The following is a 72,089-nucleotide window of genomic DNA, read 5'->3' on the forward strand; positions in this document are numbered from 1 at the left end:
GGCGATTTCGAGGTGAAAACGCTGCTGGAATTGAGCGAAAATGCTCATGCTTAGTGTACTAGTCATTATCGGTCTTTTGATACTAAAATCGTACTGCTGTGGCAAAGTAAATTACATGGGTCCAGAATTTTTAGAACCACAAACCCTCCTTTTGCCCTTACATAGGCAATAAACCTATTCTCATGCTAATCTGAGTCCAGGTCTATGTTTATAAGGCCATGGAGATGTTGCTGGAGCAAAATTCTAGTACTTGGTAACTCTCTCTGGACAGGTCTCCTCGAACATGAAGTAGCACAAAAGGCCACATATGGCAGGACAAAATAAGGAATACCTCTATCTGCAGTAGGTGGCATAAGATCACACACCCAACAATTAGTGATGTTCACTACAAACTAGTGTTGATGCAGAAGCTGTACAAAAGAATTGCTTACAAATTCTGATCTTCTAACCTGCTCATGTTCAGGAAAAGGGTGAAAAGTGTGCAAAGAAACAATAGTAGGAAAAGACATAGGTTGGGAAGTGGGTGCAGAAGTCAATTGAGTAGAGAAAAACAATCCCACCCATAAATGACAACGTCATGTTTAAAAGACACTAGAAAACACGTTATTAAGAACATATAGACAACGGGAGAAAGTAGTGACCACTATTTACAAATGAAATAATAATTTTTCACAACCCTAACCAAAAAGCAAATCCTAAATTTATCTAGTAACATTTTTAGGGCTCCTCTGCATTTCAGTAATTTTTGTATGTTCAGGTGGAACAGTGGTGACTCTCATCAATGCTCTAAGGTGAAAAGGGGGTACTCTTTCCACAGAAAATGGACTTTATTCTGCTTTTACTAAACAGAATAGTACTTTAAAACAATGCCAGCAAAACAATCAGTCTCCTAACACCTAGTCTATACAATCACACGGAAACCTCTTGTGAAACCAACTATGCCCAGAGTCCGTTCAAAAAGCCTCTCTGGCAGGCTTCTATTGTCCATCAAATTCTCTTTTGTTGTTTTCTTTCGCATGGGCCTCTCAATTCAGGCCTCTTCGTGAGAAAAGTACTGCTTAGTTGGAGTGCCCTCCTGGCAAACACCCACAGCTTCCTCGAAAGTCTCAATGTCTTAAAGCAATGCACCAGTGTCTCTCCTCTGTGGCAGATACTACAAACAATGTGCTCTTCATTGATCAAGGGCACAAATCATCTCGTGCAGACCCAAGCACCATTAATTGGGAAATAGCTCAAGCTCAGCAGCACTTTCAGACTCCAACACTCATTATTTAGTGTCAGAGGACGCTCAAGCTGCTCTTTCATGGGCACCAAAATATAGTGCCTTTTTCCAAACTTGAAATCTCCGGTGCACTGCCCTTCTTCCGTTGGAGCAAAGAAAAGGGGGTGTGTGGCCAAAACTCAGGCCAAGGGGCTCAAGGGATTGCACACTGTCAGAGGTTACCAGCACATGACAGGTAGAGAAATGAAACCTCAAAACAGCTCTGCCATCAACAACAGGAATCCTTCTCTTTAGCTCTTTTACACTGAAACATTGGTTTTGTGATGTCCAACGCCGTCTGATGGAGCAAGTACGATACCATGCGCTGGCGATCGCTGTCCAGCTTTGCTACTTCCTGGGTGCTGAGACTGTAGGGCCAAGACGTCCGTCTTTCATCTGTAGCTGTCACTGATGGGAATTAGGCTTAAATCAATGTCCTGCAGGTTATTATGACTTGATACCTGCAGAATCTAGTGACGTAGGAAGTGTGCCACAGCTGTTAGTTTCCTTCAATTTAGTACAAAAACAGTTCATGGTTTTTAACAAGGGGACTGCAAGCAGGTGGTCTGCAATCTTCAAAGGAGTAGCCATACACCATGGGCATAAAATACAAAGACAAAGGCAGAAGGGCACAACAGGGTCGGTAGCATCTTTAATTCAGTTCTCTCCATTATTCTCTGCCATCTATAGCTACATGAGAATTCTATCTGAATGGATTTCCTCACACAGTGGCATTGTCTAATGGGGTAAACACATATTTGCCTCAATGATTAAGTCTAGGTGTTCCTCCTTACCTTAGAACATCTCAATAGAGAAATCACATGATACCGATTATCAGGGACATGTAGAAACCTTCCTTTAAAAACTGTGCATCAGGTGCACTATGCAATACACAGGCTAATAGTCAAATGTGCAAACAAAAAGACAAGAACTAGAGGGTCCTGATATTTGCATGATTAGGACACATCTGATCCCACAAAAAATTAAAGTAGCAGGAACAGAAGGGAACCGAAAACCAAATTAAAATAGACATTGAAAATTCGTCATGTTCAAAAAGGTAAACATAAGATATCTCCTATTGAGATGGAAAACTTGTCTTACTATAATATTGAGTCAGTTAACCAGTCTATCGCTACCCTGACAGTCAGGCTGGAAAACTTTGAAGCAGGCCTAAGGCAAATTCTTGAAAACCAGTCTGGTCATACCAAAGGGAATTATACATAACATGGGGGTCCCTGGTATATCACTGCAGTCTGGAAATGTGAACCTGAACAATACATCAATAATAATAAAAGGGCTGACTGGTGAAAGGAATTCGAAAAAGAGAAATGGGACTAGGACATAGCTAAAATCTCAATAACTAAGCATGATGCGACATTGGTCAGGGGAAGTAACAAAAGAAAAAATCTATAGGAAGAACAAAAAAAAATTATTTGGGTGATAGTCAGGCATGTGACACAACACCGAGAGTACGGGTGATACACAAAGGCCAAAGTTACACAAATTTTAACTCTACCGTTGGCGACTACAACATATACGGTACTCCTAGCTCATGTTTCAGTTCCTTCTTCAGGAAAAAATGAAAACCTGGTTTTCTTTTAAGGAACGAAAGCCATATGCTACTTAGGAAACACAACATCATTAACTAATGTAATATAGAAATTAGGCCACCTTGAGTCACAGATCTATAATTTCATCCATAGGTCCAATCAAGGATACATAAATGTAGGGCTGCCTGTTCCTTTAAGGGAAGGGGCAGTAACGTGACTAACTGCAGGTGACACACTTTGATCCTGTATATCTCTTTTTATTTTCCTTCAATACCATTATAGCCAAATAGACATTCACTGGTGAAGTTTTGTCTTTTATGTTCACAGCATGAAATATCATTATCTGTGGAATTTAGTAACCAGAACAAGTTCAACCAACTGTTGCGTAGCGATGGGCATCGTCATGACCATCCCCTCACAACACAGGGGAGCTTGTAATAGTATCAAAAGCAGCAACAAACATGCAAAAAACAAATAAAAAATAATAAAAACGCACAAAACGTCAAGCCATCAGATATACTTGCTGTGTATCAAGCACAAAAAGCATAGACAAAACAATAGCATGTGTGAATAAGCGGTGACACACAACACCATGTCATGTACTTTATGCACTGTAAACCTGCAGCCCAAAACCCAATATTTGGGCCTGTTTAATTTGTCAGGTTTAAAATCCTTACCCTCCTTTTGACAGTAGATCACCAGGCAATGGAAATCTGCTGTCAAATATAACTTTACTGTTTCTCTTCTAACATACAGGACCAGCAAGAACAATTCATGATAGGACCAAATACATGAAAATAAATTTTTATTACTTAACTGTTACCCTCTTGTCAGTTACTTCGCAACATCAAGCCACCTTAGTTTTACCTTTCTAAAAGTAAAAATTGTTACACTGACACGCCATATTAATTTGGCACCTACAATTTCCACTGTGAAAAATAAGTCTTAATTAGCAAATCGTTCTCATTAAGGCATCTAGCCTTCAAAATTTGAGAAAAGGGCTGCATCTTATTTTCTGTCTAAGACTTAATGCAACACTTCGTTTTCTGTCAAATAAAAGCAACTAGCAGGCATTGTTTTATTTTTTTAGAGCGGAGACACAAATGTATCAGTTCTGCAGAGCATTTAACATGATGTTGGGACTTTCGAAGAAACCCCTTTTTTTTATATTTTCCCTTTGGAATTAAGTTCTTTAATTGTATTGATGTTCTTCTGGAGAAACCAGAAATCCCACTTTTAGAGGCCCGTAGGGTCATTCTGCATTTTACAGAGACAAGGCCCTAATTTAAAAGGTCAAAAGTGTCAACACGACAGCCTCCTCCATTGTCTATGGGAAAACTAAAGATAGCATCTCAGCAGCATGACTTGAGCCAGCCTCTGTAGCTCTCCTAGCTTCTGCCACTCTGAATCTGTCAAAGACAGTAGGCCTTTCTATTTTCCTTCTAACCTGCAATAATTCACTCTATTTAAAAAAAATGTTTTTTCCTTTTTAAGCGCTAAAAAAAAACTATCTCTATTTCCAGATTATTAAACTACATTTACTGTGAATAATTCACAAACCTTAATAACACACATACCAGTTGTTAGAATAAATGCTTGTTGCAATCCCATGCAATGGTACATATTTCATCAACCTCGAATGAATGAACGTCTCAGTAGGCCCAGCTGAAGTTAGAACCTTCAACCTTGATATTAAAACAAGCCTTTGTACTGGCACATTGACTCATTGAATCATAAGAAGGCACAACCTGCAAATATATATCAAACCTAAATGTATGCATTTACTGAAGCCTGAGACACTTTAAAAAGTACTCTGAATGAAAGAAAATGCAGTTTAAACAGTGCTTTTGCCCAAAATCGACTTTGATATTTTAGGCATTAAAAAATCAATATCCTACAATTTTCTTGCATAATATGCATTACCAGAATGTCTATTACACAATCCATGAGTCAGCCATTGAAAATATTAACTTATACTTTATAGAAATGAGCTTGTTTGCTCCTGCGCCAAGGGAAAATTGCACATACAAATGTCATTTTAGTGGTGCAACATAACTTGAATTAAATTTTAATGTTAGGAGGTCATAGTATAGGTATTAAGATTTATAAATATTAAAAAACGATTTTGAAAGGCACTTATTTTTTTAAATAATTTTTCCATAATTAATAATTTTATTTAAAAAAAAATAAAAACCCAATTATTCTTTTTTTTGTGATAATTCCACATATAAAAGCAAGCTGCATCCCTTGCCTATTATTTGGGATACATTAACTCACAAGCCTAAGCGCATAAGCCTAACTTGAAATGCGTCACATTTTTGCGCCACTTTCATTTAAAAGGAAGGTTATGCAAAATTCCACCCATGTTTAACTGGGAAAGTGCTGGCTGAATTGAAAATAGATAATTTCTTTTTTTTTGGGGGGGGGTCCTATTTATATCTATTGCATGTGTTTTCTAATTTACTAAGCATTTAACGGCAGTTTTGTATATGTGCACAATTGCTCATTCTATAAATTAAAGAGCAACATATAGCTATGTTAGCACATCACATGGTTCATTTCTGGATTTTTTCTAAGTTTCTACTTAATATTAATTAACCAACATTTTACTTAACAAACTGTAAACATCAAGAAGACCCACAAACACACATTGAGCTCATTTCAGATATAAACAGAAAACACTCAGTACACATAATACAGCGCGCTTTAGCCATTTTTCATAAATAGCGCCGTCGCAATTTACTTACAGAACCGTTTGCAGATCCTAGTTGTAAGTCATATTTACAAGAAAAAAAAGAAAACTTTTCTCAATTATTTCCAAGAATAGCGGACCCATACTTTATTAAACGTGATGGGGCCCACTCCGTGCTTCACATATAGTTCATAGGTTGGAGTTCCAATCGGAGGAACCGGACATGAGTCCTCCAACCGGGAGTCCCTTTTACAACCAAGACAAAACAAATTTCCAAGTCTGCTAAGACCAGGCATCTTCGCTCACTAGTCTAGCTTCAAACTTCAAAGGATTATCGTTTACGATAGTCTCGTGAATACACGAGTCCTTCGGCTTTGGTACTTGCAAGTTCCAAATCAAAGTGATCCCAAAGGGATACCAAACCAAATGTCCAACTAAGGACCAAACCAAGTGTCCAACTAAGGACCAAACCAAGTGTCCAACTAAGGACTGGGAGACGCTCCACTTATACTTAACTGAAAATATCAATGACGTCACCAGAAGACTCGTCTTATCGTTTCGCTCTACCAAAAATCAAGGGTCCAAATCAGGGCGATAGCCAGGGCAGCAGTCCTTCATAGCCGTCGGGAAGCGGGGAACCTCGCAACAAAGACTTTCGGACCACGTCGACATGCAGGGGTCGATGAACTGGCGGCCTTCCTCCAGAATTTTCACACGAAGCTCCCCACGGACCTCAGGCTTGGACCGGTACCGCTGGTATCGCCCCACGTTTGGGCGCCAACTGAGGTACTGGGTTTTTCAGAACCGGTACTGATCCGGTAACCCAGCGGTGCCAGGGTACACCCAAAGACCTCGGGTACTTTCCTGATTCAGACTACAGAAACTCAGAGTCTTCTAGGTGAAGTCAAAGATCGAATTTATTGGCTGCAACCAATTGACAAGTGTCCTAGAAGTACAACAGCATGATTTGTATGTTCTCAGGAGACTGTGTTTCAATGCAAAGTCAGGTTTCCTTATATACAGTTTTTTAAGCTTCAGGCAAACATTCTTGACATTTTGGTTGCCATAATAAATTACCCGGCAAGGCCTAGTATTTTACATCAGATAAGTGTGGACCCCTAATAAAAACGGGCACCTCCCCCTCGTAAAGTAAGAAGAAGAAAAGAGCAGGTGCAGGTGTGAGCAAGTTAGGCAGGGTGTGTGAGCGATAATAAGGGTTTTATGGCCTGGTGTGCCTTGATGCTATCTGATTCGGCCACTGGGAGAGGGACTGACCAAACAGGTTTGGCCTGAGGCAATGGTTCCAGCTTGCCCAGGTCAGAGAAAAGTCAATCAAGGTGTACGTGTCCTTGGAATCAAATCGGACTGTATTATAAGCCTATGTGAGGGCAACTTTTAAAATGGCTGCCGTGTATAAAATGGGAGCCACAAGTGCAGGACGAAAATGGCGATTTCGAGGTGAAAACGCTGCTGGAATTGAGCGAAAATGCTCATGCTTAGTGTACTAGTCATTATCGGTCTTTTGATACTAAAATCGTACTGCTGTGGCAAAGTAAATTACATGGGTCCAGAATTTTTAGAACCACAGTGAAAATGCTTCGACCGGGGTGAACCTGGATCTTGATCCGACGTCCCTGGAGCCCTCCTCAGATACCCTGGCTGGGAGGTCCCGGTCAACTTTTTACCTTCGGACTTAGTCTCTTTTTCTGAGATTTTCTTTACCAGGATGCACCAGCAAATCAGGCTGGGTCGCGGTTGTGGCAAGCCGGCTAGAGTTGCTGCAGCGGGTCGGTCCCTCTATGGAGCTTTTTTTTCAAAAGTTCTCCAAACTTCTCCAAACTTCTGGGGCTTCTCCCAGATGTCCTTTTAAAGTTCTTTTGAGGTCCACAGCTCACCCCAAGGGTCCAGAAGTTCTGAGATGGTCCTTGGGGGTGCGGACTACAACTCCCAGAGTGCACCTGGCGCAAACTCCTTTTTGGCCACTGGGCAGTGGCCAGCTGGTTGATTTCTTCAGGTGTTGGTGCAGTGGACTCTGGATAGCAATTTTTCACCTGTAGCAAACAGGGAGTCCCTCCTTGAACCAGTTGAAGCAAGGCAAAGTCCTTCTTGTGGTGGAGCTCAAGTGTGCAGCTGGTGCAGTCCTTCTGAGTGCAGGTTCCAGGTGCAGGCCAGGGGTCCAGCAGGGCAGTCCTTCTTCTCCTTTGGTTCTTCCTTGTTGGAATCTGATGGGGATCTGAGGTGTGGGTGCAGGTCTGCCAGTTTTATCCTTGCTCCTGGGTGAAAAGCAGGGAGGTCCTGGTTCTCCAATCAGGTGCAGGGCCCTTCCCCCTGTGATGACCACTTCCTGGGAAGTGTGGCAAAAATCAGTCCCAGGAGGCAACATTCTCCAAAAATCCATCATGGCTGAATCTGATTTTTGGAGGTTACATCTGGCTGAGCCCACCCACTGGTGTGACTAGAAATCATAAACACACCCCTCGCCTGCCCTCTCCTAATCTAATCAAGGGGGCACCTAGTTGTCTGGGGTTGCAGGATGTGGGGGTGTTGCTAGGTTGCTCCAAATGTCCTTCTCTGCCTTTGAAGACCAGTTTGGCAGCCCTCCCCCTTCCTGCCTCACCATCTGCTGAGGGGAGATTCCCTCCCACAGGCACATTCCTTTGTGTGAAGCCAGGCCACTTCACACCTCATCAAGGCAGCCTGGCAAGGCTGCTAGAGGCTGGCCAATCAGAGCACAGCAGCAAAAACAATGCAGGGCTGAAATTGGCAACTTTTCAGGTAAAGTGTAAAACTCTTTACCTGAACTGGAAGTTGTGGGATTTATTACAACAATTAATTTGATACCAAACTCTTGGTATCCATCATTTAAGGAGACTTTAAAAATTAAAATAACGTCTCCCCATTCTAGCCTATGAAGGCCATTTACTACAATGAGGGAAAAACGAATTTGGCTGTTTTTACCTCACCAGGGCTTGTAAAACTATTTTAGAAGGTCCCTACTCATAGTTACATGGCACCCAGCCCTAGGGGCACATAGGGCACACCTTAGGGGTGACTTATATGTAAAAATAAGGTAGTTTAAGACTTTGGAACTACTTTTAATTCCAAAGTCGAATTTGCATATAACTTTAATTTAAAAGCAGCCAGCAAGGCAGGCCTGCCTTTAAAATGACACTGGGCACCTCAGCAGGGCACCTATGGGGGCACTACCTATGGTGTGGTCCCTAAACCTACATGCCCTACCATATACTATGGACTTATAGGTAGGTTAACTTAGCCAATTATAATTAGCCTAATTTGCATATCCATTTTACACAGAGCACTGAGCCTGGGACTGGTAAGCAGTACCCAGGGCACAGCCAAGAGTCAGTAATCACCAGTACCTGTCAAGAAAGTGTGGGGGTGACCAGGGCAAAAAGGAGGACTTTCCTACACTGCCCCCCCAGATGAAAAGTGATGGGTACTAACCTACACCCTGGTAGTCCTCATCAGCAAGGTGGAAAAACCTGGAAAGGCCATCTGAATTGGCATGGGCAGTCCCAGGTCTGTGCTCCACTGTGACGTCGATCCCCTGTGGCGAAATGGACCACCTTAACAGTTTTGGGTTCTCCCCCCTCATCTGCATCAACCATCTGAGAGGTCCGTTGTCAGTTTGTACACGGAAGTGAGTGCCAAACAAGTATAGCCTCAACTTCTTCAGGGACCAGACCACAGCAAAGGCCTCCCTCTCAATGGCACTCCATCTTTTCTCTCTGGGGAGTAGTTGCTTGCTGATGAAGGCAACTGGTTGATCTTGGCAATCTTCATTAACTTGTGCTAACACTGCCCCAATCCCTTCCTCTGAAGCATCTGTTTGCACTATAAACTCCTTGCTATAGTCAGGGGCCAGTAACACTGGTGCTGAACACATAGCCTGTTTTAGGGTGTCAAAAGCTTTCTGACACTCTAGGGTCCAAATGACCTTCTTGGGTTGTTTCTTGGAGGTAAGCTCAGTCAGAGGGGCCACTATGGTCCCATAATTCTGAACAAACCTCCTGTAGTACCCAGTCAGGCCAAGAAAGGCCCTGATCTGAGTCTGGGTTTTAGGAGCCTCCCAATCCAGGATAGTCTGGATCTTGGGCTGGAGAGGTTGTACATGTCCTCCACCAACAAGATGGCCCAGGTACACAACTGAGCTTTGCCCTATCTGGTACTTGCTTGCCTTGATAGTCAGGCCTGCTTGAAGCAGGGCCTGAAGCACTTCCTTCAGGTGGGCCAGGTGGTCCTCCCAGGTGGAACTAAATACAGCTATATCATCCAGATAAGCTGCACTGAAAGATTCCAACCCAGACAGGACTCTATTCACCAACCGTTGGAAGGTGGCAGGTGCATTTTTCAGGCCAAAGGGCATCACCTTGAACTGAAAGTGGCCCTCTGGTGTGGAAAATGCTGACCTCTTCTTAGCTCCTGGATTTAAGGCAATCTGCCAGTATCCTGAGGTCAGATCAAATGTGCTCAGGAATTTGGCAGCCCCCAACTTATCAATGAGCTCATCAGCTCTAGGTATGGGGTGAGCATCAGTCCTAGTGACTACGTTTAGACCTCTGTAGTCCACACAAAATCTCAATTCCTTCTTCCCACCTTGGGGATTAGGTTTGGGCACCAGTACCACTGGACTGGACCAAGGACTGTCAGAGGGCTCAATTACCTTGAGCTCCAACATCTTTGCCACTTCAGCTTTGATGTTGGCCTTGACCTGGTCAGACAGCCTGTACAGCTTGTTCTTGACAGGCAAGCTGTCACCAGTGTCAACATCATGGACACACCAATTGGTGAGTCCAGGGGTCAGGGAGAAGAGACTAGCAAACTGTTGCAAAACCTGTTTGCAGTCTTTTTGTTGCTGGTCTGTCAACTTGGGAGAGAGTACCACTCCCTCCACTGACCCATCTTGTGCATTTGAGGACAGGAGGTCTGGCAGAGGTTCACTCTCCTCCTCCTTCCCTTCATCAGTGACCATCAGCATGGTCATGTCTGCCCTGTCCTGATGGGGTTTCAGCCTGTTAAAATGCAGGATCCTATGAGGATTCCTGGGGGTGCCAAGGTCCACCAAGTAGGTGACCTCTACCTTTTTCTCCAGAATTGGATAGCGCCCATTCCATTTGGCCTGAAGTGCCCTAGGAGCCATGGGCTTCAAAACCCACACCAGCTGTCCTGGGTGATACTCAGGCATGGTAGCCTTCTGATCATGCCAGAGCTTCATGAGCTCCTGGCTGGCCTCCAGGTTTCTGCTTGCCTTCTTCATGTACTCAGCCATGCGTGACTGCAGGCCCAGCACATAATCTAGCACATTCTCCTTGGACTCTCTGAGAGGCTTTTCCCAAGACTCTCTCACCAAGCACAATGGGCCTCTTACAGGGTGCCCGAACAGTAAACAGAACCCAACCCCCTTCTTTGGCACCTCTCTGTAGGCAAACAACAGGCATGGGAGAAGAACATCCCATCTCCTCCTGAGTTTGTCAGACAAACCCATGATCATGCCCTTCAGGGTCTTATTAAATCTTTCCACCAGACCATTGGTCTATGGATGATAGGGGGTGGTGAACTTATAAGTAATACCACACTCATCCCACATGGCTTTCAGATAGGCTGACATAACGTTTTGTGCCCCTATCTGAGACCCCCTTTTTTGGGAGCCCCACTCTGGAGAACACACCAAGTAGGGCCCTAGCTACTGTGGGAGCAGTGACTGTCCGGAGGGGTATTGCCTCAGGGTACCTGGTGGCATGGTCCACAACCACCAAAATGTACCTGTTACCTGAGGCCGTTGGTGGGTCTAGGGGACCAACAATGTCAATCCCCACCCACTCAAAGGGAGTCCCAACCACTGGCAGTGGTATCAAGGGAGCCTTTGGCTTGCCCCCTGTCTTGCCACTGGCTTGGCAGGTGACACAGGAGCTGCAAAACTCTTTGACTTTTTCTGACATTTGGGGCTAATAAAAATGGTTGAGCAGCCTGTTCCAGGTCTTGGTCTGCCCCAAATGTCCAGCTAAGGGGATATCATGGCTTAAGGTAAGGAGGAATTCTCTATACTTCTGGGGGTCCACTACTATCCTGGTGATCCCTGGTTTGAGGGCCCTTGCCTCAGTGTAGAGAACTCCATCCTCCCAGTAAACCCTTTGGGTCCCACTGGTATCCCCTTGTTCTTGCCTGGCAGCAGTCTGCCTCAGGCCCTCAAGAGTGGGACACTCTCTTTGTCCCTGGCACAACTCTTCTCTGGTGGGCCCACCTGCCCCTTGCAGTTCTGCCAAGTCAGGCAGAGCTTGCAGGGGAAGTGTCCCTCCCTCAGAGGTCAGATCCTCCCCCTCAGGGTTGGATTCCTCCTGACACTCTGTACTTGTAGGGGCTGGCAAGCCAGACCCAGTGCCCTTTCTCTTCTTCTTGGAGGCTTGGCCCATTGTTCCAGGGTCCAAGTGTCCAGCACTTCCCTGTTGTGCCGCCTGGTCACAGCACACACCCATTCAGGGAGGTCCAGCATCTGTGCATGGACCCTTCTCTCCACCTCTGACCATTCAGATGCTTCAAGATCATTTCCCAGAAGACACTCTACTGGGAGGGCAGAAGCTACAGCTACCTTCTTAGGGCCAGTCACACCTCCCCATTCTAGACTCACCATGGCCATAGGATGGAGTTTGGTTCTGCTATCTGCATAAGTCACTTGGTGGAAGACACCAGGTAAGACCTGTTTGGGAGAAACTAGCTTCTCAGTGACCATTGTCACACTGGTTCCTGTATCTCTCAGAGCTTCCACCTCAGTCCCATTGACTTTAGGCCTCTGCCTATACCTCTCCATGCTGGGAGGTAAGGTGGCCATAGTTGCAATGTCCACCCCACCCACGGATACTAAGGTGACCTCTGTGTACCCTGATCCCAGCCCTGGGCCAACTTCCACCCCCAACCCTACACTAGCAATCCCCTGGGATTGCCCACCAGTGGGGGGCTTCGTGGAGCAGATAGCATCTCCTCTTTTGTGTCCAGGTTGATGACACTCAAAACACTTGCCGGCCTTAGCAAGCTCCTGAAACTTTCCTGCTTTAGCCGGATCATAATGCTTTCCCTGATACCCTTTCCCCTTAGAAGTGGAATGGTTCGGGGCTCCCCCACTGTGGGAGGCTGGACTGGCTTGTAGTGAGTACCAAGGGGTACTTGCACCTTGCACCAGGCCCAGTTATCCCTTATTAGTGTATAGGGTGTCTAGCAGCTTAGGCTGATAGATAATGGTAGCTTAGCAGAGCAGCTTAGGCTGAACTAGGAGACGTGTGAAGCTACTACAGTACCACTTAGTGTCATATGCACAATATCATAAGAAAACACAATACACAGTTATACTAAAAATAAAGGTACTTTATTTTTATGACAATATGCCAAAGTATCTTAGAGTGTACCCTCAGTGAGAGGATAGGAAATATACACAAGATATATATACACAATAGCAAAAATATGCAGTATAGTCTTAGAAAACAGTGCAAACAATGTATAGTTACAATAGGATGCAATGGGGAAACATAGGGATAGGGGCAACACAAACCATATACTCCAAAAGTGGAATGCGAACCACGAATGGACCCCAAACCTATGTGACCTTGTAGAGGGTCGCTGGGACTATTAGAAAATAGTGAGAGTTAGAAAAATAACCCTCCCCAAGACCCTGAAAAGTGAGTGCAAAGTGCACTAAAGTTCCCCTAAGGACAAAGAAGTCGTGTTAGAGGAATAATGCAGGAAAGACACAAACCAGCAATGCAACAACTGTGGATTTCCAATCTAGGGTACCTGTGGAACAAATGGACCAAGTCCAAAAGTCACAAGCAAGTCGGAGATGGGCAGATGCCCAGGAAATGCCAGCTGCGGGTGCAAAGAAGCTTCTACTGGACAGAAGAAGCTGAGGTTTCTGCAGGAACAAAAAGGGCTAGAGACTTCCCCTTTGGTGGACGGATTCCTCTCGCCGTGGAGAGTTGTGCAGAAGTGTTTTCCCACCAAAAGAACGCTAACAAGCCTTGCTAGCTGCAAATCGTGCGGTTAGCATTTTTGGACGCTGCTGAGGCCCAAGAGGGACCAGGAGGTCGCAAATTGGACCAGAAGAGAGAGGGGACGTGGAGCAAGACAAGGAGCCCTCTCTGAAGCCATTAGCACCCGGAGAAGTGCCAGAAACAGGCACTACAAGGATGAGTGAAATGGTGCTCGCCGAAGTTGCACAAAGGAGTCCCACGTCACCGGAGACCAACTTAGAAAGTCGTGCAATGCAGGTTAGAGTGCCGTGGACCCAGGCTTGGCTGTGCACAAAGGATTTCCGCCGGAAGTGCACAGGGGCCGGAGTAGCTGCAAAGTCGTGGTTCCCAGCAATGCAGCCCAGCGAGGTGAGGCAAGGACTTACCTCAACCAAACTTGGACTGAAGAGTCACTGGACTGTGGGGGTCACTTGGACAGAGTTGCTGGATTCGAGGGACCTCGCTCATCGTGCTGAGAGGAGACCCAAGGGACCGGTAATGCAGCTTTTTGGTGCCTGCGGTTGCAGGGGGAAGATTCCGTCGACCCACGGGAGATTTCTTCGGAGCTTCTGGTGCAGAGAGGAGGCAGACTACCCCCACAGCATGCACAAGCAGGAAAACAGTCGAGAAGGCGGCAGGATTAGCGTTACAGAGTTGCAGTAGTCGTCTTTGCTACTATGTTGCAGGTTTGCAGGCTTCCAGCGCGGTCAGCAGTCGATTCCTTATCAGAAGGTGAAGAGAGAGATGCAGAGGAACTCGGCTGAGCTCATGCATTCATTATCTAAAGTTTCCCCAGAGACAGAGACCCTAAATAGCCAGAAAAGAGGGTTTGGCTACTTAGGAGAGAGGATAGGCTACTAACACCTGAAGGAGCCTATCAGAAGGAGTCTCTGACGTCACCTGGTGGCACTGGCCACTCAGAGCAGTCCAGTGTGCCAGCAGCACCTCTGTTTCCAAGATGACAGAGGTCTGGAGCACACTGGAGGAGCTCTGGACACCTCCCAGGGGAGGTGCAGGTCAGGGGAGTGGTCACTCCCCTTTCCTTTGTCCAGTTTCGCGCCAGAGCAGGGCTAAGGGGTCCCCTGAACCGGTGTAGACTGGCATATGCAGAATTGGGCACCTCTGTGCCCAACAAAGCATTTCCAGAGGCTGGGGGAGGCTACTCCTCCCCTGCCTTCACACCATTTTCCAAAGGGAGAGGGTGTAACAGAGGAAGTCCTTTGTTCTGCCATCCTGGGTCAGGCCTGGCTGGACCCCAGGAGGGCAGATGCCTGTCTGAGGGGTTGGCAGCAGCAGCAGCTGCAGTGAAACCCCAGGAAGGGCAGTTTGGCAGTACCAGGGTCTGTGCTACAGACCACTGGGATCATGGGATTGTGCCAACTATGCCAGGATGGCATAGAGGGGGCAATTCCATGATCATAGACATGTTACATGGCCATATTCGGAGTTACCATTGTGAAGCTACATATAGGTAGTGACCTATATGTAGTGCACGCGTGTAATGGTGTCCCCGCACTCACAAAGTTCAGGGAATTGGCTCTGAACAATGTGGGGGCACCTTGGCTAGTGCCAGGGTGCCCTCACACTAAGTAACTTTGCACCTAACCTTTACCAGGTAAAGGTTAGACATATAGGTGACTTATAAGTTACTTAAGTGCAGTGTAAAATGGCTGTGAAATAACGTGGACGTTATTTCACTCAGGCTGCAGTGGCAGGCCTGTGTAAGAATTGTCAGAGCTCCCTATGGGTGGCAAAAGAAATGCTGCAGCCCATAGGGATCTCCTGGAACCCCTATACCCTGGGTACCTCAGTACCATATACTAGGGAATTATAAGGGTGTTCCAGTAAGCCAATGTAAATTGGTAAAATTGGTCACTAGCCTGTTAGTGACAATTTGGAAATAAATGAGAGAGCATAACCACTGAGGTTCTGGTTAGCAGAGCCTCAGTGAGACAGTTAGGCACCACACAGGGAACACATACATATAGGCCACAACCTTATGAGCACTGGGGTCCTGACTAGCAGGGTCCCAGTGACACATAACAAACATACTGAAAACATAGGGTTTTCACTATGAGCACTGGGCCCTGGCTAGCAGGATCCCTAGTGAGACAGTGAAAACACCCTGACATACACTCACAAACAGGCCAAAAGTGGGGGTAACAAGGCTAGAAAGAGGCTACTTTCTCACACGACCCCCCCCCAAACGAAGGACAATAAGGCTAACCTTGGCCAGTTGAGACTTTATTGTCTAAGTGGTGATAAGTAGAGAGTAGCTCTGCAATAGACTGGTTACTCCCTTTATCATCCACTATATGGTTACCTCCCTGTGGGGATGTAAACCACCCTGTTTGAAGTTTTTTAGCTAAGCAACAATGTGAAGATGTATTTTCAGAGTTTCTATCAGTAAGTTTTAGTTTAGAGCAGTGGGAATTGTCCACTGAACCTATTTGTAGTGATGGAAATGCCAGACAGGGATGCTGTCTCAGAAAAGCCATAGCTGGGCAAAAACTTTGTCCATATGGCTGGAAGAGAGAACAGGGATGCTGTTTCTCTTGAGTTGGAGCAGGGCAGGGATGCTGTCCTATGATCTCCACACTAGGGCAGGGATGCTGTCCTAAGTGTTGTGAGGCAGTGCAGGGTTTCTGCACTAAAGTTTCTCTGGGAGGGTTGGAGGGATGCTCCATGTTAACTAAAATGGTGCTCTTTTTCTCACCAATGTTAGTTTTCCCACAGAGAGGTACTTCTAACTCAGGGAGTCCAGCTTTGCCAGCTGATGATTCCCTTGGAACAGGTGCCACCCCAGGAGAGGTTTCTCCCACCACAGGAATGCTATCCTGAATGGTAGGGTGGTTAGGGGATACTGTGATACCCTTTTTACCTGTTGATGGAGAGGGATCCTGAGTTTTCAGGCCTTCTCTCCTTTGCTTTTTCATTTCAGTAGAAATGAGAGGGAATAATTCCTCTGGGATGCCCAGCATGGCTGCATGGGCATAAAACTCTACATCAGCCCAACCTGAGGCCTCTAGGTCATTACCTAAGAGACAGTCTACAGGTAAGCTAGGTGATACCACCACCTGCTTAGGGCCAGTAACTCCACCCCAAATAAACTGAATTATAGCTAAGGGAAGAAACTTAGTGGAGTTATGGACATCAATAATCTTATAATGTTGTCCAATGATGTGTTGATCAGGGTGCTCTAGGTTTTCAGTCACCAAAGTGATACCGGCACCTGTGTCCCTGTAGGCCAAGGCCTCAACACCATTTATTGAAACTGTCTGCCTGTACTTATCCATTGTAAGGGGACAAGCAGCCAGTGTGGCAAGGCCAATGCCACTAGGTGTGAAAGAAACTGTCTTGGGACTGACTACCCCAGTTTCTATGATGGACCCATAAGTGAACCCAACTACACCCTTTGCTTGACTGTTGCCAGCAGTCCCACCACTAGTACCACTACTGCTAGGGGCACTAGAGCTTGATGTATTAGTGGTGGTAGGCTCAGGGGGTTTACCTGGACAGGACTTATCCCCTGGCCTATGGCCTCTGTTTTTACACACAAAGCACCAAGGCTTTTTAATGTGTGCAGGTTGAGAAGAAGAGGAAGAATTAGTTTTATCCCCACCCTCTGAAGAGTGTTTAAGATTTGAAGTGGGATCTTTGGTTTTACCCTTATCCCCATGCTTATCTTGAGATTTTTCACCATCTTTCTTCTTATTGCCATCTTTGTCACCCCCTGTATGAACTTTTCTGTTCACCCTTGTTCTGACCCATTTGTCTGCCTTCTTTCCCAATTCTTGGGGAGAGGTCAGATCAGAGTCTACCAGGTACTGGTGCAACAAATCAGACACACAATTATTAAGTATATGCTCTCTCAGGATTGTGTTATACAGGCTTTCATAATCAGTAACTTTACTGCCATTTAACCACCCCTCCAAGGCCTTCACTGAATGGTCAATGAAATCAACCTAGTCTTGTGAAGACTCCTTTTTGGTCTCTCTGAACTTTATCCTGTATTGTTCAGTGGTTAAGCCATAACCATCCAGGAGTGCATTCTTAAGAACTGTAAAAGTATTGGCATCACTTTCTTTCACAGTAAGGAGCCTATCCCTACCTTTTCCACTAAATGATAGCCATAGGATAGCAGCCCACTGCCTTTGAGGGACATCCTGTACAACACAGGCCCTCTCAAGTGCAGCAAACCACTTGTTAATGTCATCCCCCTCCTTGTAAGGGGGAACTATCTTGTGCAGATTCCTGGAATCATGCTCTTTTGCAGGATGACTATGGGGAATACTTCTGCTGCCACCATGGGTTTCTAAACCCAGTTTCTGTCTCTCCTTCTCTACTTCTAAAGTCTGTCTATCCAAATCCAGCTGTTGCTTCTTGAGCTTCAGTCTGGTTTGTTCCACTCTCAATCTATTGAGCTCCCTTTCTAACAATCTGTCATCAGGGTGGGTGGGAGGGAAATGTCTTGAAACAGAAGTATGGTGAGAATGGACAGAAGGAGACCTGTCCCTTACAGAAGCCACCCTAACAGCTTGGCTAACAGAAACATCACTACCAGTATGGTGAGAATAAATGCTTTTGCTATGATGTGAGACAACACTATTTATATGGTGTGGCTCATCATCATTACCAACTATGCTAGACTGTCTAGTAATGGGCAGGCTAGGAAGTTTCTTTCCTGAATCTTTTCCTGGGGGAGTCCCTGGATCAGATTGAGAACCATTAGCTACTTTTTCACCAGATTGGGCACTTATGGCCTTATCCCGTACTCTAAGCATGTTAATTAACAGTTCTAAGGAAGGATTCTTCCCTACACTCAAACCTCTCTCTATGCAGAGATTCCTTGCTCCTTTCCAGCTAAGGTGATCATATGCAAGTTTGGACAGATCAACATTTTGGCCTGTGCCAGACATTTTTTTGAGAGAGTTAAAGTGATGGTAAAAGATAAAAAGTTTGTCAGAGCTTTTAGAAAGACAGAGAAAAAACTTTTTAAACTTTTTAGAACTTTTTAGAAAGTTAGAAGTACTTTTCAGCACTTAGAAAAGAGTGAAAAGAGGAAATGCAAAACTTTTTGGCTATGTGTATATACACTGACCTTGTTTTGTATATTTTTCTCTTATGAAAAGTACAATGACAAGAGTGGTAAGTAGTCTCAAAGCACTTATCCCACCGCTGCACAACCAATGTAGGAGGCTGGACTGGCTTGTAGTGAGTACCAAGGGGTACTTGCACCTTGCACCAGGCCCAGTTATCCCTTATTAGTGTATAGGGTGTCTAGCAGCTTAGGCTGATAGATAATGGTAGCTTAGCAGAGCAGCTTAGGCTGAACTAGGAGACGTGTGAAGCTACTACAGTACCACTTAGTGTCATATGCACAATATCATAAGAAAACACAATACACAGTTATACTAAAAATAAAGGTACTTTATTTTTATGACAATATGCCAAAGTATCTTAGAGTGTACCCTCAGTGAGAGGATAGGAAATATACACAAGATATATATACACAATAGCAAAAATATGCAGTATAGTCTTAGAAAACAGTGCAAACAATGTATAGTTACAATAGGATGCAATGGGGAAACATAGGGATAGGGGCAACACAAACCATATACTCCAAAAGTGGAATGCGAACCACAAATGGACCCCAAACCTATGTGACCTTGTAGAGGGTCGCTGGGACTATTAGAAAATAGTGAGAGTTAGAAAAATAACCCTCCCCAAGACCCTGAAAAGTGAGTGCAAAGTGCACTAAAGTTCCCCTAAGGACAAAGAAGTCGTGTTAGAGGAATAATGCAGGAAAGACACAAACCAGCAATGCAACAACTGTGGATTTCCAATCTAGGGTACCTGTGGAACAAATGGACCAAGTCCAAAAGTCACAAGCAAGTCGGAGATGGGCAGATGCCCAGGAAATGCCAGCTGCGGGTGCAAAGAAGCTTCTACTGGACAGAAGAAGCTGAGGTTTCTGCAGGAACGAAAAGGGCTAGAGACTTCCCCTTTGGTGGACGGATCCCTCTCACCGTGGAGAGTCGTGCAGAAGTGTTTTCCTGCCTAAAGAATGCTAACAAGCCTTGCTAGCTGCAGATCGTGCGGTTAACGTTTTTGGACGCTGCTGAGGCCCAGGAGGGACCAGGAGGTCGCAAATTGGACCAGCAGAGAGAGGGGATGTCGAGCAAGACAAAGAGCCCTCTCTGAAACCGGTAGCTTCCGGAGAAGTGCCAGAAACAGGCACTACGAGGATGCGTGAAACAGTGCTCGCTGAAGTTGCACAAAGGAGTCCCACGTCGCCGGAGACCAACTTAGAAAGTCGTGCAATGTAGGTTAGAGTGCCGTGGACCCAGGCTTGGCTGTGCACAAAGGATTTCCGCCGGAAGTGCACAGGGGCCGGAGTAGCTGCAAAGTCGCGGTTCCCAGCAATGCAGCCCAGCGAGGTGAGGCAAGGACTTACCTCCACCAAACTTGGACTGAAGAGTCACTGAACTGTGGGGGTCACGTGGACAGAGTTGCTGGATTCGAGGGACCTCGCTCGTCGTGCTGAGAGGAGACCCAAGGGACCGGTAATGCAGCTTTTTGGTGCCTGCGGTTGCAGGGGGAAGATTCCGTCGACCCATGGGAGATTTCTTCAGAGCTTCTGGTGCAGAGAGGAGGCAGACTACCCCCACAGCATGCACAAGCAGGAAAACAGTCGAGAAGGCGGCAGGATTAGCGTTACAGAGTTGCAGTAGTCGTCTTTGCTACTATGTTGCAGGTTTGCAGGCTTCCAGCGCGGTCAGCAGTCGATTCCTTATCAGAAGGTGAAGAGAGAGATGCAGAGGAACTCGGCTGAGCTCATGCATTCGTTATCTAAAGTTTCCCCAGAGACAGAGACCCTAAATAGCCAGAAAAGAGGGTTTGGCTACTTAGGAGAGAGGATAGGCTACTAACACCTGAAGGAGCCTATCAGAAGGAGTCTCTGACGTCACCTGGTGGCACTGGCCACTCAGAGCAGTCCAGTGTGCCAGCAGCACCTCTGTTTCCAAGATGGCAGAGGTCTGGAGCACACTGGAGGAGCTCTGGACACCTCCCAGGGGAGGTGCAGGTCAGGGGAGTGGTCACTCCCCTTTCCTTTGTCCAGTTTCGCGCCAGAGCAGGGCTAAGGGGTCCCCTGAACCGGTGTAGACTGGCTTATGCAGAATTGGGCACCTCTGTGCCCAACAAAGCATTTCCAGAGGCTGGGGGAGGCTACTCCTCCCCTGCCTTCACACCATTTTCCAAAGGGAGAGGGTGTAACACCCTCTCTCAAAGGAAGTCCTTTGTTCTGCCATCCTGGGCCAGGCCTGGCTGGACCCCAGGAGGGCAGATGCCTGTCTGAGGGGTTGGCAGCAGCAGCAGCTGCAGTGAAACCCCAGGAAGGGCAGTTTGGCAGTACCAGGGTCTGTGCTACAGACCACTGGGATCATGGGATTGTGCCAACTATGCCAGGATGGCATAGAGGGGGCAATTCCATGATCATAGACATGTTACATGGCCATATTCGGAGTTACCATTGTGAAGCTACATATAGGTAGTGACCTATATGTAGTGCACGCGTTTAATGGTGTCCCCGCACTCACAAAGTTCAGGGAATTGGCTCTGAACAATGTGGGGGCACCTTGGCTAGTGCCAGGGTGCCCTCACACTAAGTAACTTTGCACCTAACCTTTACCAGGTAAAGGTTAGACATATAGGTGACTTATAAGTTACTTAAGTGCAGTGTAAAATGGCTGTGAAATAACGTGGACGTTATTTCACTCAGGCTGCAGTGGCAGGCCTGTGTAAGAATTGTCAGAGCTCCCTATGGGTGGCAAAAGAAATGCTGCAGCCCATAGGGATCTCCTGGAACCCCAATACCCTGGGTACCTCAGTACCATATACTAGGGAATTATAAGGGTGTTCCAGTAAGCCAATGTAAATTGGTAAAATTGGTCACTAGCCTGTTAGTGACAATTTGGAAATAAATGAGAGAGCATAACCACTGAGGTTCTGGTTAGCAGAGCCTCAGTGAGACAGTTAGGCACCACACAGGGAACACATACATATAGGCCACAACCTTATGAGCACTGGGGTCCTGACTAGCAGGGTCCCAGTGACACATAACAAACATACTGAAAACATAGGGTTTTCACTATGAGCACTGGGCCCTGGCTAGCAGGATCCCTAGTGAGACAGTGAAAACACCCTGACATACACTCACAAACAGGCCAAAAGTGGGGGTAACAAGGCTAGAAAGAGGCTACTTTCTCACACGACCCCCCCCCCAAACGAAGGACAATAAGGCTAACCTTGGCCAGTTGAGACTTTATTGTCTAAGTGGTGATAAGTAGAGAGTAGCTCTGCAATAGACTGGTTACTCCCTTTATCATCCACTATATGGTTACCTCCCTGTGGGGATGTAAACCACCCTGTTTGAAGTTTTTTAGCTAAGCAACAATGTGAAGATGTATTTTCAGAGTTTCTATCAGTAAGTTTTAGTTTAGAGCAGTGGGAATTGTCCACTGAACCTATTTGTAGTGATGGAAATGCCAGACAGGGATGCTGTCTCAGAAAAGCCATAGCTGGGCAAAAACTTTGTCCATATGGCTGGAAGAGAGAACCGGGATGCTGTTTCTCTTGAGTTGGAGCAGGGCAGGGATGCTGTCCTATGATCTCCACACTAGGGCAGGGATGCTGTCCTAAGTGTTGTGAGGCAGTGCAGGGTTTCTGCACTAAAGTTTCTCTGGGAGGGTTGGAGGGATGCTCCATGTTAACTAAAATGGTGCTCTTTTTCTCACCAATGTTAGTTATCCCACAGAGAGGTACTTCTACCTCAGGGAGTCCAGCTTTGCCAGCTGATGATTCCCTTGGAACAGGTGCCACCCCAGGAGAGGTTTCTCCCACCACAGGAATGCTATCCTGAATGGTAGGGTGGTTAGGGGATACTGTGATACCCTTTTTACCTGTTGATGGAGAGGGATCCTGAGTTTTCAGGCCTTCTCTCCTTTGCTTTTTCATTTCAGTAGAAATGAGAGGGAACAATTCCTCTGGGATGCCCAGCATGGCTGCATGGGCATAAAACTCTACATCAGCCCAACCTGAGGCCTCTAGGTCATTACCTAAGAGACAGTCTACAGGTAAGCTAGGTGATACCACCACCTGCTTAGGGCCAGTAACTCCACCCCAACTAAACTGAATTATAGCTAAGGGAAGAAACTTAGTGGAGTTATGGACATCAGTAATCTTATACTGTTGTCCAATGATGTGTTGATCAGGGTGCACTAGGTTTTCAGTCACCAAAGTGATACTGGCACCTGTGTCCCTGTAGGCCAAGGCCTCAACACCATTTATTGAAACTGTCTGCCTGTACTTATCCATTGTAAGAGGACAAGCAGCCAGTGTGGCAAGGCCAATGCCACTAGGTGTGAAAGAAACTGTCTTGGGACTGACTACCCCAGTTTCTATGATGGACCCATAAGTGAACCCAACTACACCCTTTGCTTGACTGTTGCCAGCAGTCCCACCACTAGTACCACTACTGCTAGGGGCACTAGAGCTTGATGTATTAGTGGTGGTAGGCTCAGGGGGTTTACCTGGACAGGACTTATCCCCTGGCCTATGGCCTCTGTTTTTACACACAAAGCACCAAGGCTTTTTAATGTGTGCAGGTTGAGAAGAAGAGGAAGAATTAGTTTTATCCCCACCTTCTGAAGAGTGTTTAAGATTTGAAGTGGGATCTTTGGTTTTACCCTTATCCCCATGCTTATCTTGAGATTATTCACCATCTTTCTTCTTATTGCCATCTTTGTCACCCCCTGTATGAACTTTTCTGTTCACCCTTGTTCTGACCCATTTGTCTGCCTTCTTTCCCAATTCTTGGGGAGAGGTCAGATCAGAGTCTACCAGGTACTGGTGCAACAAATCAGACACACAATTATTAAGTATATGCTCTCTCAGGATTGTGTTATACAGGCTTTCATAATCAGTAACTTTACTGCCATGTAACCACCCCTCCAAGGCCTTCACTGAATAGTCAATGAAATCAACCCAGTCTTGTGAAGACTCCTTTTTGGTCTCTCTGAACTTTATCCTGTATTGTTCAGTGGTTAAGCCATAACCATCCAGGAGTGCATTCTTAAGAACTGTAAAATTATTGGCATCACTTTCTTTCACAGTAAGGAACCTATCCCTACCTTTTCCACTAAATGATAGCCATAGGATAGCAGCCCACTGCCTTTGAGGGACATCCTGTACAACACAGGCCCTCTCAAGTGCAGCAAACCACTTGTTAATGTCATCCCCCTCCTTGTAAGGGGGAACTATCTTGTGCAGATTCCTGGAATCATGCTCTTTTGCAGGATGACTATGGGGAATACTGCTGCTGCCACCATGGGTTTCTAAACCCAGTTTCTGTCTCTCCTTCTCTACTTCTAAAGTCTGTCTATCCAAATCCAGCTGTTGCTTCTTGAGCTTCAGTCTGGTTTGTTTCACTCTCAATCTATTGAGCTCCCTTTCTAACAATCGGTCATCAGGGTGGGTGGGAGGGACATGTCTTGAAACAGAAGTATGGTGAGAATGGACAGAAGGAGACCTGTCCCTTACAGAAGCCACCCTAACAGCTTGGCTAACAGAAACATCACTACCAGTATGGTGAGAATAAATGCTTTTGCTATGATGTGAGACAACACTATTTATATGGTGTGGCTCATCATCATTACCAACTATGCTAGACTGTCTAGTAATAGGCAGGCTAGGAAGTTTCTTTCCTGAATCTTTTCCTGGGGGAGTCCCTGGATCAGATTGAGAAACATTAGCTACTTTTTCACCAGATTGGGCACTTATGGCCTTATCCTGTACTCTAAGCATGTTAATTAACAGTTCTAAGGAAGGATTCTTCCCTACACTCAAACCTCTCTCTATGCAGAGATTCCTTGCTCCTTTCCAGCTAAGGTGATCATATGCAAGTTTGGACAGATCAACATTTTGGCCTGTGCCAGACATTTTTTGAGAGAGTTAAAGTGATAGTAAAAGATAAAAAAATTGTCAGAGCTTTTAGAAAGACAGAGAAAAAACTTTTTAAACTTTTTAGAACTTTTTAGAAAGTTAGAAGTACTTTTCAGCACTTAGAAAAGAGTGAAAAGAGGAAATGCAAAACTTTTTGGCTATGTGTATATACACTGACCTTGTTTTGTATATTTTTCTCTTATGAAAAGTACAATGACAAGAGTGGTAAGTAGTCTCAAAGCACTTATCCCACCGCTGCACAACCAATGTAGGAGGCTGGACTGGCTTGTAGTGAGTACCAAGGGGTACTTGCACCTTGCACCAGGCCCAGTTATCCCTTATTAGTGTATAGGGTGTCTAGCAGCTTAGGCTGATAGATAATGGTAGCTTAGCAGAGCAGCTTAGGCTGAACTAGGAGACGTGTGAAGCTACTACAGTACCACTTAGTGTCATATGCACAATATCATAAGAAAACACAATACACAGTTATACTAAAAATAAAGGTACTTTATTTTTATGACAATATGCCAAAGTATCTTAGAGTGTACCCTCAGTGAGAGGATAGGAAATATACACAAGATATATATACACAATAGCAAAAATATGCAGTATAGTCTTAGAAAACAGTGCAAACAATGTATAGTTACAATAGGATGCAATGGGAAACATAGGGATAGGGGCAACACAAACCATATACTCCAAAAGTGGAATGCGAACCACGAATGGACCCCAAACCTATGTGACCTTGTAGAGGGTCGCTGGGACTATTAGAAAATAGTGAGAGTTAGAAAAATAACCCTCCCCAAGACCCTGAAAAGTGAGTGCAAAGTGCACTAAAGTTCCCCTAAGGACAAAGAAGTCGTGTTAGAGGAATAATGCAGGAAAGACACAAACCAGCAATGCAACAACTGTGGATTTCCAATCTAGGGTACCTGTGGAACAAGGGGACCAAGTCCAAAAGTCACAAGCAAGTCGGAGATGGGCAGATACCCAGGAAATGCCAGCTGCGGGTGCAAAGAAGCTTCTACTGGACAGAAGAAGCTGAGGTTTCTGCAGGAACGAAAAGGGCTAGAGACTTCCCCTTTGGTGGAGGGATTCCTCTCACCGTGGAGAGTCGTGCAGACGTGTTTTCCTGCCGAAACAACGCTAACAAGCCTTGCTAGCTGCAAATCGTGCGGTTAGCGTTTTTGGACGCTGCTGAGACCCAGGAGGGACCAGGAGGTCGCAAATTGGACCAGCAGAGAGAGGGGACGTGGAGCAAGACAAAGAGCCCTCTCTGAAGCCGGTAGCACCCGGAGAAGTGCCAGAAACAGGCACTACGAGGATGCATGAAACGGTGCTCGCCGAAGTTGCACAAAGGAGTCCCACGTTGCCGGAGACCAACTTAGAAAGTCGTGCAATGCAGGTTAGAGTGCCGTGGACCGAGGCTTGGCTGTGCACAAAGGATTTCCGCCGGAAGTGCACAGGGGCCGGAGTAGCTGCAAAGTCGCGGTTCCCAGCAATGCAGCCCAGCGAGGTGAGGCAAGGACTTACCTCCACCAAACTTGGACTGAAAAGTCACTGGGCTGTGGGGGTCAGTTGGACAGAGTTGCTGGATTCGAGGGACCTCGCTCGTCGTGCTGAGAGGAGACCCAAGGGACCGGTAATGCAGCTTTTTGGTGCCTGCGGTTGCAGGGGGAAGATTCCGTCGACCCACGGGAGATTTCTTCGGAGCTTCTGGTGCAGAGAGGAGGCAGACTACCCCCACAGCATGCACAAGCAGGAAAACAGTCGAGAAGGCGGCAGGATTAGCGTTACAGAGTTGCAGTAGTCGTCTTTGCTACTATGTTGCAGGTTTGCAGGCTTCCAGCGCGGTCAGCAGTCGATTCCTTATCAGAAGGTGAAGAGAGAGATGCAGAGGAACTCGGCTGAGCTCATGCATTCGTTATCTAAAGTTTCCCCAGAGACAGAGACCCTAAATAGCCAGAAAAGAGGGTTTGGCTACTTAGGAGAGAGGATAGGCTACTAACACCTGAAGGAGCCTATCAGAAGGAGTCTCTGACGTCACCTGGTGGCACTGGCCACTCAGAGCAGTCCAGTGTGCCAGCAGCACCTCTGTTTCCAAGATGGCAGAGGTCTGGAGCACACTGGAGGAGCTCTGGACACCTCCCAGGGGAGGTGCAGGTCAGGGGAGTGGTCACTCCCCTTTCCTTTGTCCAGTTTCGCGCCAGAGCAGGGCTAAGGGGTCCCCTGAACCGGTGTAGACTGGCTTATGCAGAATTGGGCACCTCTGTGCCCAACAAAGCATTTCCAGAGGCTGGGGGAGGCTACTCCTCCCCTGCCTTCACACCATTTTCCAAAGGGAGAGGGTGTAACACCCTCTCTCAGAGGAAGTCCTTTGTTCTGCCATCCTGGGCCAGGCCTGGCTGGACCCCAGGAGGGCAGATGCCTGTCTGAGGGGTTGGCAGCAGCAGCAGCTGCAGTGAAACCCCAGGAAGGGCAGTTTGGCAGTACCAGGGTCTGTGCTACAGACCACTGGGATCATGGGATTGTGCCAACTATGCCAGGATGGCATAGAGGGGGCAATTCCATGATCATAGACATGTTACATGGCCATATTCGGAGTTACCATTGTGAAGCTACATATAGGTAGTGACCTATATGTAGTGCACGCGTGTAATGGTGTCCCCGCACTCACAAAGTTCAGGGAATTGGCTCTGAACAATGTGGGGGCACCTTGGCTAGTGCCAGGGTGCCCTCACACTAAGTAACTTTGCACCTAACCTTTACCAGGTAAAGGTTAGACATATAGGTGACTTATAAGTTACTTAAGTGCAGTGTAAAATGGCTGTGAAATAACGTGGACGTTATTTCACTCAGGCTGCAGTGGCAGGCCTGTGTAAGAATTGTCAGAGCTCCCTATGGGTGGCAAAAGAAATGCTGCAGCCCATAGGGATCTCCTGGAACCCCAATACCCTGGGTACCTCAGTACCATATACTAGGGAATTATAAGGGTGTTCCAGTAAGCCAATGTAAATTGGTAAAATTGGTCACTAGCCTGTTAGTGACAATTTGGAAATAAATGAGAGAGCATAACCACTGAGGTTCTGGTTAGCAGAGCCTCAGTGAGACAGTTAGACACCACACAGGGAACACATACATATAGGCCACAACCTTATGAGCACTGGGGTCCTGACTAGCAGGGTCCCAGTGACACATAACAAACATACTGAAAACATAGGGTTTTCACTATGAGCACTGGGCCCTGGCTAGCAGGATCCCTAGTGAGACAGTGAAAACACCCTGACATACACTCACAAACAGGCCAAAAGTGGGGGTAACAAGGCTAGAAAGAGGCTACTTTCTCACACGACCCCCCCCCAAACGAAGGACAATAAGGCTAACCTTGGCCAGTTGAGACTTTATTGTCTAAGTGGTGATAAGTAGAGAGTAGCTCTGCAATAGACTGGTTACTCCCTTTATCATCCACTATATGGTTACCTCCCTGTGGGGATGTAAACCACCCTGTTTGAAGTTTTTTAGCTAAGCAACAATGTGAAGATGTATTTTCAGAGTTTCTATCAGTAAGTTTTAGTTTAGAGCAGTGGGAATTGTCCACTGAACCTATTTGTAGTGATGGAAATGCCAGACAGGGATGCTGTCTCAGAAAAGCCATAGCTGGGCAAAAACTTTGTCCATATGGCTGGAAGAGAGAACAGGGATGCTGTTTCTCTTGAGTTGGAGCAGGGCAGGGATGCTGTCCTATGATCTCCACACTAGGGCAGGGATGCTGTCCTAAGTGTTGTGAGGCAGTGCAGGGTTTCTGCACTAAAGTTTCTCTGGGAGGGTTGGAGGGATGCTCCATGTTAACTAAAATGGTGCTCTTTTTCTCACCAATGTTAGTTATCCCACAGAGAGGTACTTCTACCTCAGGGAGTCCAGCTTTGCCAGCTGATGATTCCCTTGGAACAGGTGCCACCCCAGGAGAGGTTTCTCCCACCACAGGAATGCTATCCTGAATGGTAGGGTGGTTAGGGGATACTGTGATACCCTTTTTACCTGTTGATGGAGAGGGATCCTGAGTTTTCAGGCCTTCTCTCCTTTGCTTTTTCATTTCAGTAGAAATGAGAGGGAACAATTCCTCTGGGATGCCCAGCATGGCTGCATGGGCATAAAACTCTACATCAGCCCAACCTGAGGCCTCTAGGTCATTACCTAAGAGACAGTCTACAGGTAAGCTAGGTGATACCACCACCTGCTTAGGGCCAGTAACTCCACCCCAACTAAACTGAATTATAGCTAAGGGAAGAAACTTAGTGGAGTTATGGACATCAGTAATCTTATACTGTTGTCCAATGATGTGTTGATCAGGGTGCACTAGGTTTTCAGTCACCAAAGTGATACTGGCACCTGTGTCCCTGTAGGCCAAGGCCTCAACACCATTTATTGAAACTGTCTGCCTGTACTTATCCATTGTAAGGGGACAAGCAGCCAGTGTGGCAAGGCCAATGTCACTAGGTGTGAAAGAAACTGTCTTGGGACTGACTACCCCAGTTTCTATGATGGACCCATAAGTGAACCCAACTACACCCTTTGCTTGACTGCTGCCAGCAGTCCCACCACTAGTACCACTACTGCTAGGGGCACTAGAGCTTGATGTATTAGTGGTGGTAGGCTCAGGGGGTTTACCTGGACAGGACTTATCCCCTGGCCTATGGCCTCTGTTTTTACACACAAAGCACCAAGGCTTTTTAATGTGTGCAGGTTGAGAAGAAGAGGAAGAATTAGTTTTATCCCCACCCTCTGAAGAGTGTTTAAGATTTGAAGTGGGATCTTTGGTTTTACCCTTATCCCCATGCTTATCTTGAGATTATTCACCATCTTTCTTCTTATTGCCATCTTTGTCACCCCCTGTATGAACTTTTCTGTTCACCCTTGTTCTGACCCATTTGTCTGCCTTCTTTCCCAATTCTTGGGGAGAGGTCAGATCAGAGTCTACCAGGTACTGGTGCAACAAATCAGACACACAATTATTAAGTATATGCTCTCTCAGGATTGTGTTATACAGGCTTTCATAATCAGTAACTTTACTGCCATGTAACCACCCCTCCAAGGCCTTCACTGAATGGTCAATGAAATCAACCCAGTCTTGTGAAGACTCCTTTTTGGTCTCTCTGAACTTTATCCTGTATTGTTCAGTGGTTAAGCCATAACCATCCAGGAGTGCATTCTTAAGAACTGTAAAATTATTGGCATCACTTTCTTTCACAGTAAGGAACCTATCCCTACCTTTTCCACTAAATGATAGCCATAGGATAGCAGCCCACTGCCTTTGAGGGACATCCTGTACAACACAGGCCCTCTCAAGTGCAGCAAACCACTTGTTAATGTCATCCCCCTCCTTGTAAGGGGGAACTATCTTGTGCAGATTCCTGGAATCATGCTCTTTTGCAGGATGACTATGGGGAATACTGCTGCTGCCACCATGGGTTTCTAAACCCAGTTTCTGTCTCTCCTTCTCTACTTCTAAAGTCTGTCTATCCAAATCCAGCTGTTGCTTCTTGAGCTTCAGTCTGGTTTGTTTCACTCTCAATCTATTGAGCTCCCTTTCTAACAATCTGTCATCAGGGTGGGTGGGAGGGACATGTCTTGAAACAGAAGTATGGTGAGAATGGACAGAAGGAGACCTGTCCCTTACAGAAGCCACCCTAACAGCTTGGCTAACAGAAACATCACTACCAGTATGGTGAGAATAAATGCTTTTGCTATGATGTGAGACAACACTATTTATATGGTGTGGCTCATCATCATTACCAACTATGCTAGACTGTCTAGTAATAGGCAGGCTAGGAAGTTTCTTTCCTGAATCTTTTCCTGGGGGAGTCCCTGGATCAGATTGAGAACCATTAGCTACTTTTTCACCAGATTGGGCACTTATGGCCTTATCCTGTACTCTAAGCATGTTAATTAACAGTTCTAAGGAAGGATTCTTCCCTACACTCAAACCTCTCTCTATGCAGAGATTCCTTGCTCCTTTCCAGCTAAGGTGATCATATGCAAGTTTGGACAGATCAACATTTTGGCCTGTGCCAGACATTTATTTTGAGAGAGTTAAAGTGATAGTAAAAGATAAAAAATTTGTCAGAGCTTTTAGAAAGACAGAGAAAAAACTTTTTAAACTTTTTAGAACTTTTTAGAAAGTTAGAAGTACTTTTCAGCACTTAGAAAAGAGTGAAAAGAGGAAATGCAAAACTTTTTGGCTATGTGTATATACACTGACCTTGTTTTGTATATTTTTCTCTTATGAAAAGTACAATGACAAGAGTGGTAAGTAGTCTCAAAGCACTTATCCCACCGCTGCACAACCAATGTAGGAGGCTGGACTGGCTTGTAGTGAGTACCAAGGGGTACTTGCACCTTGCACCAGGCCCAGTTATCCCTTATTAGTGTATAGGGTGTCTAGCAGCTTAGGCTGATAGATAATGGTAGCTTAGCAGAGCAGCTTAGGCTGAACTAGGAGACGTGTGAAGCTACTACAGTACCACTTAGTGTCATATGCACAATATCATAAGAAAACACAATACACAGTTATACTAAAAATAAAGGTACTTTATTTTTATGACAATATGCCAAAGTATCTTAGAGTGTACCCTCAGTGAGAGGATAGGAAATATACACAAGATATATATACACAATAGTAAAAATATGCAGTATAGTCTTAGAAAACAGGGCAAACAATGTATAGTTACAATAGGATGCAATGGGGAAACATAGGGATAGGGGCAACACAAACCATATACTCCAAAAGTGGAATGCGAACCACGAATGGACCCCAAACCTATGTGACCTTGTAGAGGGTCGCTGGGACTATTAGAAAATAGTGAGAGTTAGAAAAATAACCCTCCCCAAGACCCTGAAAAGTGAGTGCAAAGTGCACTAAAGTTCCCCTAAGGACAAAGAAGTCGTGTTAGAGGAATAATGCAGGAAAGACACAAACCAGCAATGCAACAACTGTGGATTTCCAATCTAGGGTACCTGTGGAACAAGGGGACCAAGTCCAAAAGTCACAAGCAAGTCGGAGATGGGCAGATGCCCAGGAAATGCCAGCTGTGGGTGCAAAGAAGCTTCTACTGGACAGAAGAAGCTGAGGTTTCTGCAGGAACGAAAAGGGCTAGAGACTTCCCCTTTGGTGGAGGGATTCCACTCACCGTGGAGAGTCGTGCAGAAGTGTTTTCCTGCTGAAAGAACGCTAACAAGTCTTGCTAGCTGCAAATCGTGCGGTTAGCATTTTTGGACGCTGCTGAGGCCCAGGAGGGACCAGGAGGTCGCAAATTGGACCAGCAGAGAGAGGGGACGTGGAGCAAGACAAAGAGCCCTCTCTGAAGCCGGTAGCACCCGGAGAAGTGCCAGAAACAGGCACTATGAGGATGCATGAAACGGTGCTCGCCGAAGTTGCACAAAGGAGTCCCACGTTGCCGGAGACCAACTTAGAAAGTCGTGCAATGCAGGTTAGAGTGCCGTGGACCGAGGCTTGGCTGTGCACAAAGGATTTCCGCCGGAAGTGCACAGGGGCCGGAGTAGCTGCAAAGTCACGGTTCCCAGTAATGCTGCCCAGCGAGGTGAGGCAAGGACTTACCTCCACCAAACTTGGACTGAAAAGTCACTGGGCTGTGGGGGTCAGTTGGACAGAGTTGCTGGATTCGAGGGACCTCGCTCGTTGTGCTGAGAGGAGACCCAAGGGACCGGTAATGCAGCTTTTTGGTGCCTGCGGTTGCAGGGGGAAGATTCCGTCGACCCACGGGAGATTTCTTCGGAGCTTCTGGTGCAGAGAGGAGGCAGACTACCCCCACAGCATGCACAAGCAGGAAAACAGTCGAGAAGGCGGCAGGATTAGCGTTACAGAGTTGCAGTAGTCGTCTTTGCTACTATGTTGCAGGTTTGCAGGCTTCCAGCGCGGTCAGCAGTCGATTCCTTATCAGAAGGTGAAGAGAGAGATGCAGAGGAACTCGGCTGAGCTCATGCATTCGTTATCTAAAGTTTCCCCAGAGACAGAGACCCTAAATAGCCAGAAAAGAGGGTTTGGCTACTTAGGAGAGAGGATAGGCTACTAACACCTGAAGGAGCCTATCAGAAGGAGTCTCTGACGTCACCTGGTGGCACTGGCCACTCAGAGCAGTCCAGTGTGCCAGCAGCACCTCTGTTTCCAAGATGGCAGAGGTCTGGAGCACACTGGAGGAGCTCTGGACACCTCCCAGGGGAGGTGCAGGTCAGGGGAGTGGTCACTCCCCTTTCCTTTGTCCAGTTTCGCGCCAGAGCAGGGCTAAGGGGTCCCCTGAACCGGTGTAGACTGGCTTATGCAGAATTGGGCACCTCTGTGCCCAACAAAGCATTTCCAGAGGCTGGGGGAGGCTACTCCTCCCCTGCCTTCACACCATTTTCCAAAGGGAGAGGGTGTAACACCCTCTCTCAGAGGAAGTCCTTTGTTCTGCCATCCTGGGCCAGGCCTGGCTGGACCCCAGGAGGGCAGATGCCTGTCTGAGGGGTTGGAAGCAGCAGCAGCTGCAGTGAAACCCCAGGAAGGGCAGTTTGGCAGTACCAGGGTCTGTGCTACAGACCACTGGGATCATGGGATTGTGCCAACTATGCCAGGATGGCATAGAGGGGGCAATTCCATGATCATAGACATGTTACATGGCCATATTCGGAGTTACCATTGTGAAGCTACATATAGGTAGTGACCTATATGTAGTGCACGCGTGTAATGGTGTCCCCGCACTCACAAAGTTCAGGGAATTGGCTCTGAACAATGTGGGGGCACCTTGGCTAGTGCCAGGGTGCCCTCACACTAAGTAATTTTGCACCTAACCTTTACCAGGTAAAGGTTAGACATATAGGTGACTTATAAGTTACTTAAGTGCAGTGTAAAATGGCTGTGAAATAACGTGGACGTTATTTCACTCAGGCTGCAGTGGCAGGCCTGTGTAAGAATTGTCAGAGCTCCCTATGGGTGGCAAAAGAAATGCTGCAGCCCATAGGGATCTCCTGGAACCCCAATACCCTGGGTACCTCAGTACCATATACTAGGGAATTATAAGGGTGTTCCAGTAAGCCAATGTAAATTGGTAAAATTGGTCACTAGCCTGTTAGTGAGAATTTGGAAATAAATGAGAGAGCATAACCACTGAGGTTCTGGTTAGCAGAGCCTCAGTGAGACAGTTAGGCACCACACAGGGAACACATACATATAGGCCACAACCTTATGAGCACTGGGGTCCTGACTAGCAGGGTCCCAGTGACACATAACAAACATACTGAAAACATAGGGTTTTCACTATGAGCACTGGGCCCTGGCAAGCAGGATCCCTAGTGAGACAGTGAAAACACCCTGACATACACTCACAAACAGGCCAAAAGTGGGGGTAACAAGGCTAGAAAGAGGCTACTTTCTCACACCCACCCTGAAAAGTTTTTGGGGACTCTTGTGAGGACTCCTTGGGCTTTTTATCATCTTTCCCTTGGTTCTTCCCCTGAGAAGAAGCATGTCCTCCCTTTTTCTGATCACCCCCTGGGGGTTTCTGGTTAACCCTATTTCTTAACCAGTCATCTGCTGCCTCCCCCAGCTCTCTGGGGCTGGTCAACTTAGAGTCAGCTAGATACTGGCAGAGCTTCTCTTGGACACAATTGGTTAGAAGGTGCTCCCTCATAATCAAATTGTACAGCCCCTCAAAAGTACTTACCTTGTTGCCCTGTATCCAGCCCTCTAGTGTTTTTACTGAAATGTCCACAAAGTCCACCCAGGACTGGGTGCTTGTCTTTTGGGTGTCCCTAAACTTGAGCCTATACTGCTCTGGGGTCAGACCAAACCTTTTAGTCAAGCCTCTCTTCATACTGGTATGAGTCTCCCTTCCCCCCCCTCAAGATTAGGAGCCTATCCCTCCCAGAGTTGGGAACCAACTCCCAAAGAAGTGAACCCCAGTACTGAGGCTTGACTCTTCTCATCTGGAGGGCCCTCTCCAAGGCCCCCAGCCACTTATCTATATCATCCCCCTCTACATAGGCAGGAACCACCCCCTTGGGTAATCTGGGGCAAAAACCCCCACCCATGGACACCTCAGCTTCTTTGTCGCTGCCACCATCTCTTTTCTCTTCCCTTACCCACTTTTTCTTTTCTAAGGCTAGCTTCTCTGCCTCCAAAGCTATGAATGCTAGCTGGGCCTCCAGCTCTCTTTCCCTGAGGGACAGGTTCTTTCCTCCTGAAGGAACCCCCTTCCCCCAACTAGCTTTGGGTCTGCCCCTAGTGACTGTATGTAATGAGGACCGGTCTTCCTCATCATCACTGAGGCTCAGATGCCCTCCATCCTCTGAGTGTTTGGAGCTAGCATCCTCCCCTACTTCTCACTCCTCTGGAGCTTCTTCTGAGTCTACCTCTTGGGCCTCAGCCCATTCTGTCAGGGATTTGATCAGGACATGCTTCCTGAGGTCAGTGTTTGCAGGCAACCCTCTTTCAGTACACAACCCGCTAAGCTGGACTACTGTCAGTGTGGGTAGGCTAGCCAGATCAAGCTCCTTCGTTCCCTAGTTTGTGTTAACAAAAACATTTTGCAGAAATTGGAAACAAGAATTTAGAAAAATCACAAAAATTCAATAATTGAAATTAATCAAAATAAAAAATAAAAAAAATTGTTTGCACTAGGACAATTTAAAGGATTTTTAATTTGTTTTACTTAAAACTGTAATGTGATACTGAACACAAGTACAGGATCCCACCACTGCTCACCAAAAATGTTGGAACATGGGTTATTGGTAAGGGCAGGTAGGTACCTACACTTAGCAATAGGCCACTAACCTCCACTTAGGTCCAGTTAGGTCTCAGTAAATTAAACCCAGCTCAACCCTTGGTAGCTTGGCAACGAGCGTCAAGGCTTAACTTAGGAGACAGAGGGGGTCATTCTGACCCTGGCGGCCGGTGACCGCCAGGGTCACCGACCACGGGAGCACCGCCAACAGGCTGGCGGTGCTCCCTCGAGCATTCTGACCGCGGCGGTTCAGCCGCGGTCAGAAGCGGAAAGTCGGCGGTCTCCCGCCGACTTTCCGCAGCTCGGGGGAATCCTCCATGGCGGCGGAGCGCGCTCCGCCGCCATGGGGATTCAGACACCCCCTACCGCCATCCTGTTCATGGCGGGAAACCCATTGGCATGGGCACTGCAGGGGCCCCCGTAAGAGGGCCCCGCAAAGTATTTCAGTGTCTGCTATGCAGACACTGAAATACGCGACGGGTGCCACTGCACCCGTCGCACCTTCCCACTACGCCGGCTCAATTCTGAGCCGGCGTCCTCGTGGGAAGGTTGATTTGCCCTGGGATGGCGGGCGGCCTTTTGGCGGCCGCCCGCCAGCCCAGGGCAAATCTCAAAATCACTGCAGCGGTATTTCGACCGCGGTGCGGTGTTCTGACGGGGTTACTTTGGCGGGCGGCCTCCGCCGCCCGCCAAAGTAAGAATGAGCCCCAGAGTGTAAAGCATTCAAATATCACAAAACAGTAATTAAATAAAACACAGGAAACAGTTTAAAAATCTGAAACCAATTTATAAGAATAGATTAGACACAAAAACAAATAAAATCGGATAAAGGGAACCGGAGATATGAATTTTTAAAGAATTATTGTTTTTTAGCGCCTAGAAACAAAAAGCGCCAATCGAGTCATCTGGTTGCACCTCGACCGGGGCAAAGTCAAAGTTTAAGTCCGACTGCGATGGAGCCCTGCTCGGCTACAGGCCGCGGGAGGCCTTGGTTAAAAGTTTACCTTCACACTTAGGGGGTCATTACAACCCTGGCGGACAGTGTTAAAGCTGCGGTAATACCGCAGACAGGCCGTCGGAAAAAAAAGGGAATTATGACCGTGGCGGAAACCGCCAACAAAGACAGCCACTTTAACACTCTGACCGCCACGGCGGTACAGACAAGCAGCGCGGCGGTCACCACCAACAGACAGGCGGAAGACAAAGTACCGCCCACAGTATTACAACCCGTCAATCCGCCACCTTTTCCGGGGCGGATTCACCGTGGATAAAAACACAGCGGAAACAGCTTTTGCAATGGGAAAATGCTCACCTTAACACACTCCACGAGGAAGGAGGACACCATGGAGCCCGAACTACAAATACTCCCTGCGCTTGTCTTCCTGCTCGTCTATGAACACCAGCAACGGCGGCGCCGAAGACAACGGTGAGTACTGCACCTACGACATAGGGGAGGGGGGAGGCAAAAGTCAGGGGGACACACAAGCAAAACCCCCACCCTTGCACATTACAACACACACACCAATGCATTTCCAAACATCACATTAACAACCCACAACCCCCCCGGAAGAATGCAAAGACAAAAGGAAATCAGTTCAAACATTGTAATGTATCAAAATACAGTTACCGAATATATACAGATATATATACACAATCAAAATATTATACATTACGAGAAGCAGTGCTGGTATGCACATATCAATGTCCGTGCACCACTGGGCCCAAAATGCATGGGCGAGGCCCACACTAGATACCTGTCCACAAACGGAGAAAACACTGCAGGGGCATCAGATAGAAATACAACAGGCACCCTACGGGGAAGGGAAGGGGGGGCACCTCAGCCGGATGAATGTAGCACGCCAGATCCACGACAGGGCTCCATGCCCATTGATGTATCCTGGGGAGTGCAAAGCCACAGTCTCACAAGTCTCTACAGTGGGTGGGTTGCCCACTGCTGTATCCTGGGGAGTGCAAACCACAGTCTCTCAAGTCTCTACAGTGGGTGCTTTGCCCACTGTACCATCCTGGGGAGTGCAAAGCCACAGTCTCACAAGTCTCTACAGTGGGTGGTTTGCCCACTGTATCATCCTGGGGAGTGCAAAGCCGCAGTCTCTCAAGTCTCTACAGTGGGTGGGTTGCCCACTGTACCATCATGGGGAGTGCAAAGCCACAGTCTCTCAAGTCTCTACAGTGGGTGGGTTGCCCACTGTACCATCCTGGGGAGTGCAAAGCCACAGTCTCTCAAGTCTCTACAGTGGGTGCTTTGCCCACTGTACCATCCTGGGGAGTGCAAAGCCACAGTCTCTCAAGTCTCTACAGTGGGTGGGTTGCCCACTGCTATATCCTGGAGAGTACAAAGCCACTGTCTCTCAAGTGGATAACAGTCTCCACTGGTTCTGGAGGGGGAATGGTGCCCAGACTGCATCAGGCTCCCTGTGACGGTTCCTGTTCCGTCACTGTCCCAGCTGCACATGGGATAACGATGCTTAATGTGGCGGTTTTTCCCCTGTCCAGCGGTGCTTTGGCATGTCGGTCTTTGCCCTGTTGAGTGGTGCTTTGCCCTGTTCAGCGGTCTTCACCATGGCGGGCTTTGCCCTGTTCAGCGGTCTTCACCATGGCGGTCTTTTCCCTGATCAGCGGTGCTTTGCCATGGGGGTCTCTGACCTGTTCAGCGGTGCTTTGCCCTGTTCAGCGGTGCTTTGCCATGGCAGTCTCTGGCCTGTTCAGGGGTGCTTTGCCCTGTTCAGCGGTCTTTACCATGGCGGTCTTTTCCCTGTTCAGCGGTGATTTGCCATGGCGGTCTCTGACCTGTTCAGCGGTGCTTTGCCCTGTTCAGCGGTGCTTTGCCATGGCGGTCTCTGACCTGTTCAGCAGTGCTTTGCCCTGTTCAGTGGTGTTTTGCCATGGCGGTCTCTGACCTGTTCAGCGGTGCTTTGCCATGGCGGTCTCTGACCTGTTCAGCGGTGCTTTGCCCTGTTCAGCGGTGCTTTGCCATGGCAGTCTCTGACCTCTTCAGCGGTGCTTTGCCCTGTTCAGCGGTGCTTTGCCATGGCGATCTCTGACCTGTTCAGCGGTGCTTTGCCCTGTTCAGCGGTGCTTTGCCCTGTTCAGCGGTCTTCACCATGGCGGTCTTTTCCCTGTTCAGCGGTGCTTTGCTATGGCGGTCTCTGACCTGTTCAGCAGTGCTTTGCCCTGTTCAGCGGTGCTTTGCCCTGTTCAGCGGTCTTCACCATGGCGGTCTTTTCCCTGTTCAGAGGTGCTTTGCCATGGCGGTCTCTGACCTGTTCAGCGGTGCTTTGCCATGGCGGTCTCTGACTTGTTCAGCGGTGCTTTGCCCTGTTCAGCGGTGCTTTGCCATGGCGGTCTCTGACCTGTTCAGCGGTGCTTTGCCCTGTTCAGCGGTCTTCACCATGGCAGTCTTTTGCCTGTTCAGCGGTGCTTTGCCATGGCGGTCTCTTACCTGTGCATTGGTGTGTGGCATGACGGTCCCTCATTGCCCAGCGGGGCTGTGGCTGCCGGGGCCCTCCTGGGCACTGACTCCGGCGGTGGTCTCCTGACCAGTGACGATACTGCTGCCCTCCTGGGCACTGACTCCGGCGGTGGTCTCCTGACCAGTGACGATACTGCTGCCCTCCTGGGCAATGACTCCGGCGGTGGTCTCCTGACCATTGACGATACTGCTGCCCTCCTGGGCACTGACTCCGGTGGTGGTCTCCTGACCAGTGACGATACTGCTGCCCTCCTGGGCAATGACTCTGGCGGTGGTCTCAGGACCAGTGACGACAGTGCTGGCGTGGCGTCCCGGCCGCCGGGGAGGATGGAGCCCTTCGCCGCCGTGCTGCTCTTCCCAGACTGTGCAGACTTCCTCTGGCCCTTCACCACCTTTGGAGGAGTCACAGCTGACTCGGCACTCCCCCTGGGACCCTTGTGAGCAGGTTTTCCGCCAGGAGTCTTCACCCTGTCCCGTCGGCCACTTTCCAACTTTAGGTGCTTTATAGGGGGTGGACTGGCAGTGCTTTGGCTCCGTGTCACACTGGCTGCCCTGGTGGCCGGTGCACTCCACTCACCTTTGACACGCACCACTGGTACTGGACTTTTTTTGGCTGAGGTGCTACTACGGGACTTATCAATTGGAGGTGTGGGGGCAATGAGGTCAACATTGCTGAGGAAGAGTTGCTGACGAAGACTGGGATGGGTAGCTGGAGGGGGTCTGGGAGTGGAGAAAGAGGAGGTGGTTGTAGGAGGTGTAACTTTAGGTGATTTGGGTGCAGGTGCAGGTACTGGAGGCTGTCGTGAGGTGGATGGATGTTGGGTGTGTGAGTGGCCGCGTTTGTGTACTTTGGGAGGGGACGTCACAGACACACTGGGAGTGGACACAGGGGATGTGTAAATGGTAGTGGGGGTGGTAAGTGCAGGTGAGCGGGGTGTGGTTCTGGGTGTTCTGGTGCGAGTCCTAGTGCCTGTAGATGTAGTGCATGCAGGTGAGAGTGTAGATGACACTGGGAGGGAGGAGGGAGACGACGAGGAGGGGGTCGCAGTGGAGGCAGTGGATGTTGCTGTGTCTGTATGTATGTGTGTGATGCTTGTGTGAGTGTCTGTGGGTTGTGTGGTGCTTATGTTTGCCTGATCTAATTGTGTGTGTTGAGGTGTATGCATGCTTGTCTGATGGTGTGCTTGGGACAGGCTGGGGTACAGGGGATTGGGTCTGGGTGGAGGAAGTTGGAGGGGGGAGGCCAGACAGAGGGACAATGGCTGCCATCAGTGCTGAGGCCAGAGATTGCAGGGTTCGATGAAGGGCAGCCTGACCAGAATGAATGCCCTCCAGGAATGCATTACCGTGTTGCAACTCCCTTTCTACACCCTGGATGGCATTCACAATGGTAGACTGCCCAACAGTGAGTGACCTGAGGAGGTCAATGGCCTCCTCAATGAGGGCAGCAGGGGTGACTGGGGCAGGGCCTGAGGTGCCTGGGGCGAAGGTGATGCCCACCCTCCTGGGTGAGCGGGCACGGGGCGAACGCTGAGGGGCTGCTGGGAGGGCGGTGCTGGTAGGGGAGGTGGCGGCTTTACCTGTAGAAGTGGGGGGCACAGATGGTGCCGCCACCACAAGGGAGCTCCCATCGGTGGACTAGTGCGTGTCGCTGTTTGGTGATCCTGTGACCGACGTGAAGCTCCCCTCACCCTCCGTCCCACTGGTGTATTCAGAGTCCGTGATGTGGCCCTCCATGGCCATGTGGGATGCAGCTCCCTCATGCTCCGGTGCCACTGTACCTCTGCCTGATGTTGCTGATGCACAAAAGAACAGGGAGAGCAGAAAAGGGGGGGGGGACGACAGAAGAAAGACAGGTTGAGTGCATGGCTTACCGCTATCTTTGGCGGACAATACAGACACAGCAGCCCCCTGCACTATGCCGTGCTCTTGGCCTCTACAGATGCAATTCCTGGGATCTGGCCTACATGGCTATGGTGGACATCTGCACACATAGATGCCACAGGGGCATGTATACCTATACTTGGCACTCTACTGAGGTGGGGTGGAGTGAAACATGGCCTAGGGTAGGGTAGGTCGCTCCCCCTGCCGCTGCAGCTCCTCCAGGTTCCTGAGTTCCTGAGACCCACCCCACAGTAAGTACCCCCCACCTCCCAGCCCCTCGTTCTGCCCTGCGCTACTCACCCTCTCTCCTGCTCCTGCTTCTTTTCCTCTTTCCTTCTTCTCTGTTCTTCCTCCTCGCTCCTCGTCTGTATTCTTCTTCTGTACTCCTCTTCTCCCCGTCTTCTCTCCTCTTCTCTTCTTCCTCATCTTCTGCTGTGGTATTCTGCACCCTGTTTCTTCGTTTTTTGTATCTCCCTCCGTGATCTTCTGTGTTCTTCTGTGTTCCTCTGTCTTCTTCTGTCTTCCTCTGTCTTCCTCTGTCTTCTTCTGTCTCCCTCTGTGTTCTTCTGTATTCTTCTCTGTTCTTCTGTCTTCTTCTGTATTCTTCTGTATTCTTCTGTGTTCTTCTGTGTTCTTCTGTATTCTTCTCTGTTCTTCTGTACTCCTCTCTGTTCTTCTGTGTTCTTCTGTGTTCTTCTGTGTGTCTTCTGCTCTTCCGGTCTTCTGCTCTTCCGGTCTTCAGTCCTTCCGGTCTTCTGCTCTTCTGTTCTTCTGTTCTTCTGTTCTTCTTTTCTTCTTGTCTTCTTGTCTTCTTGTCTTCTGCCTTCGGCTCTTCTGCCTCCTCCGTCCTCTTCTCCCCGCGCCTGCCCTCCTGCTCCTGCCTCATCCCCCTCCCCCACTCGCACCCCCCCCTCTATCTCCCCTATCTAACCCGTTCACTTTCTACCTCATCACTCCTCCTATCTACCTATCTCTCCATCTCTCTATCCCACTATCCAACTCCCTCACTCTCCACCTCCTCCTATCTTCCTATCTTCCTATCTCTCTATCTTTTTCCCTATCTATCGATTTCTCTATCTACCTTTTCTCTCTACCTATTTCTCTATCTCTCCCCCCCTCCCGCCACCCCCCTCTATTATCTATCTTCCTATCCCCTCACTCTACCTCTCACCCTCACCCACCTCTACAACCCCCCCTCCCCTATCTTCACAACCCTACACCTATCTTTCTCCCTAATCTCCTAAACCTCCTAACACTCTCCCCCCTCCACCCTTAAACCCCCCTCCCCCAGCTCTTCTCACTCTACCTGTCCCCCCCTCCCTCGCGCTTTCCCGCCGCGACCTCCTGCACGCCCCCGCCCCCCAGCTCCCATTCGCCCCCAGCTGACCCCTCCCCCCCCTCCTACCTCATATGGCGGCCGCTGCGCGACAGTGGTAGCGACCTTTGACCCAAGGTTAGGTCGCTCCCCCTGCCGCTGCAGCTCCTCCAGGTTCCTGAGTTCCTGAGACCCACCCCACAGTAAGTACCTCCAAGCCCCTCGTTCTGCCCCGCGCTACTCACCCTCTCTCCTGCTCCTGCTTCTTTTCCTCTTTCCTTCTTCTCTGTTCTTCCTCCTCGCTCCTCGTCTGTATTCTTCTTCTGTACTCCTCTTCTCCCCGTCTTCTCTCCTCTTCTCTTCTTCCTCATCTTCTGCTGTGGTATTCTGCACCCTGTTTCTTCGTTTTTTGTATCTCCCTCCGTGTTCTTCTGTGTTCCTCTGTCTTCTTCTGTCTTCTTCTGTCTTCCTCTGTCTTCCTCTGTCTTCCTCTGTCTTCTTCTGTCTTCCTCTGTGTTTTTCTGTCTTCCTCGGTGTTCTTCTGTCTCCCTCTGTGTTCTTCTGTATTCTTCTCTCTTCTTCTGTCTTCTTCTGTCTTCCTCTGTCTTCCTCTGTCTTCCTCTGTCTTCTTCTGTATTCTTCTGTGTTCTTCTGTATTCTTCTCTGTTCTTCTGTACTCCTCTCTGTTCTTCTGTGTTCTTCTGTGTGTCTTCTGCTCTTCCAGTCTTCTGCTCTTCCGGTCTTCAGTCCTTCCGGTCTTCTGTTCTTCTGTTCTTCTTTTCTTCTGTTCTTCTTTTCTTCTTGTCTTCTGCCTTCGGCTCTTCTGCCTCCTCCGTCCTCTTCTCCCCGCGCCTGCCCTCCTGCTCCTGCCTCATCCCCCTCCCCCACTCGCATCCCCCCCTCTATCTCCCCTATCTAACCCGTTCACTTTCTACCTCCCTCACTCCTCCTATCTACCTATCTCTCCATCTCTCTATCCCACTATCCAACTCCCTCACTCTCCACCTCCTCCTATCTTCCTATCTTCCTATCTCTCTATCTTTTTCCCTATCTATCGATTTCTCTATCTACCTTTTCTCTCTACCTATTTCTCTATCTCTCCCCCCCTCCCACCACCCCCTCTATTACCTATCTTCCTATCCCCTCACTCTACCTCTCACCCTCACCCACCTCTACAACCCCCCCTCCCCTATCTTCACAACCCTACACCTATCTTTCTCCCTAATCTCCTAAACCTCCTAACACTCTCCCCCCTCCACCCTTAAACCCCCCTCCCCCAGCTCTTCTCACTCTACCTGTCCCCCCCTCCCTCGCGCTTTCCCGCTTCGACCTCCTGCACACCCCCGCCCCCCAGCTCCCATTCGCCCCCAGCTGACCCCTCCCCCCCTCCCCCCCTCCTACCTCATATGGCGGCCGCTGTGCGACCGCGCAGCGGGCGCGTGCAGCGGGTGCGCCGCTGGCGCGCCGGAGGCGCACCAGAGGCAAGCCCGTCTGCGCCCGTCTGCGCCTGGCCCGCGCCCAGCGCCATGACCCCTGGTCCCCAGCGCTCCCAAGCCCCGATGATCCGCTATGACCCCACCACCCTCCATGCCCTCAACCCAGGACGCTCCAACACCTGCTTCCAAGCTCACCCCAAACGCACCCATGGACCCTTCGCCTGCAACTCCTGCAAACGCATCTTCCACCACGCAACAACTACGACCACAAGCCCACGCGCCATCAACCACCTCAAGTGCATCCTAGTCAACGCTCGCTCCGTTCACAAACACGCCGTTGAACTCTGGGACCTCCTAGACTCCACAGCACCGGACGTCGCCTTCATCACTGAGACCTGGATGAACGCCTCCTCTGCTCCAGACATCGCCACCGCCATCCCCGAAGGCTACAAGATCTCCAGGAAAGACCGCACCAACCAAGTAGGAGGAGGCATCGCCATCGTCTTCAAAGACTCCATCAGCGTCACCACCTCCACTGAAGACTCCCCTCTTGCCGCTGAACACCTGCATTTTCAGATTCGCACCGACCCGAGGACCACCCTCAGAGGATCCCTCGTCTACCGTCCTCCCGGACCTCGCGCCCCTTTCAGCGACACCATCGCCGACTTCATCTCCCCGCACGCCCTCGCCTCACCGGACTACATCCTCCTAGGCGACCTCAACTTCCATCTGGAACAAAACAACGACCCCAACACCACCACCCTGCTCGACAACCTCGCCAACCTCGGCCTCAAACAACTGGTGAACACTGCCACCCACATCGCCGGACACACACTCGACCCTATCTTCTCCGCCAGCAAACACGTCTTCTTCAGCCACGCCTCTGCCCTTCATTGGACCGACCACAGCTGCGTCCACTTCACATTCCGACGCGAGACCCGCCACCTCCGCACTCAACCCATCCCTCGCCGACAGTGGAACAAGATCCCTGAAGAGCAACTGTTCGCCGCATTCGCCACCAACCAACCCACCCTCACCACCGACCCCAACGTCGCAGCCCTCAACCTCACAAACTGGATCTCCAACTGCGCAGACAACCTTGTTCCCCTCAAACGCTCGCAGCGACAGAACAACACCAAGAAACCCCTCTGGTTCTCTGACACCCTCAAAGAATCAAAGAAAACTTGTCGCGCACTTGAGAAAGCCTGGCGCAAGGACCGCACCGCTGACAACATGACCGCCCTCAAGAACGCTACCCGCAAACACCACCACCTGATCCGCACTGCCAAAAGGAATTTTTTCACCGACAGACTGGACAAAAACAGCCACAACAGCAGAGAACTCTTCAGCATCGTCAAGGAGTTCTCCAACCCCAGCGCCAACGCCAACGCCGTCACGCCCTCACAGGATCTATGCGAATCCCTCGCCACTTTCTTCCATCGCAAGATCAGCGACCTCCACGACAGCTTCGGACACCAGACCCAACCTAACACCACCGAACCCACATCCCCGACCATCACCCTCAACAACTGGACCCACATCAGCACGGAAGAAACCAAATCCATCATGAACTCTATCCACTCCGGCGCCCCTTCGGACCCCTGCCCGCACTTCATCTTTAACAAAGCCGACAACATCATCGCCCCGCACCTCCAGACCGTCATCAACTCTTCTTTTTCTTCTGCTACCTTCCCCGAATGCTGGAAACACGCCGAAGTCAACGCCCTACTAAAGAAACCTACGGCTGACCCGAGCGACCTGAAAAACTTCCGCCCCATCTCCCTTCTGCCTTTCCCAGCCAAAGTATTAGAGAAGACCGTCAACAAACAGCTGACCACCTTCCTGGAAGACAACAACCTGCTCGACCCCTCACAGACCGGATTCCGAACCAACCACAGCACTGAAACCGCCCTCATCTCAGTCACAGACGACATCAGAACCCTGATGGACAACGGTGAAACAGTCGCCCTCATTCTTCTTGACCTCTCGGCTGCCTTTGACACCGTCTGTCACCGTACCCTAATCACCCGCCTCCGCTCCACCGGGATCCAAGACCAGGCCCTAGACTGGATCGCCTCCTTCCTCGTAAACCGCTCCCAAAGAGTCTACCTCCCTCCGTTTCGCTCAGAACCCACTGAGATCATCTGCGGCGTACCTCAAGGCTCATCACTCAGCCCGACACTCTTCAATGTCTACATGAGCCCCCTCGCTAACATCGTACGCAAGCACGACATCATCATCACCTCCTACGCCGACGACACCCAACTTATACTCTCCCTCACCAAGGACCCCGCCAGCGCCAAGACCAACCTACAAGAGGGTATGAAGGACGTCGCAGATTGGATGAGGCTCAGCCGCCTAAAGCTGAACTCTGAAAAAACTGAAGTCCTCATCCTCGGCAACACCCCGTCCGCCTGGGACGACTCCTGGTGGCCCACGGCCCTCGGCACCGCACCGACCCCCGCAGACCACGCCCGCAACCTCGGCTTCATCTTGGACCCCCTTCTCACCATGACCAAGCAAGTCAACGCCGTGTCCTCCGCCTGCTTCCTCACCCTCCGCATGCTCCGCAAGATCTTCCGCTGGATCCCCGCCGACACCAGAAAAACCGTGACCCACGCCCTCGTCACGAGCCGCCTGGACTACGGCAACACCCTCTACGCTGGGACCACCGCCAAACTCCAAAATCGCCTGCAACGCATTCAAAACGCCTCAGCCCGCCTCATCCTCGACGTACCCCACAACAGCCACATCTCCGCACACCTGAGACACCTGCATTGGCTCCCAGTCAGCAAAAGGATCACCTTCCGACTTTTCACCCACGCACACAAAGCCCTCCACGACAAGGGACCGGAATACCTCAACAGACGGCTCAACTTCTACGTCCCCACCCGCCCCCTCCGCTCCTCTGGCCTCGCACTCGCCGCCGTCCCTCGCATCCGACGCTCTACGGCGGGTGGGAGATCTTTCTCCTTCCTGGCGGCCAAGACCTGGAACTCCCTCCCCACCAGCCTCAGGACCACCCAGGACCACTCCGCTTTCCGGAGACTCCTAAAGACCTGGCTGTTCGAGCAGCGATAACCACCCCCTTTGTCCCTAGCGCCTTGAGACCCGCACGGGTGAGTAGCGCGCTTTATAAATGCTAATGATTTGATTTGATTTGATTTGCATTGTGGAGGGGCCTAGCCTACGTAATTCGCCCTGGACTAGGGAAACCCACAGCCCTCCTCCCCCACCCAGACCCCTCCACTGCGCGCAAAGTCCCCAGAATGAGAGTGTACTCAGCCCCTTGTGTCTGCTGTGATACCCTCAAGCGCCCATCCAACTCCGGGTAGGCCACCGCCAGGATCCGGAACATCAGGGGGGTCATGGTGCGACGGGCACCCCTCCCACGTTGGGAGGCCATCCACAGCTGAGCCTCCGCCGTCTTCTTGCTCCAGAGGCGAATGTCCTCCCATCTTTTCCGGCAGTGGGTGCCCCGTCTCTGGTGGACCCACAGGGTCCGGACGTCCTTGGCGATGGCACGCCAAATGTCCTTCTTCTGGTGGGCGCTGACCTACATGCACAGGGGAAGAAGAGAAGTCATTACCAATTGCACCGTCGATGTGAGTGCCCCCCATCCCTATCCTTGCCATGTGGCACATGCATTCACACTCCTTGATGTTCCCTGAACTCTGCCCCCTTCCAACTCACATCCAGCCCTCTCCACCCAGGCATAGCCCATACAACGTGCTCCCTGTGTACTTACCTGTTGGTCTGGAGGACCGTAGAGTAGCGTGTACTGGGGGAGGACCCCGTCGACTAGGTTTTCCAACTCCTGAGCAGTGAAGGCAGGGGCCCTTTCCCCAGACGCAGCAGCCATTGTCTCTTCCAGACCAAGGTCACAGCAGCACTTGCAGTGTAGGTCCTCTCCTGTCGAAGATCAGGTATAGAGTGATTGAACAGATAGAAAATGGCGGTCACGTCCGTGGCGGTTACGTCCACGGCGGTGCGTGTCATCACCGCCGGCGCACTTCATCATTGGCTTCTGGGACCCATAGGGTCCAATGTTAACCAATGCAGCATTGTGCCGCGGTCTACGACCGCCTACCGCAACGGTGTACTACGCCAGAGCAGATACCTCACATCCCATTGTCCCAGTTTAGTGGTCAGGCAGCTGCCATTTCAGGGGCCCACATGGCTTCATTTACTACTGCGTCAAACATACCTAGGCCTACAGTCAACACACATGCAGGAACAGTTTTGTGTTTTGTGTAGTGTTCTGTGTATCTGTGGGTACACACCTGGGAATTTGTTGACTCTGTGGTCGCTGTTGTCCTTCCTAGGCACCGTCAGCTGGGACATTTGAGAAGGTGGCAGAATCGTCCAGTGTACCGACCGCTGGTGGACCTGTTGACAATGGAGGATCGACATTTGATCATCACCTACAGGTTTGACCGTGCCACTATCCAGGAACTATGTACCCAGTTGGAGCCAGACCTGATGTCACCAATCCGCCATCCCACTGGAATCCCCCTGACATGCAGGTGCTGTCAGTGCTCCATTTCCTTGCAAGTGGGTCTTTTCAGACAACAGTGGCCATGGCATCAGGGATGTCCCAGCCTATGTTTTCCAACGTGTTGTCCAGAGTGTTTTCTGCCCTGCTGAAACACATAAGGAGCTACATCATTTTCCCTCAGGTGGAGGATTTTGCTACAGTCAAAGGTGACTTCTATGCCCTTGGACATATCCCCAACGTCATAGGTGCTATTGATGGGACCCATGTAGAACTGGTCCCCCCCCACAGGAGTGAACAGGTGTACAGGAACCGGAAGAGTTATCATTCCTTTTCTGCAGGAGGATTGTCCAGACAGCGGTGCTGTGGCAGCTGTGGAACCTGTGGAGCCTGTGGACCGTGATGAGGAGGAAGCTGAGGAAGAAGACATAGACAACAGGGAGTCAGTCATACAGCAATATTTCCAGTGACACACAGGTGAGAACATTTTATTTTACTATCACATTCACTTTCACACTTCTACCTCTATCCTGTCTGTCATTTAGTAGCAGTATTTGGTAACTGAGTTGTACCTTTCCATTACAGTTTCACAGGTGTGGTTACCAACGTGTGTCATCTGCTTGCATCCTTCATGGACTTGTGATGTGTGACATAGGTATGTTGGCTTTACAATTGAGAACGCATTTTGACATTGTCATTGATAATACAAATTTACCAAATCACAGACTGACTCCAGATTGTTTTGTGCTTCAAGGGTGTTTATTTAAGTGCTCAAAAATGGAGGGGGGTTGTAAAATGGTGATGGGTGGTGGTGGAGGAATGTCCATGGTAGAGTCCAGTCTATTGGTCACACTGGTGCACTGCCCATATGGGCATAGGAAGTGGAGCTGGGGCAGTTTCAGTATGGACAGGGTAACAAAGTGGGACAGTGGGATGACAATCAGGGTGGTCTCATTTCCTGGCGGGGGTCTTGCCATCTTGCTCTGCCCTGTTCCTGGATCTCAGGGACCGCTTGCGGGGTGGTTCTTCATCTGCCGGGGGTGGGGTGCTGGTGTGGTGGTCCTGTGGCGGGGCATCCTGTCCACTAGCGCCAGCGGAGGTGGTGGGCAGTTTATCGTCCAGGCAAGTGTCAGGGGTCCCTTGGAGTGCCACGGTGTCCCTCATGGTCTTTTGTATGTCCTTTCATCACCCCTACGATGGTGCCCAGGGCAGAGCTGATGGTTCTGAGCTCCTCCCTGAAGCCCAAATACTGTTCGTCCTGCAGACGCTGGGTCTCCTGAAACTTGGCCAGGACCGTAGCCATCGTCTCCGGGGAGTGGTGATACACTCCCATGATGGAGGTGAGGGCCTCGTGGAGGGTGCGTTCCCTTGGCCTGTCCGCCCTCTGTCGCACAGCAGCCCTCCCAGTTCCCCTGTGTTCATGTGCCTCCGTGCCCTGGACTGTGTGCCCACTACCACTGCCCCCAGGTCCCTGTTGTTGTTGGGCTGGTGGGTTATCCTGGGTTCCCTGTAGTGGTGGACACACCGCTGATTGACGTGTCCTGGATACGGAAGTATGGGCCCGCTGGGTGGGTGCTGTGCTGGTGTTACCAGAGGTTGGAAAGTCAGTGTTGGGCTGTGCTTGTCAAGAGGAACCGACTGTCCTGAGGCCCACGATGGTCCGGGCTGGTCATCAGGATCCAGTAGGGCACAGCTGCTGTCATCAATGTGGGCCTCTTCTGTGGGTGGAGTGGAGATGTCTGGACCCTCCTGTGTGGTGACGTTGGGTAGTGGTTCTGCAGGGGTATAAGAGCATGATTATTGCATGTTTGTGTGTAATGGTGTGCAATGGGTGGCTGAGCGTGTACCCCAGTGCAAGCATTCCTGTGTGTGGGTTTGTGTGATGATGGTTAGGGGGTTGTTATGGGTATGTACAGTGAGCATTCTTTAGTGATGGGTGTCCATGCTTAGTTGTGTCATGCAGGCTTGGTGTTGGGATGTGTGGTTTGTGTTATTAGTACATTAGTGAGGAGTTGTAGTGATAGGGGAGGGGGTGAGGGTGGGGGTGTGTGATATCATGCAGGTAGGGTGGGGGATGTGATAGTTAAGATTTGACTTACCAGTGTCCATTCCTCCCCCGACTCATCTGAGGCCCTCAGGATGCATGATGGTCAAGACCTGCTCCTCCCATGTTCTTAGTTGTGGGGGAGGAGGTGGGGGTCCGCCGCCAGTCCGCTGTACCGCGATGTTGTGCCTGGAGACCACTGAACGCACCTTCCCCCGTAGGTCGTTCCACCTCTTCCTGATGTCCTCCCGATTTCTTGGATGCTGTCCCACAGCGTTGACCCTGTCCACGATTCTGCGCCATAGCTCCATCTTCCTGGCTATGGAGGTGTGCTGCACCTGTGAGCCAAATAGCTGTGGCTCTAACCGTAGGATTTCCTCCACCATGACCCTGAGCTCCTCCTCGGAAAACCTGGGGTGTCTTTGGCGTGACATGGGGTGGTGTGGTTGATGTGTTCGGTGGTGTAAGTGTTGATGTGTGTGGTGATGTGTAGTGGTGTGTGGTGTTTTGTGCGTGGAATGTTGTATGGGTGATGGTGTTGTGTGCCTCTATGTGGTGGGGTTCTCAATTGCTGTGCTCTCTGTCTCTCGGCTTCCTCAAAACATCTGGTCGTAGGGGTTTGTGGGTGATGTGGGTATGTGTTTTATACTGAATTGGGTGTGTAGGAGTGGTGTGTGTATATGTATCAGGTGTGTGTGGTTGGAATTGTCCAATATGGTGGTGTTTTGGAGATGTGTGTGTATTTTGAGCGCGGCGGTGTGTACCACCAATGGAATACCGTGGTTGAAAGACCGCTGCATGGATTCGTGGGTCGTAATAGCATGGGCGTGTTTCTGTTGGCTTGACGATGGAGGTTTTGTTTTCGCCAGTTTAACACTGACCTTTGGTATGGCGGACCTGTGTGGGTGTGTGAATTTCGGCGGATTCCAAGATGTGGGTCATAATAGCTGTGGCGGAATTCCACGGCCGCGGTGGTGTATTGGCGGTCTTCTGCGCGGCGGTAAGCAGCTTTTACCGCCAATGTTGTAATGACCCCCTTAGTCTCTTTTTCGACGATTTTCTTCAGCGGGACGAACCTGCCAGTCCAATCCGACCTCCTGGAGCCCTTCTCCGGATACGCAATGCAGGAATCCTCTGTGGAGATTTTTACCTTCGGACTTAGTCGTTTTTTCGAGGTGAAAATCCTTCGACCTGGGTGAACCTGGATCTAGATCCGACATCCCTGGAGCCCTCCTCGGATACGTTGGCTGTGAGGTCCCGGTCAACTTTTTACCTTCGGACTTAGTCTCTTTTTTCTGAGATTTTCTTTACCGGGACGAACCAGCAAATCAGGCCGGGTCGCGGTTGAGGCAAGCTGGCTAGAGTTGCCGCGGCGGGTCGGTCCCTCTATGGAGCTTTTTTTCAAAAGTTCTCCAACTTCTCTAAACTTTTTGGGCTTCTCCCAGATGTCCTTTTAAGGTTCTTTTGAGGTCCACAGCTCACCCCAAGGTTCCAGAAGTTCTGAGATGGTCCTTGGGGGTGCGGACTACAACTCCCAGAGGGCACCTGGCGCAAACTCCTTTTTAGCCACTGGGCAGTGGCTAGCTGGTTGATTTCTTCAGGAGTTGGTGCAGGGGATTCTGGATAGCAATTTTTCACCTGTAGCAAACAGGGAATCCCTCCTTGAACCAGTTGAAACCAGGCAAAGTCCTTCTAGTGGTGAAGCCCAAGTGTGCAGCTGGTGCAGTCCTTCTGAGTGCAGGTTCCAGGTGCAGGCCAGGGGTTCAGCAGGACAGTCCTTCTTCTCCTTTGGTTCTTCCTTGTTGGAATCTGATGGGGATCTGAGGTGTGGGTGCAGGTCTGCCAGTTTTATCCTTGCTCCTGGGTGAAAAGCAGGGGGGTCCTGGTTCTCCAATCAGGTGCAGGGTCCTTCCCCCTGTGATGACCACTTCCTGGGAAGTGTGGCAAAAATCAGTCCCAGGAGGCAACATTCTCCAAAAATCCATCATGGCTGAATCTGATTTTTGGAGGTTACATCTGGCTGAGCCCACCCACTGGTGTGGCTAAAAATCATAAACACACCCCTCTCCTGCCCTCTCCTAATCTAATCAAGGGGGCACCGAGTTGTCTGGGGTTGCAGGATGTGGGGGTGGGGGGGTTGCTGATTGCTCCAAATGTCCTTCTCTGCCTTTGAAGACCAGTTTGGCAGCCCTCCCCCTTCCTGCCTCACCATCTGCTGAGGGGAGATTCCCTCCCACAGGCACATTCCTTTGTGTGAAGCCAGGCCACTTCACACCTCATCAAGGCAGCCTGGCCAGGCTGCTAGAGGCTGGCCAATCAGAGCACAGCAGCAAAAACAATGCAGGGCTGAAATTGACAACTTTTCACGTAAAGTGTAAAACTCTTTACCTGAACAAGTTATATTAAATCCAACAACTGGAAGTTGTGGGATTTATTACAACAATTAATTTGATACCAAACCCTTGGTATCCATCATTTAAGGAGACTTTAAAAATTAAAATAAAGTCTCCCCATTCTAGCCTATGAAGGCCATTTACTACAATGAGGGAAAAACTAATTTGGCTGTTTTTACCTCACCAGGGCTTATATATTTTTATAAGGTCTCTGCTTATAGTTGCATGATACCCAGCCCTAGGGGCGCATAGGGCACACCTTAGGGGTGACTTATATGTAGAAATAAGGTTGTTTAAGACTTTGGAACTACTTTTAATTCCAAAGTCGAATTTGCATATAACTGTAATTTAAAAGCAGCCAGCAAGGCAGGCCTGCCCTTAAAATGACACTGGGCACCTCAGCAGTGCATCTATGGGGCACTACCTATGCTGTGGTCCCTAAATCTACATGCCCTAACATATACTCAGGACTTATAGTTAGGTTAACTTTGCCAATTATAATTAGCCTAATTTGCATGTCCATTTTACACAGATCACTGGCCCTGGGACTGGAAAGCAATACCCAGGGCACAGCCAAGAGTCAGTAACCACCAGTACCTGTTAAAAAAATGTGGGGGTGACCAGGGCAAAAAGGAGGAATTTCCTACATATATGTTGTCCTCCATGTGTCCCGTCATATAAGGGGGTTGGAGGGTTGATGTTTAGAGTGTTTAGTTAAATGTGATAAGTAAGTTTAGCTTATGGTAATTAGGGCCAGATGTGGGTAATGTGTAGTTAGGATAAATTAGGTTAGTTAAGGTGTTTCCCCTAGTTTTATTATCCTTTTTTACAGTTCAATAAATATTTAGGTACTCCTTTACAGTATGTCTCATATGCTTGGGGATCAGGGATTTGGCATGGGTGAACAGTGTAAATTTAGTATTTGCATTTGTGTTCCATCCTGCGTCTAAATCCCAATGAGCTGTCACATTGGCAGCTACACCAAAGTTACTTCTCTATGCATCTGCCATCCATTGCACCCACCACTCAAGGTTACTATGATTCCCAATGTGTAGTTAAGTTTGGATGTATGTTTTCAATCTGTCATACTTTGAGACCAGATTTTGTCTCTGGGACACTGTGGTACGTCTGCCTGCAGTCTGATGTTCATGTGAACCCTCATAAGATGAGTGATTGTAAATTTTATGTAGTACAGTATACATAACTCACACCTATCATTTCTTACATTGTACTGCCAGGATACTTATTTGTCCGTACACTCGTACACATCCATTCCTGCTGTATGTTGTGTGTGTGATGAATTTTAGAGTCACATGTCAGATACTTAAATATTGTCTAGAAGACAAAATTGAAGACATTGATTTTCTGCTTAGACATCCTTTGAAGCAGACGTATTCTGTCCAACACAGCATTATTCTGTACATTTTCTATGTACTTCAGAAATAACCCTCAGGAAGGGCAGATGATGGTACAATCCAGACCCCAGTGCATAGTTATCAGCCCACAATCGTTCAAGGCAGTTGTATTGACATTCTATGGCCATTGACAAGAGGCAAACATCACTAATCTCCTACACAGTTGATGTGTCACATTACACAGAGACAAAGTGGTTGTGTAAGTGCTATTTATTTTAAAGTGCTGTAGTGCTATATTTACATAGTCCATGATTGTGAGTCCATTAGTGTGACGCCTTCTATTGTGATACTAAACAAGTGAAAAAGGTCATGTCATTGGACATGCTGGGTTTAAGTGTCATACAGTGCAGAGGAACATGAATTGCCAATGAGTTAGTGAGAGACAATCACAGAGCACAGTATTAAGGTAAACAGTGGGCTGGAGAACAGTGCATGTGAGCTGCAGTTGCAAGACTGGCATGTTACAAAGCACAGGACCTAGGATATCAGTGCCTATGTGGCAAGGACTTGTGCTACCGGGTACTCTTACAAGTGGAGGTGATCTGTTCCACGTCTTCATCTTCTGATGTGTGTGTCGTCTCCTCTGCCCTTGGTGGTGGTGGGTTTGAAGGGGCAACACACACTTCTGTGTTTGAAGACGTGGAGTCAGAAATCCTGGTAGCTGCCAACTGTGGGCTATTAAGGGCATTACTGCAGCAAGGAGGAGCGGCTGGTTCTTAAGTATAGCAGCTACATCACTGTGGTAGGCAGCGAGGTCGGCCCTGAGGGGGTCAATATTGCATTTGTGCACGCAGTGAAAGGTTTGGTGTGCGAGGTGTTGTGGCAACTCCCTTACTGCTGTGCTGATTTCCTTCACACTTTGTTGAAGTTCTTGCAAGATAGATGTTCGCCCTTGCATAACTGCTGCCTGTTCTGCAGATGACATCATGCACGGACGCATCCCCTCAAGGCTGGCTGCTATATTTTGCATCCCCACCCACACCTCCTTGGCCAGCTCCCGCTGTACTCCAACTACAGTCCTCTAAAAGCTGTTGCCAGTGTCGTCAGAGTCCCCAGCTGGGTTGGAGCTGGCAGGTCGTACAATTGGGGTGGTGGGTGGGTCCTAAGTGATGGCTGCTACTTCTGAGCTCCTCATTCCGACTGAAGGTGGGGTCTGGAGGGTTCCAAGGACATCTTGGAGGGTCTGCTGGCTGATGTTTGTCAGCTTGTCATCCATGTCATCAGGGAAGTCCAGGACAGGCATATCCCCAGGAGAGCCTTCATCGCCTACAATGAGATATTGTACAATTAGTGTGTCTGTGTTGTGGCATTTGTAATGTGAATTTCCTGAGTTCCTATTTGTTGCACATTGTGATCTTGGTTCCTGTTCATTGTTACTGTCATCAATATTTGCATTCTCCCAGGCCTATGCCCCACCTGCATGTCACATGTGGTGTGGGCCGTTTGGGGAAATGTCTGTCACATCCTCTAGGTGTAGGTTCTGCCCAAATTGTATGTTTCAACCATCTTGTCCTACTCAACCCTCTGTTTACTTCCATTATCATGCTGTTAGCCTTGCGCTGGCTGTGGGTGTTCTGATGACACTTGCACCACACTTAACAATCTGGAACTGACCCAGTCTTGGATATTTCACATCCAGCTATATGTTGCTGATACCTAGCATATACTATGTATAGCATTGGCATGTACAATATGGGTATCAGCATTGGTAGTATGTACTGCTGATGTTGGGCAATGTGTGCCACATTGGATTGCACTGATGGTCCTAGCAGTGTTCCATTTCCTCTTATGACTGTGCAGGTGTGTTTCACTAGCTCGAAACATATGTCCTCCCCCTCAATGCTGTTGTCTTCGCTGTATGACAGTTGGGTTGTTGCACAGTGGCATTGCAGCTATTGTGACCCAGGCACAGGGTAGACCCTGACATGTCTATGACATGTGTATGACATGACTGCTGTGTACCTCATAATGTTTATGACAGTGCCTGATGTTTGTAGCGACTATGGACATTAACATTTCACAGGATTAGCACATTTTTATTAATTACAGGGGATTGATAATGCTGTCATCCTGAACCCTCTAATTTGGGTGTGTTTGATCCATGGGAATGTAACTGCCATTAGCTACTTGACCCGCACACACAGCAGAGGTGGTAGTGGCAAATGTTGTCAATGTTAAATTCCACTTGCGGATATGGCCTGCGACGGGAAATTGAGGCATAGTTCAAAAAAGCGACAATACCACATGTCGTGTGACAGCATGCCAATTTTACGTTGTACCCTACCCTCATGGACTGGCTTTGCTTTTTCAGCATCCTTGGCATGACAGCATACCCCCATGCAAATGTTGTTGGTGTAGTGTTGTGATGTGCCCCAGGTTTGCCCAGCACAGCCCATGCCCCCTTGTCATGCCCCTGTGCCCTTTCCACTACCTAGTTATCATGGCTTACATGCATTGTGTAGTAGGTATGTCCCCCCACCCTGCTTGCAGTTTACAATTAGGCATTTTTGTTCCCCATGCCACTTACCTTGCACCTGTGTTGTATCCTGGTAGTCTGTGCTGTTCTGTCCTTGAATCCCTGTAACGTTCTCCTCAGGGTGATGGCTGCCACCATCTCCTCCATGTGGTCCAGGGCCTCCTGCAGTGCTGGACTCCCACCTCCAGTCTGCAGTGCTGCCTTCCTGTTCCTGGCAATCTTTTCCTTGGTTCTGCACTTGCAGTCATGCCAGCGTTTCTTGCACTCTGTGACTGTTCTCCGTACTTCTGCCAGACTGTTGATCTTATCGACAATTTGTTGCCAAATTGCCTCTCTACTCCCAATTGGCAATTTGGAGGTGACAAATAGTTGGTGCTGGTGTTCCGTCACCTCTTTCACCAGTATTGCAGGCTCCTCTGCACTGAACCGTCAATTCCTTTTCTTCTTTTCCCTCTCCTGGGTATGGTGTAGGTCCTCCTGGCTGGTTCCTGGTCGGTTGTCATCTACCTGGGGTCTCTCATAGCTTCTGGAATCCATTTTGGGGTTCCTTTGCACATTTTGCAGTGTTTGTGCCACTTTTTGATGCTATTGTGTCAAAAAATGGCACGTATCCGGTTTGCGACATCATAAACCGGATTAAAGTCATTTGCGCCACATTAACGTCATTTTTCTTTATGACGTGGCGCATTGGTTTGAGTAAAAAAAAAAATGACTCTCACCAGTGGTTTGCGCCGCCGTGTGTCAAAGTATAAATTTGACATCCATGTGGCGCAATGAAATGGTGTTAGCCGGCGTTCAAATTTTTGACGCAAAACTGCGTCAGTGCAGTTTTGCATCAAAAAGTATAAATATGGGCCCAAGTTTCCATAGGAAAAAACATTTTTTTGGTTTGCTAATATCTGGGGCAACATTTGACGAATCTTTAAATAAATTCCAAACAGTGGCCTTCTTTGCCTAGTTCCACATAGAATGTTTTCAGGTGCTTCGTCAAGTGGGGGCTGAGAAAAAGGGGGGCCCTAAAATGTGTTTTCCTCATGCAATTTCTCGTAGAGAATTTAGACACTACTACAGCCTGAACAGCTGAATGGAATTGCACCAAATTTGGCAGAAAGCTAGATCTTGGCTCAGAAATAGCGCTTTTGTGTTTTGGTGAAAATCCCTTCAGTAGTTTCAGAGTCATTAAAGGGAAAAGTAACAGAGATATATTGGGACACGGACCCACTCGCGGGGCATCCGTGGATCCTGGGGAAAGGTAAGTCTCTGATTTGCTGGACGCAGCATGACATGAAAGTACCAGCTGCCCGTTTTCTCTCTCACTTCTGACAGTGAAGTAAAAAAAGGTGAATAACACATAAACGGTCAGGATACAGAGATCTGCCCCCACAGGACACATGGAGGGGCCCCTGTGGGGCACCTTATGGGCAAAAAAACGTTGTTTTGCAGTTAAAATAATACATATCTATATATCTATCTATCACTCTCTATATATATATATTTATATATTTATATATATATGCAGAACAGAAGAGAGACCTCTGTGTAGTTTCCAAGTTTAGGTGGAGAGCAGCTCCAGTAAGGCGCACCCTGCAACACCAGCAATATTCTAGATTTGATCACCTCAAATGTCTGTTTTTCTAGCAAAGGTTTTAAGAATAGTATTGGCCCAGTGCCATCCAAGCTGAGCTAGAAAGTGACAAAGTTTTTTGCCATTTGTACAGCAAAGTCTTCAAGCATAGGATTGGCCTAGTGCCATCCTTGCTGAGCTGTAAAACTACAAAACCCTCCCACCACTCCAGGCACAGAATTACTTTCTGTTCATCAGATGTTATGTCTTTGTATTTATATTTTCTCTGGATAAATCGTTGTTTGGTTTCAGCAAATTTCACCTCCATTTATGTTCTGTAGAGCAGTTAGGTTTCATTATGATAAACTCACCATATGGTATGCTTTTCTTTAATGATTTTGGATGAAAGCTCCCTCCATGCAATATACTGTTGGCTGATGTTGTTTTTCGATATAGTGTGGTTTCAATCTTATTATTCTCTACATATAGTAGTATGTCCAAAAATCGAACATTATTGGTATTCATATTGTATGTAAATTGTAGTCCTACCTCTGTATTATTCAGCTTTTCAAAGTATTGCATGAACTCTGTCTCTGTTCCATTCCAATCAATGAATAAATCATCTATATATCTCAACCAACTTATTGCTTTCTCTGCATATTTTTCATTTTCCTATGTGTTTTTCCCACTAACCTATAGTAAGGTTGGCATGACTCAGTGAAAAGGAAACTCCCATCGCCTGTGCATAAATTTGGTAATAGAAAAGACAAACATTATTGCTCAAGCACAATTCAATCATCTTCAATAGCATTTGTGAATGCTTTAGTTCCCTCATATCTTGCTGTTGTAAAAAGCATTGTACTGCCGTTAAACCTAGCTCATGGCTTATCGATGTGTATAATGATACCACATCAATAGTTATTAACTTGTATCCTTCTTCCCATCCTATTCCAGCTAGTATTCTCAAAAAATCACTAGTGTCTTTTATATACAAGCTAAGATTCAATACCAGAGGAGCTAGAAAGTGATCCACATTTATTGAGACATTCTCATATAGGGATCCACAGCTTGATATTATTGGTCGCCCAGGAGGTTTCTTCAGACACTTATGTATTTTAGGAAGAAAATATATTGTGGGTACAATGGGGCTGTCTTTCCTCATGAATGATCTTTCACCATCATTTAACAGACCTTCCTTGTACCATTTATCCAGATATTTGTTAAACTCCATAGTTAGCTCATTAATAGGATTTGTCTTGCGTTTTGAATAGTGATTACTTACATTGAGTTGGCGGTATGCTTCCTCCAAATCTTTTTTTTTCCATAACCACTATATTGCTGCCTTTGTCGGCTGGTTTAATTTCCAAGTTGTAATTCCTCATGAGTCCCTTAAGAGCCTCTCGTTCTTGCAGAGTGATGTCCTCTGTTTTTGTCTGTTTGATATTTTCCAATCTCTCTAGTTCTTCCACTACAAGATCATGAAATGTATCAATCCTATTCCCTGGTGACAACGCTGGGCAAAATTTAGATCTTGGCTTGAAATTAGTGTGACAATGTCCTTCTGTATTACTTTCTAATACTTCCAGTACTTGAGTTTCAGATAGCTCATGGTCTTCCAGATCATGCATCAAATCATATGGTGTTTTGATATCTGATTTTTGTTCAGTAGTCAAATGGTTGTCAAGGGTCCATGCTCATCTTGTGATCGTTCCTTAAGGGCATGTTTGGAAAATAATTTTGCCAATTTTAGTTTCTGTATGAACTTGTATAGATCAATTCTAGTCTCTACGTAGTTGTAAGGTTTTTCCGGACAGAAAGTTAGGCCTTTATTTAAGAGAGTCATTTCTTGTTATGTCAATTGATGACTTGAGAGAGTAACAATCAAGTTCTCATTCTGTCTTATGTCCATTAATTTGCTTTGTTTTTTTGTTTGCTCCTCAATGGATATCCTCTTGTTCTTTCTAGATCCCCTTCTTGTTTTTCAATATTTCCTTGGTCGGATACATAATTTCTTCCATGTCCTCGTGTTTGACCTCTGCCCCTGCCCTTTGGTGTTCTCTGGTACATGTGAATCAGTTTCATTTCATCTAAAAAAGTTGTCTTCCTTGTTGGTATAGATGTTCCTTCACCTTCATTAATACCCGTATCTGATTCACTTACTGATGTGTAAGGACATTGCATATTGTCGTTAAAACCAGTGCAGGCCTGTTGTTTTAATACGTCAAATCTTTTGGCAAATGTTAGTATTCTACCAGTCTCGTAATCATTCTCATCCCTTTTAAACTTTCTCTGTTTGTGTGCTTCTACCAATTTCTCATGTTTTTCCAGGTTAACCTCCATTGCCTTCCTTAACTTATCGCTTTCTTCTTCCTTTTTCAATGATGTGATTCTTCCTTCTATGTCATTTATTTATAATCATCAGACTGGGTACACAAGTGCTATATTTGGGGTACAAATGATAAATGGAAAAATGTTTAATTTGATGAGCAGTCTCATAAATAAGAGTAACTGAATATATCATTACTAATGAGATTATTGAATACACCATCACTAGCAATTCTCTGCACTTTCTTACGTTGAATAATATATATATCTTATATTGAAGTTGTTTTTCATTTTTAATTACTGTTTTTTCACTACGTTTCCCATAATGCATTGATATGGCTATGTGTGATTAAAAAGTATAAAATAGAGACATAGAAAATGCACTTACAAACTGTGAACAAGAACTTTTGGTTGAAACTCGTTGGTGGTGGCTTTGGTGTTGTACATTATTACAATAAAGAGAATAACTCTCCTGGAATGCAACGGTCTGCAATTGTTTACAATTGTTTGATTTGGAACTATATGTGTATATATATATATATATATATATATATATATATATATATATATATATATATTGAACAAATGCGACCAAAGCACTCAACAATGTACAGATTAAGAAAGTATAGGTGAAAGCTTGCGTGTAGCAGCTTTGTTAATAAATTGTTCAGCATTCTTCTTGGTGTTCCAGAAGGTCGTTTATTAGGATTAATTTTCGTAAATCCTGAAATACAGTCAAACAGGCACAGCCAACACATGTTTCGTCACAACGGTGACTGCATCAAGGCTCAAATGGTAGTATAAGGATGGAAAATCCAAAGAAGCCGAGTTACGGTGGCACCTGGGGAACTGTGTTGCTTCAAAAGGTAGAAAGAGGGAGTCCGATCCTGTGTGTCGATCTGCAGGTAAATGTATATAGATGTGGTATTGTCCAAGAGTACAAGGTAAGTACATCACAGGCACGCAGAAGGTCGGAAGGACCTTGGAAAGTCTGATAGAAGGTGTATGGGAGCTTGTTGCTGTGTTAAAAACGAAAACCTAATTTTACTATATTGCTTTTTACATTTACTACTGTGGACACCACTCGGAAGTGTATATTCTGCCATTTACTACCTTTTCATTTCGGATTACATATATATGTATATGTTAGACCTGATAGCCATAGGGTGGTTCTCCCCCCAGCTTTTTGCCTGCCTCCCTCCACTTTTCGGACACTGTTTTTGCTGGTTTTAGGACTCTGCATACTTTGCTACCACTAACCAGTGCTAAAGTGCATATGCTCGCTCCCTTAAACATGGTAACATTGGTTCATCCCCAATTGGCATATTTGATTTACTTATAAGTCCCTAGTAAAGTGCACTACATGTGCCCAGGGCCTTTAAATTAAAATGCTACTAGTGGGCCTGCAGCACTGATTGTGCCACCCACATAAGTAGCCCCTTAACCACATCTCAGGCCTGCCATTGCAAGGTCTGTGTGTGCAGTTTCATTGCCACTTGATTTGGCAAATAAACGCACCTGCCAAGCCTTAAATTCCCCTTTTGTGACATATAAGTTGCCCCTAAGGTAAACACTAAGTAATCGATAAGGTACTATGTAGGTAAAAGGCAGGACATGTACAGTCGTGTTTTATATGTCCTGGTAGTGAAAAACCCCTAAATTAGTTTTCCACTACTGTGAGGCCTATTCCGTTCATCAACTAGCATTAGAACTGCCCTTGTTTACTTTTTGAGTGGTAGATTCTGATCTGAAAGGGAAAACCAGGTCATATTTAGTATGGCCAGAATGGTAATAGAAAATCCACTTTTCAAAAGTGAGCATTTCGCAGCACTTAAAACCATCTGTGCCTTACAGCCTGTCTCCAATCATTGTCTAGTCTGTGCTGGTTGACAGCTCCCTTGTGCATTTCACCCATACAACCAGGCACAGGACACTCAGTCACATCTGCATACTGAATGGGTCTTTCTGGGCTGGAAGAGTGAAGGGCCTGACACGTACATTTCAAAGGCCAGTGGCCTGCCCTCACACAAAGGGCTGATAACCCCCACCTTGGACCCTGGTAGACAGAAATGGGCCGGAAAGGGAACTTGTTCACTTCAAAACCACTCTTTGAAGTTTCCTCCACTTCAAATGCATTTTTGTGTATGTACACTGGGACTCTGACCCCACCAATTCAGACACTTCTGGATCTACACCTGAACTCTGTCAAAGGAACTGCCTGACTGCCCAAAAGGACTCATCTGGACAGCTTTGCTGAGAAGGACTGCTGCCCTACTGTTGCCCTGCTGCCCTGCTGGCCTCTGACTTTGCTGGAAGAACTCTGCCTTCCCCAAAAGTGCTCTCAAAGTGCTGGAATTGAGCTTGCCTCTTGTTTCTGAAGTATCAGGACCAACAAAGACTTCACCTCTTCAAGAAACACCTTGTGCATCGAAAATCAATGCAACACCTGCAGAAATTGACGCAAAGCATGCATCACAGCTGAGAAATCGCCGCACAGATGACCAGAACGACGCAGCAGCAACTTTCCGACTAGAAATTCGATGCAGCGTCTGCCTTGCGATGGAAAATTTCACGCATCGCCTATCGAATCAGCGCAGCACCTGCTCCTTCTTCTAGCGCATCAAGGATTTTCAACGCATTGTCCCTGGGTCTTAAAATATCCCCGCATCACACTGAGGAACCAAGACTGTGCGCAGAAAAATTACGCAAACCATTACAGCGTGTAAAGAAACAGCACATTTTCTGTGCCTGCCTGAAAATCAAATGCAACACCTTATTTTTCCACGCATCTCCTCCTCTGAGGTCTCCATGCATTGTTATTTTTGATGCACCCCAGCTACCGAGTGTAACAAAGAAACAACTGCTAATGTCTAAGGATTGAGACTCTTTTAAACATTTTAAAAGTGATATTTCAACTTGTGCTTATTGGATCTTTGTTGTTTTGATCTTATTTTATTCAGATAAATATTATTTATTTTTCTAAACCTGTGTGGTGTATTTATAGTGATTTTTTCACTGTGTTACTGTTTGATTTATTGCATTAATACTTTACATATTGCCTTCTAAGTTATGCCTCACTGCTCAGTGCCAAGCTACCAGAGGGTGGGAGCAGGATAGCTTGGTTTGTGTTGTGACTTACCCTGACTAGGATAAATACAGGACCTGCTGGATACAAGAAGGGTCGTATACCTAAGGATTTGGTGCCAAGTTATGTGGTGGGAGATGACATTGATAAGTGGCTTTCTGCTTATGAAGTTGCACTGAGGGCACATGGGGTTCATGAAGAGCACTGGGGGGTGGGCTTCTGGAAACACATGCCAATACATGGGAGGGACAGACTTCTTGCATTAGATGTTGGAGACCAGAACAAGTACACTTCCATGAAAACCATTTTGCTTGCCAGATTTGGACTGACCCCTGAAAAGTATTGCCAAAGATTCAGGGACAGTAGTAAGCTCCCCAACCAAACCTGGGTAGACTTTATTGATTTTTCCTTTAAGGCACTGACTGGCTGGGTGCGAGGCAGCAAAGTCAGTGATTATGTTGGGCTGTAAAATTTTACCCTGAGAGAGCATATGCTCAATATTTGCTTTACTGGGTTGCAACAGCACCTAGTAGACAGTAAGCTGACTGATCCCAGGAAGCTTGCTGTGGAGGCAGACTTTGGGCTCTCACCAGAGTGTCCAAAAAGGTATTAGGGGGTCACCCACAAAGGTGGTCAGGGTTCCCAACAGAAGAAAGAGGGCATAGAAACACTTAATAAAAATAAGGGGTTCTCTAAAGTCCCCCAAAGTAATTCCCAAGGGAATAATGGTAACCAGTCCCAGTCTGATCCTAAGAAGAAAGTGTTCTTTGATAATAAGACAGGGAGGTTTGTACCCCTATATACAGAGTGATCCAAGTATGGTCACTCTATGGGTGACTCCAAATGTCCAAAGAGGGCACTGACCCCACTGGTTGACAGACACCTGGGTTGGCTAATGCAGCGCTCGTAGAGGAGGTAGTCCCAGTTAGTTTTGGGGAACAAACAGGTAACCATAGTGCCCCGGGATGCAGATATGGTGCCAACAGCCCACATGACTGCTAATACTTCCAAGTATAGGCAGTGTTCACCATTAATGGGCAATAGGTGGATGCTCTGCATGGCACAGGAACCAGCTTGACTACTGTCAGGGGTCAGCTGAAGACAGCAGAGCAGGTCCTGCCAGACACATTCCACCCAGTCATAGTCGCTGACAATCGCGAGTGCCATCTACGGGTGGCTCTGGTTCCCTTTGAGCGGGGGTGGAGGGGTCTCTGGTACTCTGAAAGTAGCTGTGAGTCTTGCCATGCCTGTAGATTGTCTGTTAGGCATTGACCTTGAGCACATTGCCTGGAGGGAGGTAGAGCTAAGGTCTCACCTGCAGATGATGGGATTGCCTGAGTGGGTCTGAATCACCACATGGTTCTTTTCTGTCCAGGATGGAAGTCAAGGAGCCTGGAAGAATGGCCCAGACAGCAGCCAAGGAGAGGGGAAATATATGTGGGAAACCAGCCCCAGAAATTCCTGTGGTGGAGGTTATTGGGGTCCCTGAGGAGGAGACCTCTGAGCCAGCTAGGGAAGACATTGCTGGCTTAGATGATTTACATGAGCTTGCTGGCTGGCAAGTTGAGGGTAGGCCAACCAGGGAGGAATTCTGCAAGGCGCAGAAAGAGTGTCACACTTTTGAGGACTTGAGGCAACAGGCCTCAGCCCAAGCAGCAGGTGGAGCCTCTGGGGAATACCTTATCTAGTGGGAGAAAGATCTCCTTTACAGTGAGCCTAAGGATACTTCGGCAGCATGTGTGCTATTGGTCCCCCAGTGTTACCGAGCCATCCTTCTGGGCCTGGCTCACAACATACCCCTGGTAGGACATTTAAGTGTATGTTGGTGGTGTTTTCACTCTGTTACCGTATGATTTACTGCACAAATACGTTACACATTGCCTTCTAAGTTAAGCCTGACTGCTCAGTGTCAAGCTACCAGAGGATGGGTACAGGATAATTTGGATTGTGTTCTTACCCTGACTAAGATTGCGGTCCCTACTCGGACAAGGGTGTATATCCCTGCCAACTAGAGACCCAATTTCTAAAGATATATATATATATATATATATATATATATATATATATATATATATATATATATATATATATATATATATAAATAGATAGATAGACAGATAGACAGATAGATATCCAATGGAGTTTCCCCTATCATGGCATCTTATGGCGCACTTTCAGCATGTGATAGTTGACTTTGTGGCACGTCAAACATGAAGCGTTAGAAAGATTAACAATGCAATTAATAGCATGGTGAAAACAGAGATGACGTAGCTGTCACAGAGGCCTTATCAGATTAGCACAAAACTGTGAAAGTTCTGACAGGATGAATGAACATGAAGCCAAATGAAATGGTACAGCAGCAAATATATTCTTAGATGAAGCAGAAGGAAAACAAGAAATACAGACACATACAGATATTCCTGAGACTGTTAGCAAATTAAATACCAAGGGTAAATTAAGAGAATGGGAGAGGCTTTCTCAGAAGGAAATAAATAAATGGTGGGACGTTTTCTCTTTAAAAAATACGTGGACGTTAAACGAGTTCCTAGGGGGCTGTGAATTTCAATCATGCAAAATCATTTTGATGCAAGCGGGGAATTATTACAAGAATGGGGGAACACATGATACAGTCATCGATTGGATTAGTAATTATTTTAATTAAACATGCAGAGATTGCTTCAGAAAACATTCAAACACAGCTGAAAGCAATTGAAACTGAATTAGAAGGTTTAAAATTTTCAGAAGAGGAACGAAAATTAAAACAGGAAATTGCTGCAAAATCAGACGAACATGACGAAACAGTTAAAACACACAAACAGTCCGAATTTCAAAGGGACAAATTGGATAATGAGGTGGGTCGCATTTTTACTTTTGCCGAAAGATATAATGTTATCAGACAAAAGAAGAAATGTGATACAGCAAGGGCAGTATAATCGAGACAGATTTGCTAACTACAGATACGGATTTAAGTTATGTAGAGGGCAGCACCTGGCAACCACCTAGAAAGATGACTTCTTTAAATGAGATGCGCCTCACCTTAGAACAACAAAAAAAAGACAGAAGTGCTATGTCAGAGGGGGCAGAGGGAAAGGCAGAGGACGGGTTGAAAAAAGAAACAATTAAGAAGAGGACAACGAGGTGAAGGCAAGAGCCACCTGGGCCCAAAGCACAAAGACATTCAAGAATTTAGGGGCATATTTATACTCTGTTTGGGCCGGAATTGCGTCGTTTTTTTTTACGCAATTCCGACCAAAACTAACTCCATATTTATACTTTGGCGTTAGACGCGTCTAGTGCCAAAGTCCATGGTGTTTGCGTCATTTTTTTGCGTGGACACCTACTTTGCGTTAATGATATGCAAGGTAGGCGTTCCCGTCTAAAAATTTGACTCCGAGGCATGTGCGCCGTATATTCACGCCCGGGAGTGGGCGGGTCAAAAAAAATGAGGTACGGCCGCTTTTGCGCCGTTTTTTAGCGCCTGGACAAGGCAGGCGTTAAGGGACTTCTGGGCTCGGAAGGAGCCCGGAGGTGCCCTCCCATGCCCCCAGGGACACCCCCTGTCACCCTTGCCCACCCCAGGAGGACACCCAAGGCTGGAGGGACCCATCCCAGGGACATTAAGGTAAGTTCCGGTAAGTATTTTTTTAAAAAATTTTTGTGGCATAGGGGGGCCTGATTTGTGCCCCCCTACATGCCACTATGTCCAATGACCATGCCCAGGGGACATAAGACCCCTGGGCATGGCCATTGGGCAAGGGGGCATGACTCCTGTCTTTGCTAAGACAGGAGTCATTTCTATGGGGGTTGGGAGTCGAAAAAAATGGCGCAAATCGGGTTGAGGCGAAAAATTTGCCTCAGCCTGACTTGCCCCATTTTTTGGCGCCCAAGCTCCATATCCCCCTACGCCGGCGCTGCCTGGTGTACGTCGTTTTTTTCACGCACACTAGGCAGCGCCGGCGGCTAACGCCGGCTAATGTCATTGATTAAATACGGCGCCCGCATGGCGCTTCAGAATGGCGTTAGCCGGCGCTAATTTTTTTGACGCAAAACTGCGTTAGCGCAGTTTTGCTTCAAAAAGTATAAATATGGCCCAAAATGTAATCAATCTTACCACACAACAATTAACAACAATCGGAAACTTCCCTTCTAAAAAAAGGCATACATTTCTTCCCCATAACCCACGTAGACATCGTTCAAACAAGAACAGACTTGTACAAATACAAAAGGAAGTTCAAATTGAAAAAGATATTCATGGAAGCCAGGTAGTTATAGTTAGGACCATGTTTCTGTAGAAAAAGCGGTTTTTGACTTGCCTATATCTGAGGCACCATCCGAGGAATCTTCACGAAATTGGAAAGTTTTGGGGTGATCCGTCAAGCGGAGGCCGAGAAAAAGCAGGCCCAAAAAACATTGCCTTTCCCATGTTAATTTCCACAGGTTTCTTTAGACACGACCACAGGCTGAACCACTGGGAAGACTTACACCAAATTTGGCACAAAGCTAGCCATTAGTATGCAGATTATACTTTCGCTCATTTTAAGTAAATCCGTTCAGTAGTTGTTGAAAAATTAGAGATATTCAAATTTGTATATTTCCGGATGCAAAGTATTCGTGAACAAAGACAAGTTCGTTCAGGGAAATGCACAGCTCTGATTGGCTGCCAACACTTCAAACCAAGAAGTATTGGCAGCCATTTTGGGACTAGGATTGAGCTTGAGCCGAGTCCTGGAAAAAAATAAAAAAATAAAGGGGAGAGCGTAGCATATCCTGACCCCTTAGTTCTGGTGGGGGTGTCAACACCGCACATCAAAAAAAAAGTTTACAAATAATTTTTTTGCTGTGAATTCACTATATTTGTGAATTTGCTGCAATATTTTCTTTTTTTTTCTAAACCAGCGTGGACTCCCAGGTGGGCCAGGTCTAGAGGCATTAAAAATGTAGTGGGGGGGTCTCCCCGACCTCCCACAGCTCCGGGGACCACCACCTCCTCGAATCTTTTATTTTTTTTATATGCAGCTCCGGGGACCGCCACCTCCCTAGGGCTTTCATTTATGAATATGCAGGGGCTACCGGCCCCCCGCTGCCCTGGCGGACTGCAGGCAGTGGTTGGATTCTCATATAGCAATTACAATTACTAAACGTTAAAAAAAAACATATTAATTCACTGAAAAAAACAAAGGTTACAGGGACATCATAGTTGGGTTCAGAATATACTCATACAAAACCATAGAAATTCAGCAGCTATAGTTAAAGTTCCTTCAAGTGACGAAAACTAGCACCCTAAGGTAACCATAACTCACTCCTTCACCATGCACAGCTTATTACCCCACATATTATATCATTGATGACATATTCTATGCTATTTTTCATATTCTCAATGCAACATTTACAATAAAATTATTGATGACACAACTGTGCATGGCAAACGCGAGTGTCAGTTTTCGTTCTGTGAAATAACTTCTACTATAACTACTGAATTTCTATGGTTCTGTACGAGTAAATTTTGAACCTAACTATAACCTTACACACACACACACATACACACATATATGTGTGTGTGTATATATATATATATATATATATATATATATATATATATTATAGACCTATGTGTAGAATTCTGCTCCACTGGCAGACTTTGCAGAATTCGGACACCCCGTGCTACACGGAGTAGCATGGAGTTCACAAAATCCACATTTTGGCGTGGAGGGGAGTTCCTTCGCAATTGCGAGATTGGGTTTTGTTGGCTCTCTCACAAAAGTCACAATACTCCCGGACCGCTAGCAAGCGTGTGTAAGACTTGTCATTTAATTTTTAATTGCGCTGTCTCTGGCTGTGGGCGTGAGACCGTGTTCACTTGTGCTGCTTCGGCCACAAAGGCAGCAAAAACAGTCCCGCTCACGAGTGTGATTGCACCTGGAGTCGATTTTATACTTAAGATACATCTAAATGTAGTTAAAAGTGTTTTTGAGTGGATATCCTTCTCCAATGGACCTTTCAAGTTGTTTTTTAGATGGAAAAGCCTTGTTTTCAGACAGGAAAGAAGTGCCCCAAAGACTCCAACGTCCTGATCCTGTCCAGCAGGCTCCTCCCAGTGCTTTGTCTATCTCCTGGTCACTTTTCACTTGGATTTCAATGTGGCAGGCTCACTCTCTTTGTATCCTAGATCTACCTTTTGATTTAAGGACTTTGTTTTTGTGAAATAACACAAATAAACAAAAACACTATTGGATAAGGGTGTTGATTGTTTGCTTGGGCATGCACCAGTACTTCTTTGCCTTTTACATTGAATTTATAGTTTTTATAGTGGTGGGTGGCCTAGTTATTTATTTTGCATTTCATTGTTTTTTCATATTTTGTAAAGGAAATTAGTTGTACAGCTCAGTACCTTTTCTACATGTTTGCAACATTTGCAATATTATTTTTCTATGTGGCCTTGATATACAAAAGGCCACCTAGCCAGTAGGTCAGGTACTAGTAGTCATAAGAACATGAAATAAATGTTTCAGTAATATTTGTTTTTAAAGCTTCATTTAGGGCATAGATAGCCTTAGATTAAATTAAAAATGTTTTTTTTTTTATATTCATTTATTTTTGCAAAGATTGTATACTGTGTGGTAATATCTGATGGCATAGCAGGATGTATGTACTGTTGTGAAATTTTTAGGGTTGAGTTAATTTCCGGGTATTGCATTGCTGAATAATGTTAACATTTTCTTCAGTGTTACCATCATGCCTTCTTATGGGCTTTTGTGTGTGTGTGTGTGTGTGTGTGTTTGTGTGGGTGTGTGTGTATGTCATCATCTTCCATTTGTCTTTGTTCTCCATGCCGTGTGGCAAGGGGTCACTTTGTGAAGTCTATGTGAAAAGGCTTGCATCTGTTCTTTTTTTCTCCATGCTTCCTTGTTCGCGGCTGTTGTTTGACAATGGGTCTGGTGGCCACTTCCTGCATCCCTCCAATGTTTTTTGTCTATAAGCTTGAATGTGTTCTTCTTTGTTCTATTTGCTCGTTGTTGTTGTTTGACCATGTGGCTGGCAGCCATTTTGTGCACGCAGCCAGTTTTCCTTTGCCATAGGCTTGCATGTGTTCTTTCTTTGTTCCCCATGCTTTCTTGTGGTTGTTGTTTGACCATGTGGCTAGCAGCCATTTTTTACATGCAGACAGTGCCCCCTTGCAATAAGCCTGCATGTGTTCTGCGTTTGCAATGCCTTCTTGCTGCTTGATGTTGTTTTACCATGTGGCTGGCAGCCATTTTGTGCATGCAGTCAGTGTTCCTTTGCCATAGGCTTGCATGGGTTCTTTCTTTGTTCCCCATGCCTCCTTGATTCTTGTTGATGTTGTTTGACCATATGGCTGGTGGCCATTTTATCCATCCAGCCAGTGTCACTTTGCTATAGGCGTGCATGTGTTCTTTCTTTGTTCCCCATGTCTCCTTGTGCCTTGTTGTTGTTGTTTGACCATGTGACTGGCAGCCCATTTGTGCAACCTGCCAGTGTGTCTTTACCATAGGCCTGCATGTCTTCTTCTTTGTTCTCCTTGTTTCTTGTTGTTGTTGTTTAACTATGTGGATGGCAGCCATTTTGTGCAGGCAGTCAGTATTCCTTTGGCATGACCTGCATGTGTTCTTTATTTTCCATAACTCCTTGCTCCTTGTTGTTGTTTGATCATGTGGCTGGCAGCCATTTTGAGCATGCAGCCAGTGTTCCTTTGCCATATTTGTGCATGTGTTCTTTCTTTGTTCCCCATGCTCCTTATTGTTGTTGTTTAACCATGTGGTTGGCATCCGTTTTGTGCATGCAGCCAGTGTTCCTTTGCCATAGGTTGACCCATCACTGCCTTTTCCAATGCACGCTCGCCCTTCCGGCTTTATTTTTTACTCTAACCAGGTACTTTGTGCAAAATCAAAATTTCCGTTGTTTCCTATGGAGTATTATTTTTGAAAGTTCATATTTTAACTTGTGTATGTTGGATTGTTGTCATTTCGGTCTTGATTGATTTAGATAAATAATGACTATTTTTCCAAACTGGTGTGTTGTCCATTTTGTAGTGTTTTCACTGTATTACTGTGTGTGTTGGTACAAATACTTTACACATTGCTTCTGAGTTAAGCCTGCCTCCCAGTGCCACGCTACCAAGGGTGTAAGTGGGGGTTAACCAGGTGTATTTCTCCTTTACCCTGACTAGAGTGAGGGTCTTCGCTTGGACAGGGGGTAACCTGACTGTCAACCAAAGACCCCATTTCTAACACTTATAATATTCTCACTGCAAGGGTGTTGCTTGTGAAATCCCTGATTTATCAGCTGCAGCGGGGTTTGAGTTCTTAATGGCCTCTTCTCTATGCAATCAGCAGAGAAACGCTCATAATGAATGGGTGCTACAAATGATGGCTTGATGCAAAAGCGAACAAAGGACGGACGGCTAAAAGAAAGAATAGGTGAAATGGTATATGAGTTAAAGGATGTGTGGGTGAAAGGAAAAGATGCATTGGTGAGTGATAGGAGATGAATGGGTGGGTGAAAGGAAGGATGAAAGGGGAGAAAAGGGTGAAAGGAATCCTCCGTGGGTAAAGAGTAGATGGATAAAAGCCGATGTTCGGGTGAGGAATGGGTGGATGATAACAAATGATACATGGGTAAATGGATGGATAGGTGAAAGCAGGGTGTTTGAAAGGGTGGATACTTGATAGGTAAGTGTATGGATAGATGGGTGGATAAATATGGATGGCTGGATTGGAATAGTGAAAGACAAGAATGAGAGAGTGTAAAGCTCAAACAGTGGGTATCAAAGGGTGAATAGATGTGTGAATAAAAAGATGAATGTTTAATTCCTTAGATCAAGAAATCAGGGAGCTGTTGTGGAGAAGAAT

The sequence above is a fragment of the Pleurodeles waltl genome, chromosome 6 (genome assembly GCF_031143425.1).
Source record: "Pleurodeles waltl isolate 20211129_DDA chromosome 6, aPleWal1.hap1.20221129, whole genome shotgun sequence".
NCBI classification, from domain to species: Eukaryota; Metazoa; Chordata; class Amphibia; order Caudata; family Salamandridae; genus Pleurodeles; species Pleurodeles waltl.